The sequence below is a fragment of the Bidens hawaiensis genome, unplaced genomic scaffold (assembly GCF_021521415.1).
Source record: "Bidens hawaiensis isolate Kalapana, Puna unplaced genomic scaffold, B.hawaiensis_p1.1 tig00008219_1, whole genome shotgun sequence".
Classification (NCBI taxonomy): domain Eukaryota; kingdom Viridiplantae; phylum Streptophyta; class Magnoliopsida; order Asterales; family Asteraceae; genus Bidens; species Bidens hawaiensis.
In genome coordinates, this window is record NW_027491584.1 from 634239 (window position 1) to 700820 (window position 66582).

The 66582-nt window shown below is 39.2% G+C and overlaps 4 protein-coding genes and 2 pseudogenes across 5 annotated transcripts; 4 read left to right on the forward strand and 2 right to left on the reverse strand.

Annotated features, from left to right (window-relative positions):
* The first annotated feature begins 8383 nt into the window (after nucleotides 1-8383).
* LOC143637321 (cytochrome P450 94C1 pseudogene) lies at nucleotides 8384-10045 on the forward strand (annotated as a pseudogene).
* Nucleotides 10046-14163: 4118 nt separating this feature from the next.
* On the forward strand, nucleotides 14164-15680 carry LOC143637292 (large ribosomal subunit protein P2-like). Its single transcript, XM_077104724.1, has 4 exons — nucleotides 14164-14243; nucleotides 14331-14419; nucleotides 15188-15417; nucleotides 15515-15680. Exons 2-4 carry the CDS (start codon nucleotides 14332-14334, stop codon nucleotides 15539-15541), a joined length of 345 nt encoding a protein of 114 aa, XP_076960839.1. The 5' UTR covers nucleotides 14164-14243; nucleotide 14331; the 3' UTR covers nucleotides 15542-15680.
* A 616-nt stretch (nucleotides 15681-16296) lies between these two features.
* On the reverse strand, nucleotides 16297-21535 carry LOC143637322 (peptidyl-prolyl cis-trans isomerase CYP71-like). Its single transcript, XM_077104740.1, has 13 exons — nucleotides 21312-21535; nucleotides 20267-20352; nucleotides 20083-20171; nucleotides 19754-19993; nucleotides 19569-19690; nucleotides 19406-19481; nucleotides 18563-18670; nucleotides 18274-18450; nucleotides 17974-18191; nucleotides 17768-17900; nucleotides 17459-17682; nucleotides 16699-16852; nucleotides 16297-16615 (listed from the first exon to the last, which is right to left on the reverse strand). The coding sequence occupies exons 1-13, from the start codon at nucleotides 21476-21478 to the stop codon at nucleotides 16532-16534; spliced, it is 1878 nt and encodes a 625-aa protein (XP_076960855.1). The 5' UTR covers nucleotides 21479-21535; the 3' UTR covers nucleotides 16297-16531.
* Nucleotides 21536-23324: 1789 nt separating this feature from the next.
* Nucleotides 23325-27693, reverse strand: LOC143637343 (protein kinase G11A-like; annotated as a pseudogene). Its single transcript, XR_013154411.1, has 2 exons — nucleotides 27104-27693; nucleotides 23325-24309 (listed from the first exon to the last, which is right to left on the reverse strand). The product of XR_013154411.1 is annotated as a protein kinase G11A-like (transcript).
* A 19406-nt stretch (nucleotides 27694-47099) lies between these two features.
* LOC143637293 (uncharacterized) lies at nucleotides 47100-48321 on the forward strand. Its single transcript, XM_077104725.1, has 4 exons — nucleotides 47100-47348; nucleotides 47637-47747; nucleotides 47914-47994; nucleotides 48132-48321. The coding sequence occupies exons 1-4, from the start codon at nucleotides 47100-47102 to the stop codon at nucleotides 48219-48221; spliced, it is 531 nt and encodes a 176-aa protein (XP_076960840.1). The 3' UTR covers nucleotides 48222-48321.
* Nucleotides 48322-49859: 1538 nt separating this feature from the next.
* On the forward strand, nucleotides 49860-50591 carry LOC143637344 (uncharacterized). Its single transcript, XM_077104755.1, has one exon. It carries the CDS (start codon nucleotides 49860-49862, stop codon nucleotides 50589-50591), a length of 732 nt encoding a protein of 243 aa, XP_076960870.1.
* Nucleotides 50592-66582: the final 15991 nt, after the last annotated feature.

The window sequence follows — 66582 nt, forward strand, 5'->3', positions numbered from 1 at the left end:
GACATCCAGCTACATGGGTCATGCTCATTGACAGTTGGGAAAACTGGTATCCAGGTAATCGGTGGCGCCCGTAAATATATTATTTAGTTAAAACGGCCACCATATATAGTGGATAATTCATAATTTAATAAAAATGTCAATTCAAAAAACCAATTAAAAAGCAATATAATTTATTATAGAGTTAATTACACATGTAAGAAAAACTTCTTCAAAATTTTCTATGGCCGAATACAACATTATATGATTATATCAAACTTTTATATGCCTTGTGTTAGTCGATGGATACGATAGTGTACGTATGACGATCAAGTGCTCGAGACTAAACATGAGCATACTTCATGAAATTGGATTATGTTCTTTTTTATATAGACAAAATGACAAAACTCGTCCTTTATGTTTGTACGTTTTTTCAGTTATCGTCCTTTAGCAAACATTATGACAGAAAGCATCCTTTATGTTCAAAAAACTTTGCACGGTTTGTCCTTTTCACTAACGAGGGTTAGTTTTTCTCGTTAAATCCAATCATGTGCACCTCATGTGAGGGCAATTTAGTCTTTTTACCCCTGTGTGTTATTTGTGTAATTAACTTAAAATTTTGTTTTTGAATAAATAAACATTTTTCTCGTTTTAACCCTAATCTTTATCCCCAAGTATTCATAAACACCACAACAACACACCAGTGCACCCACCACCCACCATCACTATCAGCCACCATCATCATCATTTCAGAAATCCTAGATCTACCGGTGGTGGGTTTTGTTTCTGAGGTAAACGGAAGAGGTAGAAGAACAGTGAGGTAGTTCCAGTCGGAGTTTGGATGAAGTTTGTGGCAGCGGAGGAGAAAACATGAAATTCCCGTTATTCCGGCGTGGTCGTCTTCTCCGGCCAAAAACTAGGGCTCCGACCTGCCGTCGGCATTTTCCGGCGAGAAACGACAAAATCAAGACCCGGTACTTTAGGGAAATGATAGATTGAGACTTGCACAAGCATTCCCCTCTGACCAAGTACCATTTCGAGCGTTCCAGAAACAACATCGACTTTCTGGGTTGTGGTTTCCGACGAGCGACGGTTGTTGGCCGCTGACAGTGGTAAGGTCGCCATCTTTGTCGGGGGTAGACGGTTGGTCTGGTGTGGTGAGGGAGGTTGTGGAGGTGGGTCGATTGTTTGGTTGGTGATGGTTTTGTGGTGTGAGAGAGGAAGAAGAGAATGGGTGGACAGTGTTTGTTTAGAGATGGTGAAAGAAGATATATTTTTATTTTATATTTCTAATTATTAAATAAAATATGTAAATTTACTAAAATACCCTCATGTGCCTTGCACATGACTGGATTTAACGAGAAAAGGTTAACTGCGTTAGGATCAAAGGACGTAATGTGATAAGGGTTTTAAACATAAAGGATGCTTTCTGTCATTATGTTTGCTAAAGAACGATAACTGAAAAAACGTGCAAACATAAAGGACGAGTTTTGCCATTTTGTCTTGTATATAAATGTGTTTAGGGATGTTTAGTTAATTGTTGAAATCAAGTTATACAAATTTTGGTACGTGTTAAATTTTCATTTAGAATTTGTGCCAATATAAGGCATCAGTGCATCACCTTCAAGATGTATGTTGTTGGTTCAGTGTTTACAAAATAAACCCTCAACTCCTATGTTCTTTCTATTAGTTACTAAAGTTTATATAACATGTAATCATGTATTTTATTATCTACGGGTCTTATGATTATTTAAGACGGTGCATTGTGGAGTCGCGAGTGGGCGGCGCTAGCCAAGTCGATAGCGAACACACAACGGCCATCCGTGACCGGTCTCGCAAGCAAGCGGCCGCGAGCCGGTGTGCTAGACTAAATCAAACAAGTAGGTCAAGATGAGTTGAGAGAATGCTAATGATTTTTTGTTATTGGTTAGAATTGGTTTGTTTATGGGATAGAATGGAATAAATCAAACAAGCTCCATCCAAATCTGTTTCAAACAAAACCCACAAAACCGAATAAAACCCGAGAAATCGAAACTGAACGGAAACCGAAAACATTGAAACCAAATAGATACCGAAACCGACCCAAACGAAAAAAAACATAATCGAAAGAATAACCCAAACTTGAACTGAGACAAAACCGAGTTTTTTATAAGGAACGAGAACGACAAGGTAAATATTTTAGTTATTTTACATTTTGCGTTTTTGATTTATATTTTGAGTTATTATTTTTTTATTGATTTTTTTGAATTTATTTTTGAAGGGTGAAAGTTTTTTATGTGAAGTATGTCCAAGTCGCTTGTGCCACACATCACATGAAACCGCCAATGCTTTTCTCTTGCTCCCGACCGTTTCCATCCAATAGAGCCCTTGTTTACACTTACCGGCTCCAATCAATTTTCTCGAACGCAAATGTTGCATGACACAAAATTCTAGAAAAATAAAGTTATGCCAGTTTGTATGTCATTTGCCAAATGACTGACGGATAGGAGGCTACACGCAAAATTTGGTACATATAAGACATCTTGTATTGTATTGTTGTTCCATTAGGTAAGGTACAAGTCCCGTATCCTTCAACGGGTATAGCATCACCGTTAAGAATGGTTACCGACATCTCATGTGAAGCCCGAATGTTATTATCAAACCAATCAGATCTATGGGTTATATGTTCGGTACAGCCCGAGTCAATAACCCATTTGTTACCTTGACCGAGCTTACCTGCCATGTTTGTGATTGGAGGAGCACCCTCCTTTCCCGATGAACCTTTGGTTGAAAAAAAACTTTAAGAATTTTTTATATTGTTCAATATTTAAACATGGAGGACTTTGTTCACTTTTAACGAAGGTAGCTTTGGTTCTTCCCATCTCGCTCTTTCCTTTGCCCGACCACCAATTTGGGTACCCTATTCGTTTAAAACAACTGTCACAGCTATGGCCGTCATTTCCCTATAAGTCGCAGTGTTTTACTTGATCATTCAAAGGCCGCTTGTTCTTTAATATTGTTTTGGAGTCGGATGTTTCTGCTCCCTTGCCATTGCTGCCGACCATGGTGAAAGGTTTACTGTTTTTTTATTAGGGTTTCATTTGAGCGGATCTCCCGCTCTGATACCATAAAATAAATGGTTTAAAATGTTATGTATTTCTTCACTCAAACATGATAATTATATATAGACTCTTAACAAATATCAAGACTAATAATAGGAAATGCTATAAAAAGAAAATAAGAAAAGATATGGTCAAAGTTTGACTTTCACCGAAATAAAAATATGAAAACCATTGAGATGCTCAACAAAACCATTGGGATGCCGCAATTAGAGTTCTACGATACCTAAAATCCACACCGGGACAAGGTATCTTGCTCTCTAAAGGCGGTGAAACTAACCTCACAGCCTACACCGACTCCGACTAGCTCGGCTGTCCTGACACTAGAAGATCTAGAACTGGATACTTGTTGCTTCTTAGTGGGCACCAATATCATGGAAGTCGAAGAAACAGTCGATGGTTTCACGTTCCTATGTAGAAGCTGAATATCACGCCATGGCAACTATTGTGAGTGAAATCTTGTGGTTAAGGTGGCTTTAAAAAGATTTGGGAGTTCTTTTGTTGAACACAATTGTTTGTGATAACTTAGCAGTCAAACACATTGCTAACAACCCGGTTTACCATGAAGTACGAAACAGGTAGGGATGGATTTCCACTTTCAGAGAACGAGTTGAGTCAAAAGAGATTGAACCACTATATATTGACACAAAGATGCAAATGGCTGACTTATTTACCAAGACATTGGGCTCTCGACAATTACAACTACTACTTGATAAATTGGGCATTTGTAACCTTCAAGCTCCAACTTTAGGGGGGAGTAAAGGCGAAAATCAAGCTTCGACCATATTTTTTCTTATTTTATTTCTATAGCATTTCCTATTAGTAGCCTTGATATATGTTAAGAGTCTATATATAATTATCACTGTACTCGTCAATAATTGAGTGAAGAAATACTGAACATTCTGAACCATTTATTTTAAAATCGTGGGACAGTTAGTTACACCGAACCTTGATGGTGGCTCAATGCCAAAGCTTACGAAAACTACTTCGTCCGGTGCATATGTCTCATCTAGTAACTTGGATGCTCATGTAGAGATTTACCTAAACGTGTCCGGGCAAGAAGATCAACCACAAGTCCTACGCCAACTACCCGGAAGGAACTGGGGAAAAAAACAACCACAAGTACCGTGGTCGATCCAGAATTTGTCGAAGACGTACACAAAATATCAAGTAGTATCGAGGCGGCGACCGAGGTGAAAGTTTCAAAAGAATTAGGAAGTTAAACTTTCTTACCAAGGACTTTAACAACTTCGATCCCATGCACCAAGAGGTATTCGAACAAGAACAAGCGCTTGTTCTTGAGGAAATCAAAGCAGATTAAGAACAAAGGCGAAGAGAAGGAGACAACGGAGATCGGGAATAAATTAGTATTTTTAGGATGTTTTTTATTATATAAACTAGTTTTTATCCACCGTATTACGGGGTTGTTTTACATTATTCGTTTCTAATATTTATATATTTTTTTGAATTTTAATTTTATTTATTGTAAAGATGTTAATAATATACTTAGGACTTGATAACTAAAAAGTTTCACAAATAAATGATGTTATAACTCGGTTTAAAACCTATATAGGTTTGGTGAGACCCATGACCCACTTATTTTTAACTATAAATTGTTTTTAAATTATAAATAATATATTTTTTAAAACAAAATCATATATTAATTTATTAGCATATCCCTACTTTACAGGATATTCATATAAAATATTTGATGAGATTGATTTTTAACTTAATGAGATGTTATAACCCGTTTTAGGACTATCTGGGTTTGGTGTGACCTATATTCGTGAATTCGGGTAAAATGTATGAGAAAGTCTCCATTTACAAATAATGCAATCTGATGGCTTGAGAGAATGTAGAGAGCAACCAGAGAGCCTTTAAATGTTTCGTTTATATATAATATAGATAAATGTATTACATCTATGATTGTATCTATACTATGTGTATATAAATTGATTTTATTTATCTTACAAAATGATTTTATAAAATAAACTTAATAAAAAATGCACGTGCAAAAACGTACCCCGAGAACGCTCCTTTTATTGAAACTTTCATTGTCGGTATCATATGTGTATACTTGAAAGAATTCAGGAAAAAGACTCCTCAATAGTCATACAATAGTCATACAATAGTAGTTCTGACCAATCAGCCTAAATACTGAATGAGCGTTATCTTTATTGGTGTATTTATCAACTTACAACACATAGAAGGATAGGAGAATATTAGATTATAACGACGGATGTTTTTCAATAATTATGTTTTTCTGAGTTAAACCATGAAATGATAAATATATTGTTTGGTATAAGTTAACTACATTTGGGTCATATATTTTCAATCTTTAACAACCTGGTTTCTTGTTATTTTTTTGTTTTTCACAAAGTATTTTGGAATTATAGTAAAATAATATGCTAATATTATTTTTATAAAATTATAAAAATGTATAAATATAATATAAATAAAATGTAAAAGGAAATTGAATATAGACATGTATTAGAGTCAATTAAAATATTAGTTTTTGAGGAAAAAAAGTTGTAAGGTTTAACCATAAAATGACACGCGTTACAATTATTTTAATTTATTAGCATAAATAGATGTAGATTAGTTCTTTAGTTATATTATTATGTTATATTATAAAAATTAAAAAATTAGATAATTCTCTGAAGCCACCGTTCGCGTGAACCATAACAGGTTCGGGCGGCTTCAACGTGTGTCCAATCATCATTACATGACAGAATATTATTGTATGAATTCGGAGTCCGGATTCAGCGACATATATTTTAAGCATAATTTAGAAGAATCATAAATTACTCAACAATTAATTTTTTATTTCTCCTGTCTCCCGAACATAGTATTCTGTACTTCCACTTTTCTAATCGCTGTCCCGATCTCTGTCACAGCACAAGACACCACGAATATAAATATGATGAAAACGACGAAACAATTATCGGAGTTCCTGAAAGCGTGGCTTGAGTAACGCTTCACATAAATAAACAATTTAAAAAAAAGGAAAACACATGTCAAAAGAAAGTGGATAAGTGAGACTTTGAACATTAAATACAAACCTATCCTGCTAAAGACCAAATGTACACCGAAGTTCTGATGCCAACTTGCCAACTATTGGCAAGACAAAAAGATAAGATTATTGAGTTCTTTTGAAAGATGCACCAACTTGTCTTTTTTATTTTTTTTCCAATGTATGTTATGTTAAATCTTTTAACTTATCATAGCGATCTCAGGAATGATTTAAACACGACGTAAAATAATTAAGTTTTAGGTTATAACCCTATTGTAACATGTTAGTAAATAGTAAGCCACTTTTATCATCTCATCAACCATTCAACCCTATTAACACGTATACATCTTGATTATTAACTGTTAACTTATATGACATGTTTAGATAAATGAATTAAAAGATTCTTGTTCATGTTAAGTATGCCATCAACCCAACAACTTGACAAGAGTGTGTTTAACAACGTTTGGAGCTACCACCAATTCCTGATTGAACATTCTTAAGACGAGATGTCAACTGTTCATATTGATTTTGACGCTTCAGAGTTGGCACATCCATAATTATCAAGGGGGAAACCCATCAGAATATAAACCCTTGAACCATGTTTTAAACCTTACAATAAGATCCTAATTCTTAACTATTACATTAAATTTATTGAACCAGAAGTTCAATCATAACTCGACAAGATTGCGAGCTCTTATTTTAACGTATTAAGTTTCTAAATACATGTTATGTACAGGAATCAAATTAATTATTTAAAATACTTACGTATACATTTAGAAGTAAGTGAAAAGAAACGAATATGTTAAAAAATATATATATCTTTTTAATATATAATGTTTATCCACATAGAAAAGTGATGTGCATGTGCATATGCATATGTGGACCCGGAATAGGTCGACAGGTTCCGTGGTAAGTCGGCCAACGCCGCCAGTCGTTTCGGCATCGTGCCATACAGTTGAGTTTGTCGTCTTTTCGATGTCGACGTACCACTTTTATCTTTATGTTCATTAACAAATCTCCTCTTCTTATAATATAATCATTATCGTGGCTCTCTCAACACCACATAGTACATATTACAATATTGATAGTAGTTGACTATTTACCACCGATACGACTTTTCATTTTTATTAACAAGTCTAATTCGCCCTCGGGTCTAATGACATGCGGTGATGGCTAAAGTTTTGATTTAATTTGAGGTCTTAGATTTGAAACCTAACTCAAATGGATATTTCCCACAGTAATGAGTTTCCTCGTTGAAGGTTTTACTGGGTTAGTTATGCATGAAACGTCAAAATCAATATGTATGGCTGAAATATCGTTTCGGAAAAACTCGCTCAAGTAATGGAGGTAATACCAAACGCTGGTTAAAAAACATACTTACTCTTTTAACTAATAAGTAAATCCGTATACAGATATCGTCATTCTTTAAAATAATTTAAAGACAAAATTACATAAAACATCCTATACGATTTTTTCAACTTTCAGATTACATGCTTAATGTATAAAAATCACTCTCGTCATCTTTTACGTTTCTATTTAATTTTAATTTTCATACTCTTTGACTAACTCAGTTAGTTTTTAATTTAAGTCATGGCATGTACAAGTGTGTCATTTGCAAACCCTCAAGGTGTAGACATCCAAAGTGGCATTGGAGGCTTGGACGCATTTCGTTACAAACAAAAATAAAAAGGAATTCAAACAAATTCATTCATTTAAAGACTCGAACCCGCAGCTACATAAAGAAACCTAATATCTTACCGCTACATCAAATGTTGGTTTATTAATATGAAGTTGTAATACTAGCCATGGATCCCTTAAATATTCGATTATATTCGCTCTTTTTTAACAGCATTTGAAAATACTTCCTATATCTGAATGATTTTTCTGAAACTGAACATCTATAAGAAGAAAATCAATCACTGAGAACTCCTTATTAACCGTCAATAATGTGAGTCAGTTCCTACTCTCGTCTATAAATTTATCTAATTCCAAACACTAAAAGAACAACCTAGTCGTACAATTCATGAAGCCGGCATGCCTCCAAACACCAACTTGACAACATCAACATATCCAAAAAGCAAACTAACATTAAAACAAATAAGCACGTGGGACATCCAACTGCTGTCTACGACTTTGCAATATGCAATAAGCCATGACGTCTAACACCCCTTCGCCACGTCTTCCACTCCAAAAACACACATGTCTAATTCAAAACCCTAATCCCACACCCCCACAACTTTCACCAAATGTCAATTCCACCCCCTCAAACTTAACCCACTATATATATAACACCATCTCACAAACTCAACTAACATTATCAAACCATCATCATCAAAATGGACCTTCAAGCTTCATTTAGCTTAATCTTCTTCACCTTCACTTTCATCTTCACTTTATTCAGCTTATCACTCTTCATCATCCGCTCGAATAGGTGCTGTAATTGCGACGTATGCACCGCGTTTATTAACCGAACTTGGACGTCCGAATTCGTTAACCTCTCAGATTGGTACACACACCTCCTTAGTCAATCTCCCACCGGAACAATACATGTTCATGTACTCAATAATATTATTACAGCTAATCCGGATAACGTTGAGTACATGCTCAAAACAAATTTTGATAATTACCCTAAAGGCAAAGCCTTTTCAACTCTTTTAGGTGATCTTCTTGGCAAAGGTATATTCAATGTTGATGGTCACTGCTGGCGGTTTCAAAGGAAGTTATCGAGCTTGGAACTCGGCAGTTTATCGATTCAATCACACGCGTTGAATATCGTGGTGGACGAGATACAATCGAGACTAATTCCGCTATTGTCCAATAAAGGTGACCAAGAGGAAGTTGTTGTGGACTTGCAAGATGTTTTTAGGCGGTTTTCGTTTGATAGTATATGTAAATTCTCATTCGGGTTGGACCCGGGTAGTTTGAGACCGAATTCACCTGTTTCTGAGCTCGAATCAGCTTTTGATTTGAGCTCAAAACTTTGTGCAGGGCGCGGGATGGCTCCCAGGCCCTTGGTGTGGAAAATCAAGAGGTTTTTTAATATTGGGAGTGAAAAGGAACTTAAGAGATCAATTAATGTTGTGAAACGAATGGCGGGTCGGGTCATCAAGGAGCGAAGGGAAAAGGATTCGGGTTCGGGTTCGAAAACAAATAAAGATTTGCTTTCGAGATTTATGGGATCAATAAGTGATGATGATTACCTAAGAGATATTGTGATTAGTTTTCTTTTAGCGGGAAGAGACACCGTGGCATCCGCTTTGACAACTTTCTTCTTGTTAATTTCACAAAACCCGAAAGTTTTGGAAAAGATCCGAGAAGAATCGGATCGGGTGATCGGGTCGAACCACGACACGTTACCTAGCTTCGGAGAGTTACAACATTTGCATTACTTGCAAGCGGCTTTGCACGAAAGCATGAGGCTTTATCCACCGGTTCAATTTGATTCAAAGTTTGTAAAACATGATGATGTGTTTCCTGATGGTACTTTTGTAAAAAGAGGGAGTAGGGTTACATACCACCCGTACGCGATGGGTCGAATGGAGCGGATTTGGGGGTGCGATTCGATGGAGTTTAAACCCGAAAGATGGATCCGAGATGGGGAGTTTAAGCAAGTTAATGCTTATAAGTATCCGGTTTATCAAGGTGGAGTTAGGGTTTGTTTAGGGAAAGGGATGTCATTAGTTGAGATGAAAAGTGTTGCATTGTGTTTAATTAGGAGGTTTGATGTTAAAGTGGTGAATCCTGACCAGGTGTTAAGGTTTGTTCCGGGGCTTACTGCGACGGTGAGTGGCGGACTTCCCGCGGTGGTCCGGCGGAGAGAGGTGGCACTTGCAAAGGGTGTTTAGTTTTGTTTTTGTAAGTATAGATGATACACATGCGGTAAAGATTGTGTGTTTCAATTGTAATGCTTCTTAACCTAATGTTGCATTTGTAAATAATAAAATTATGCTTTTAGTCACACTTTTTGGTATCACTACTACTACTAGCTAGCTAGATCGGCTGTATATTGATGACTAAATAATACGAGTATATATAAAATAATATATAGGGTTAGAATACTCTCCTCGTACGAAGCATGTAACATCTATATTAATCTCTTAATCATAGGCATACAGTTGTGTATATGGTCATATTAGGCGACGAATAGCAACACCAGGAGTGACTTCTAGAACAATTGCGACACTTTTTGGCGTCACTCAAACTTACATATATAATAATTATCTAGTATGTGTCGGCTAGACTAATTGCGACAATTCCAAGTGTGGCTAGTTGCTACTAGCTAGTCTTCAGTGATTGTAGAGGTTTTTCCAATACTTCATTCATTTGTACGTTTTGGGTTAGCGTTTATGTCATTTTGTTATGAGGTTGTTAGAATATGCTCTCGTTGTAATAGATTCGAATTACCAGGAACTTATTGTAATCTATGCAGTCGATATCGCCGATATATCATCGATATATCAGTGATATATTGGTTATCGGTCCTTGGCGATATATAAATCAGAAATTCGGTTCAGAATATCGGTACCGATATTATCAACGATATTGACCGATATTGACTTATATTTGACCAATATATCACTGATATTCCCGATATCAGTTTTTAAGTCTTAATTGTCAACTTTTAGTGTTCAATGTTAGTGTTTTAAATCTTAATCAATTCTTACTTGCTACAATTGTTAATGTTTTGCAATTTACAAAAGGTTAATTTGTTAATAGTATGAGACTATACTGAGTTATTAATGTTAAAATTGCTATATATATCAATTTTACATGATATTAAACTACCAATATCTCACTGCGATGGCTGATATCTCAGATATCGGTCATTGAGCGATATCCGATATTTTTCAGCATTAACTGCTTAGATTGTAATACATCCGGCTATTATCAATTGGAAATGGCGTTTGTTAGCTAAGATTGTTCGGTTTCACTTGTTTTCATCTCATTTCTCTGATTGTGTTTATTATCAAGCTTGCACTTGATTCAAAGACAAAACAACCTACACATACCTTTGTAATCAATGGCTTATGCAAGCAAGCACTAACAAATCATAAACCCTTTCAAATCACATTATAACAAAGCGTTGATTAGTAACACATGTAGAGGTGCACAAAAAACCCGAACCCAGAACCAGACCCAAAAAAAAACCCGGAACCGGTTTTTCTAAAACCCGGGTTTTTAATACCCGAACCCGAACCTGAACCTGACCCTACCCGTAGGGTACGGATAGGGTATGACTTTCAATGTTGAAACCCAAACCCAAACCCGTACCCGATCTAAACCCGATAATACCCGAAACCCTGTTCTAGGTATACCCGAAACCCGGTTTAAACTATACCCGAAACCCGGTTCTAGTTATACCCGAAACCCGGGTTTTTTGCATACCCGAACCGGATTTTTTGCATGCTAGGATATTAGTGTTTATGCACATATTTTTGTGTGGCTGTCCACAGATCTATAGTCGTTCTCCAACGGATCTTTTTTGGAGCACGTATATGATATAAATACTTGTTTAGAGCAACACCTTTTGATATAACAAACAACTGAAAACACATAAAATATATGTTTTTTTGTATAATTGTTTAGTTGTTTATGTATGTTTGAATGAACTTTGAAGTTTATATGCAAAAAAATGGAGTTAGGATAAAAAAATGAAGCAGACCCGTTAATAGAAAAAACTGTAGAAAATGGGTTTTTTTAATACCTGGAAAATAGGGTATTCAAAACCCATAAAACGGGTTTTTTTCAATACCCGAAAATAGGGTCTTCAAATACCCGGGTATTGAAGACCCGGTTCAATACCCTACCCGAACCCGGTACACAGGGTATGGTTTTTCAAGCCAGTACCCTACCCGAACTCGACCCGATTATTGTTAATACCCGATCATACCCGAACCCGGTTTTTCATAATACCCGATTTGTGCACCTCTAAACACATGGGATGTTTATATAGTCTTCCTTTATTATTCTCATTTACACTAGAATAAAGATGTGGTATCATTCCACTGGTTGACTTGTTAGCTTCTTTCAATGTATATGATCAATTGTCATTCAATGTATTGAATCTCATTCACGAAGGGACATCTTCCAGCTCTATAAAGGATTGGAGGGGCAACTATATCTTCAGAAGGGACCTCTCCCAGCTCATTCAGACATTTTCTCCCTTATACTTACATATCACACATTCACTTTAAGAAAATGCATCTGACCATTATGTATGGCATGTTTACTCTTTAGTGACGCAAATGACAAACACTAACTTATTAATAAACAACTTACACGAACACAAAACATTTAACACGATTAATATAACATGTTCACTCTTTAGTGACACAAATGGCATGGCATGATTCGACCCTAACTTTCACACCCCACCCTTAGAGGCGTAAAAGTATGATTAACTACGCAATGGAAATTATTTGGTCCATTAAAAGCAATTTAAAATTAAATAAAAAATTAGTATATAAACGAAAGGAATTTATATACTCTTTTGAGGATCACAAAATATTTATTTAGCTTTTCTGTTAAAACTATTACAAAGATTTTAAAACACTTAAGCCATCAATTAAGTTTCTTGAATCGCCTAAAGAGTCATTTCCATTCGTTCGGCAGTCTATCCTTGCTAACATCTCATTCCTGATTTCATTAAAAATACGAATATAAATATGTGAGCACTGATGGACTCAAAAGTAGTTCTATAAACATTTAACTATTGACACACAATCCAATAACCAACTTCTCATTACGACTATGACAACCCTAACTTAACAACCACTCGTCCATGCTTTCCAGAACTAGTTTTACAATTGGGTTACTTGCTAGCATTGTAACATTGAGTTGTTGCTTACACTATCTCATGAAAAAAATGATTGACGATATAGATAATATGAAGAGAAACAAAATTGAGGAAGAAACATACATGATAAAAAGGAGTGGCTATAGCAGAGCCGGCTATGGGGTATGGCGGGGTAGTCGACGGACACAAACCCGACACCCTGCTAGGCCCGAATTTTTTTTTTAAAATTATATTTACTTTTGAAAAAATATGTGTATATACAACGTTTCAACACAGTTACATAACCATTAGCTTGGTCTAGTGGTAATGGGTGTGATATCTAACCAAAATGTTGTGGTTTCGAATCTTATTTGAGACATTTTAAAGCTTATTTTTATACAAAATTTTTTTAAACAACTCAAATCATAATAAAGAAAACTTATTTGGAATTAAATTGTTTAAACAAAAAAAAAATGTTTCTTTTATTAAAGGCCCAAAATAAATTTAGCATTTTGGCCAAAAAAAAATTTTACATTCTCAAAGCCGGGCCTGGGCTATAGGAACAATATTTAGCAAAAAAAGAAGTTTTAATGAGTTTGAAAGGCTAATATTTAATGGTGGGATAGTTAAGGTGACTTTAAATGAACATGATTAAAAAACCATGTTGGTTAACCTACCCTGGTCTATATTTCAAATAATTTTAATCTTTCTCTAGAACGTAAAATAATTGCAAACGAATCATAGGTGGAAGAGAAACGTAAAATAATTGCAAACAAATCATAGGTGGAAGAGAAACGTAAAATAATTGCAAACGAATCATAGGTGGATGAAGTCGGGTGTGCGGCGTTGAGTTAGCTGGTGGCGGTTAACCTTCGTCTGCCTAGAGATGAGAAAGGCCCGGGTATAGGACATGCACCCCTTAGTAGCCATAGTCTCACATTCAATTATAAAGCGTGCCATATACCAGATTTTGTCATGTTCACAAGCTTCAAATTTACAATTACGCTCTTATGTGGTTTTAACTGTTTGGATGTCTATTACCCGAAATCCGATTTAAAACCCACTGCAAAACCAACTTTATATACAAAATATTTAACTACACTTATATAGTATCTATAACTCTAATATCTAATACAGAATATTCTATTGGCTAACAGGGTATTGACGTAAATTTTTCATGTAACATAATTTATTTCAAAAGAGTGGATCTACCAATGGGCTTAAACCATGTACAAAGCCCATTATCATCCAATCGAAGCCCACGAAAGAACAAACCTAAGGTCATATTAATAATGTCATCACAAAATATTAGGGTTTCCCGCAGACCTTAACATTAACACCAGGAGCAAAAGATTAACGGCGGCTGTATCACCAATTGCAGGTATCTTCGTCTCTAATTCAACTGTTATTCATTCAATTGCACAATTTAATTGATGGGTTACTGAGTCTGTTCTGTTTCATTTATTAGAATGAAGGTTGTGGCTGCTTATTTGTTGGCTCTTTTGGGCGGTAACACCACTCCATCTGCTGAAGATTTGAAGAACATCCTCGCTTCAGGTATATATATATATGCACGTTAATTTTCAAGGGTTCCTTCAATTTCTTAAATAGTTTAACAGTTTTGTAATGATACTCATCCTATATATATATATATATATATATATATATATATATATATATATATATATATATATATATATATAACTAGGTAGAGAAACCCGAGACGTGAATTTGATCGGTGTCGGTTATGTTTGTTACGGTATCGATAATAAAACCAAAAAGTAATTAGTAAACGCTTAGAATAGTAATGGGTAATGACATTACTAGTGTAGCTTATGATAAAAAAACATATTTAAAACGTGTAGTTGGTTGGTAAACCCGTGGGGTGTGGTCGCAAGTCTCGCGAGTTAGGTCGGTTTTTCGGTTACTGCACTTGAATTAAACAAAACTTAATAAATTTGTCAACGGCGATATACAACTAATTAATGCCTTTTAAAGAAAATAACTTGCGTGTTATGGTGGCGAATTGTGTTGACGGTGCTGGCGCTAAATTTTAAATTAGTAAGCCAAATATAAATTATTTTTTTAAAGAAAATAACTTATTTAAAAACCATGTTTTAAAACAAAGAAGAAAGTTTACTGTCGTTGCCCCGGCGTCTAGGATTAATACGACACATAATTTGATTAGGTTTTCATCTACGAGAAACTAACGGGTTTGATCGATATGGTTTGCATGTTTAGCAGCAGTTATGATTTGCTAGTGTTTTAATTCACGGTTATTGAAGTAGTCAACTTGTATTTGATTTAGAAATTGATTGTGTGCAGTTGGTGCTGATGCTGATGATGATAAAATTGAGCTGCTGTTGTCTGAAGTTAAGGGGAAAGATATTACTGAACTCATTGCTTCTGGAAGGGAAAAGTTAGCTTCGGTTCCGTCTGGTGGCGGTGGTGTTGCAGTTGCTGCAGCTGCTGGTGGTGGTGGCGGTGCTGCACCTGCTGCTGCTGCTGAAACAAAGAAAGAGGAGAAGGTTGAAGAGAAAGAGGAGTCTGATGATGTAAGTTGTTTACTTGTTCTGTCCTCTAATGATGCTTCATATTATTCGTTGTGTCAATTCAGCGCTTTTAACATCTGTTTGTATTTTGTTTTTGCAGGACATGGGTTTCAGTTTATTCGACTAAAAGAAAGGATTTCTTGTCTCGTTTTGTTATTTTAGTTTTGTGGTTTAATGTTTTGGATTTGGTAAGATCATGTGAAAGTATTGGATGTATGGTTTAGTTGATGATCAGAGATATTAATCAAAGTGGTCTTGATTCAATACATCCGTCTATGCCTAAGAATGTGTTTTTGTTTGCTTATGATTTAAGTTTTGATGTGCCCTTGATCTTCAGATTTTTGTAATGTTACAGTTAAGTTTTTTATGTTTTTTACCAAAGATGGTAGCAACAACTTCAAAACATAACCATGGTGTTGGTGTGTTTTATTTACTTGGCATAGTTTTAATGCTAGCTTTATTACAATGACCAAATCTGTTATTGTTAAGCAAATGGTATAACCAATTAACCATTAGTCAGCTTATGACTACTGGTCATAGTTCCTTGCTTATGAAATGGTTGCATTTGGTGTGTTTGAGTAATTGAAGAAGTTTTTGATTAAGGTTATTGTTTTAACTAGTTAAAGTTCTATTATTCTTACATGTGAATGTAAAAAAAATTAAAAATAAAAACTATAATTACAAGAGAAGAAAACAGAAAACATAAGTAATGACTAATTAGTTCATTCACATTCCAATCAACAATCATTTAAATGCAGAATTTGAGATCATGAACCCCATATTTATCATTCTGGCAACCTTAAAGGTACAATGACAGAGCTTCACATTTCCGGGCATCCTCTTAGTAATATAAATAAAAACTACAGGAATTTAAGAATTCATGTTGCAAATATAACAATATAACATGCAAGTGTTCTTCAATTCTTGGCAACCTTAAAAAGTACATCTGGAAAGAAAACTTGAAGTCAAGATCTGTTTTTTTAACACCCACAGTTGTTCGTTATGGTAGTTGGTAGTTACTTTCCTAACTCAATTCACCACACGAGAGGGTAATTAGGTTGATGTACCTAATTCAGAATCTAGCATCTGACCTCGTGTACATAATGCAGATCATCAATCATAACTTTGGAACCGTTACGTTCAAGATTTTTACATCTTGGTATGGTTTATCGCCCTTGTCAGTCTTCACTTTCTCGATCGCCTAAAACAATATTTCATTTCAGAAATCCACATAATTTACTGAATTATAAAAAAAAATTTAACTTAAGACAGTTAAAGAAGTACCTGAACAACATCCATGCCCTTTATAACTCTACCAAAAACAGTATGCTTATTATCCAGCCATGGTGTAGCAACAGTTGTAATAAAGAACTGCGACCCGTTTGTGTTCGGGCCCGCATTCGCCATTGACAATGTAAAAGACCTGTCGTGTCTCAAACTGCAAAACGGCAAGAAAATGTAACATTTTGTCTCCGTGGTTAGGCGGGTCAAGCCCAACATGAACCCGAAAAGCGTGTCGAGTGTGTGAACCAGAATAAAACACGAACGTAACTCATTTAACCTCATTTTTAGTGCATACTAATGCTCTAAAATTACAATTTTACAATAATAGAATAAACACGTTAAATGGGTCAACCCAAACCCAACTCGCCAAGCCGTTTTGCTACACATGTGTGCCAGTTCGACCCAAACCCGTGTATAGACTAAAACTGAACCAAAACTGAAATTCGGTTTTTGAGTTTTTCAAAACCGTTTGGTTACGGTTTTTTCGGTTTTCAGTTTGGGTTCAGGTTCGTTTTTTTAGGTTACACCATTCAGGCTTAAAATTTTTGGGCTGAATAAAATTTGGCCAAAAATGAAAAATTTGGGTCTAAACAGAAACCAGATATAAAATTCCATAAATTTGGTTTGGTTATTTCAGTTTTGATTACATGCAAAACCGAAACCTGACCAATCGTTTAGATTTTACAAATACTTAAAACCAAATCGTTGGTTTTTGTTTAGGTTCGGCTATTTCAGTTCAGTTTTTTAATACAACTCTTACCTTTTATGAAATTCATCTTCAAATTCCCGTCCCCAAATAGACTGTCCACCTGTCCCGTCTCCCAAAGGGTCTCCAGTTTGTATCATAAAACCTTTAATAACCCGATGGAATATTAAATTATCATAATATCCATTTTTACAGTGTGTTGTGAAGTTCTCCACAGTTTTTGGACACTCTTCAGGGTAGAGTTTCATGTGAATATCACCAAGTGTCGTATGCATAACCTTAATATCACCAAAACAGTCATTAATATATAACAAAACGAAAGTTATTATAAAAAAAATAAAAAACCAGAATTTGAGTACTTACCACATTTTCGGGAAGTGATGTTGTAACTGACTTCCCTATATCTGAAGCAGCCATAAGTTCATCAGCAGGCGGTTTTTCATTAAAGACATCTCTACCCTTGGTGGCGTCGTCGGGCTCTTCCGGTTCTCTTCGACTATATAAACATAAATTGGATTATATTAGGCATAACAGAATACTTTTAAAAGAAAATTAGTTAAGTATTATACCTGAATAAATAGATACGGTGTTTCTTGAAAGCACAACATAATAGAGTCGGGTCGGTTAACGGTTCTTTATTTTCATTAACATTTGCAGCCACAGCCGGGATTTTTCTCACTTTTTTACTGCTTTGATCACCTTGGTATAACGCAATTTTTAAGAACCGGTCGTTATTTTCCACTTTCCCCAAAATTCTGGCAACTTTATTGGTGTGCAGATTTACAATCTAGCATTAAAAAGAATAATATATCATTTTCATATTTATTGAATTTGAGGAAACAAACTATGAGACAGTTGATTATTCTTACTTTAATACCAAGGAGAGTTGGATAAATAATGAAATTGGAGCTTTCGTCAAATACCGCGTTCGGTTGCGGTACGTTTTCGGTGTTTTCAATTTCTCGTTCAACTGCCATTCGTCTACCAAAATCAATAGCTTCCAAACGGTACATAGGTGTATCACTTCTTTGAAGATCTTGAGCATTCTAATCAAACCAGAATTTGGTTAACTCAACTATAGTTAACAAAGTAAACTAAAGTTGAAAACTTTGGACCTGTTCATTTATGAATGGGTCGATTTGAGTTGAGTTTTATTACCTCAAGTGATTCATCATACACACGTCTTAATTTACCAGTTCGGTACCAAAATATACGTATTCTACGATCAGGTGATGTGATTGCAAATTGCTTGCCATCTGCACTTACCTAAAGGTAAGTAAAAAATGTACAGTTAAATGATGTAATAATAAATTACCTCAAGTGATTCATCATACACACGTCTTAGTTAAATGATGTAATAATATATTAAAAATATGCATATAGTAAATGTTTTCTTAGGCCTGTAAACAAGCCTAACGTTCAGTTAATTGTTTGTGAACCATTTGGCAAGAAGTTCGTTTACATTAATTTATTTCTAAACGAACGAACATGAACAAAAAAGTTTGTTCAATTACTTGAATGAAAGAACATGAACACGTCTTGTTCGTTTATTTATGTTAGTGAACGTTCGTTTATGTTCGTTCATTTAAGTTCATTTGTGTTCTATCATTTACAATCATTTATGTTCGTTAGTATACGTTAGTTTAAATTTGTTCGTTTACGTTTGTTAATATATTCGTTTATTGGGCCTATTAGAACCTCGTCTAGTTTTTATAACTTTTTGGGCCCAACACCCTGTTCTTAACATTACCTTTAATTGGTTTTAGCTCAATTATGTTCATTTTACGTTCGTGAACCACTCGTTTATATTGTTAACAAACGAACATAAACGGGCTCATTTTCTTAATAAACAATCAAGAACATAAAAAAAGCCGTTTGTTTAACTGTGCTAGATCGTTTGTCAGGTTAAAGTTAAACAGACACAAACATGTTCGTGTTTGTTCGGCAAGTTTACAAGTCTAGTTCTTGATGTCATAGAATATTTTCATGTAAATATTTTACCTCGATACAAGATACAGCAGTTTTACATTTGGCAATTGCAAAGAGATCAGTATCACTTTTCAACTTAAAATTAACACTGTAGAATTCCAAACAGAACAATATCAATATGCAAAATAGAATAATGGGGGTAAAATGGTAAACTTTTAGAGAATATAAAACATACTCGGTTTCAGGAAACTGAAGCGTAGTATCATCCCAATAATCAATGATTCCCATGGTATCTGCAGATACCACAGTATCAAAAACAGGGTTGTACCTCATTGCTTTCACAGGGTTCAAATGTATCTGGAAACCAAACAAAAGTACTTTAGGAATTGACGATGAGAGAACAAACTTAAGTCAACTGACCTGTTTAGAAATGATGGGTTCGTTTGATCCAGCTCGTGCATCATATATATGCACAAATGGTGAATTTTTATCACTAATGGCAAATTTGGCTTTAACCGTGCCTCGTTTATAAACCCATTGAACACAACCAGGTGTATATGGAAGACGTAACATGACCATCATATCATAGTTATGCACATCATATATCTTCACGGAACAATCGTCTGAAATTGTACAGCAAAACAAACCGTCTACACTAACCTGCATCACACAAGTTCAAAAGGTATAAAATTAAAAGAAAAGCAACTAATTACAAAACCAAAAGTGAAAATAAACGTAACGTAACGCACCGCCAGCCCTTCTATAGGCCCAAGGTGGGATCTGAAATGCTTAGCAAACTCAATGCCAACACCTTTTTTCTTCCAAAATTTCAAGTGTCCTACAAAATTACAAGAAACTTATTCAATAAAAAACTTTTGGATAGGTTATTAATACCAAAGTAATGTAAGTAATCATATTTATAAGTAATATTACCATCTTGACTTCCTGTAATGAAGAAATCAGCTGCTGAAACAGCAACATGAGTTACCACATCTCTATGCATATAACTTTTCTCATACCTGCATATAATCATGGAAGAAAACCTAAATTTCAACCAATTCACATGAGATCCAGCTTAAACTTACAGTAACATACATGTTGGAAATCAAGCCCAAGAACACGAACACGGAATTTGATCTCAACCAATATCGCCTCTTTCTGTTTATTATAATTTAGCCCTGCTTGCGATGCGCACATATGATGTATATATGTGTGAACCCTCGGGTGGGCAAAAGTGAAATTGCACTAATTTTGACGTTATTTTACTAATCTCGTGAAAATAACGTTAAAAGTGACGGACGGTTAATCAGGCATCATGTAGTGGCGTTGATAGCCGATAGACAAGGGTACATGCACCGATCAGCCGGTCCCGATGATTCAGTGCTATGTGCCTTATGTCCAAGGCTTGATGCAAAACTACTATCGAGCCGGGGGTCTCACCGGAAGCAGCCTCTCTATCCTTATGGGGTAGAGGTAAGGCTGTCTACATCTTACCCTCCTCAGACCCTACCATAGCTTTGCTATTGGTGGGATATACTGAGTACGATGATGATGATGATGATCTGTTTATTATAATTCTTGGCACACTTACATTGACCCCTAAACCATCTATTTGTAAATCTAAACTAGCAAAACAATAATAACTGAACATATAAAATTATAAATCTAAACTTTCAAACAATTAACTTAATCCTAATTAATTTAACTAAACTTGCCACTTTATCCCCCTTCAACTTTCTATTAACTCGTTTCGAGATTAACTTTCAACAATACGCACTGCATCAAGTATTTTCAATATCTAGGGTTTCAGTTCAACTAACAGAATATAGTTTGCTTAATCAGATGCAATATCATTACTCATTCATGCATTCAGCTGTGAAAACCTAACCCTAGAGCAACCCACAAGCTCAATCGAAGTACGCAACATAAAATTGATATCTAAAAGTAATAATAAAAAAATCATAAACCCTAAGCATACATGTTAGCAGATGGAAGTGAATCGAGGTAAGCCTGTTCGAACTGAAGCGGACGCTTTGGGCGACGGACCGGTGCGGGTCCGGGTCCCACCATCGGCTCATCGTCCTCCGGAATCACCGGCAACGAGCTTCCATTGGGGTCTTTGGTGTTAGTTTGAGGTTCCTCCATTGTTGCACTGTTAGCGTACTGGTGATTTGCAAAAGCTTAAAAAGACCTTCAATTGGTTCGACTCACAAAGTATATATACTCGAGCCTACACGGACCATGAAAACCCAGCCCATATTTTAGGGATTAAGTCCAATTTTAGCACACCTCATAATATTGGAGGTAGAGGTGTATAAATCGGATTTTTTAAATACCCGGTCCCAGTTATCGAACCGGATTCGGGTATACCCAGATCGGGTTCGGGTCCGGTATTGTCTTTAAAAACCATATCCTATGCATCGGCATCGGGTCGGGTATATTTCTAAAACCGGGTTTCGGGCTTTTTACCGGGTATGTTTCGGATACAGATTGGATTTTTTAAAAGGTTGCGCTTTTTAGGGGTATTTTTCGGGTATTTTTAAGGTCTTTTTGGGTATAGATCGGGTATTTGAAATACCCGGTTCCGGGTACCGGTTTGGGTTTTCGGGTATTACCGGGTACAAATCGGGTCTGCTTCGGGTTCAGTTTTTAGTACAAAAATGCATACCCTATCATTACCCTACGGGTAGGGTTGGGTACGGGTATTAAAAACTCAGGTACAAAAAAACCGGTTTCGGGTTCAGGTTTTTGTGCACCGCTAATTAGAGGTGCACAAGTTAACAGACTTCTAACTGAAAACCTGATCAGTTAGTAAACGGTCCACCACTAATTGGTTATACCCGATTCTAATCGCTGGTTAGTAAACGGTTTATAATATTTTTTTCCGAAACCGGCTAACCGGTTTTTTTATTATTTTATAAAAATATGGCTTTTTTTCCGGTTATTCACTAGTTAACCGGTTCGGTTATACCCAAAACCGTTTATATTGGGTAGGAGTTTCTTTCTCAAAATGAGTTGGTATTTGACCCGATTAACCGGTCTAACCGGTTATTTCCGCAAATAATTTACCGGTTATCCGGAATGTGCACCTCTACCTCATAATCGGTAAGCCCGTGTGATATATTGGCCCAACTTATAAGGTTATTTATCGGTTCGGCCCAAACTGGTTTCAAAACATGTATCAAAAGTATACATATATCTAAACCGATTTCAAACCGTCGGATCTGATCCAAACCGGTTTAAACCAAACCAGCCAAGAGTTCATGAGGTACCATGCCGATATAGCCATGAAGCGAAGGTTATGTTGTTAAAAAATGTTTTGCACTTGTTAGTTGTCATGGAGACGACGTAGTGATTTAATGGTTAGTTTGTATGATTTATTTGGGAACAAATATATCTGTTACTTGTCTTTTATTTAGGTTACCTTACTACAATCGCATATAGGATTTCATATACGATATATCATATATGACATGTCAAAATGGGTTAATTTTAAGTGCATCATAGCAAGTTGTGTTAAATGATCCGAAGATATATTTTTTAGTTTTGCTTTAAATTTACAAATGAATATAATAACCAAAATGATTAAGATAGTAATGTAAATTTTAAGTTAGAAGGTTAAATGTCTTTAAAATATCCCCAAAAAAATATATATATATATGGAATGTATTATAAACAAAACCCAAAGATTTAACCAAGAGTTCATACTAAAAACAGAGGAATCAAAACAATCTACACTTATTTCCCACCATTTATGTGATATCAATATACATTTACTTTATTGACTAACAATTTCATTTTGAAGATTAAAGTCAAATATCTTTTACCACTTAATCTACTTTTCAATGAATAATCATTGTCAAAAATTGGTTTACCCTCTTGGACTGTATCATATTGTCATTAACATCGAGCTTAATCTTGAATTGATTGCTTTATAGTTGTCTTTCAGTACATATTATTTATTCCATACACATTTATAATAATTTTAAAAATATAAATCTACACTAAACACATAATTTTTTTGTTTAAATTGACCCTTGCCTTCCAAGTAATAAAGTTTGAAGTTATGTACACATTCAACATAGAACCCAGCCCAAATTACAAACTTTGATCCATTTCCATGGTGTCATAAAAACACATCCACAAATTATATAATCCTTCCTAATAATATTCCACGGGAATACCCGGACAACCATCATCCTCAGCCACATCCTGGTAGCTATACGGTGGTGGCAAAACGGCGGTGTGTTACATCTCAAGAGAGCCCAATTAACCCCATGGAAAAATGGATGGTGCTTGATCGCTGATGCACCCATTGTGGACCCCATTCTCCGGTCTGGGTCCTTAACCAACAACTGAGATATTAGGTCCCGAGCCGCGGCTGGAATCACTGGCTCTTTCGGGAATTCAAGAGCCCGAGCCACAATATTAGCTAGTGTTAGCTCATTATCCACCCCTTTAAAAGGTGTCACGCCATAAAATAGTTCAAACACAAATATTCCAAGTGTCCACCAATCAACTGCCCTACCATTGCCCTACCATGGCCCTCACCCGACACAATTTCCGGGGCTAAATACTCATGGGTCCCAACAAACGACATTGACCGGACGTCCATGGGCTCGGCCACGAACTCGGGCCCACCATGGCCCACGGGTTTTTTCTTGTGTTTACGTTTAGAGTGGAAGCACGAAACGGTCGGGACAATGCAATTTGGAAGAATGCATGATGACGAGGCGAATTTTGGTGGGCCCATGGAGCGTTGATCTGTTGGTGGCGGTGGGTTTAGGAGGTTGTGATTAGAGACAACTTGAGCCGGGGTGCACGTAGAGAGGTCACATTTTAAAGAAAGATCAAAGTCGGTTAACATGATGTGACCATCCGATCGGACCAACACATTTTCGGGTTTGAGATCGCGGTACATGATTCCCAACATATGGAGATACTCTAAAGCCACAACCACCTCAGAAGCATAGAACCTGTGAACATGTGAAACATTGATGAGTGATAACTAGTGTTGATAATAATTGAAAAACAAGATAATGTTTTGTTACAAAATGCTAAAGAAATAAATGTTGTTTTGGTAGGAGACCAAAGTGATGGTGGTTAGTAGGATTTAGCGACTGTTTTTTTGTCTTTTGCAAGACAAGTTTTTCTTCTTTGGGGGTTTGCTTTTTATCATTACTTAAAATGACCAATTATTGCATGCATCATATTGGCAATTATTCCTCACATGACCTACCTAATATCATATCATTACCCTTTACCAACAAGAATTAAAAAATAATAATAATAATAATAAATAAATAAAGTGACAAATTTTAACACGAACATGGCTCGTACAATTCGAGTGTTTTTACATAATTACTAAAGTTATAAAGTGATATCTAAAGACAAATGTATGTTAAAAGATTGTGTCAAACTACATAGCATGTCACATTTCTCTTTAACTTTTAATCTATGACATAAAACACCTTTTAACAAAGCAAACAATGTCGATCCACAAACCAGTCAGCTTGACTCGATCCCGACATGTTTTATCTTAATATGTTCACCATTTAAACTCGAACTAAATCGAACTCATTTAGACTATACTAAACCTGAGAATAATAGTTACTAGATTTTTTATTTTTGTTGTCACCGGACTTTGTGGATGTTACAAACACAATGACCCACGAGGCATTAATGGAGGCTCACTCTGGTTTGACTTTTAATAGAGTTCACGTGGATTCGACCATATAGTACCATGTCCCATGAAACAGTATTAGACTTAGCCACTCACGTGGGATGCCATTATAATCAAGGGTAAGCCAGCCTACTATATATATATATACAAACCATTTATGCACCCTCGGAGGCCCACTATACCCAAATTATGTGTTATCGAGACCTATAATTCTTATGATACGAAATGTAAAAATAATCTTGATGAAGAAATATATAATATTGTGATGAATAGTTTTAAATGCCAAACAAAATAACCCGTCATATCTATAGCTCACTTATTTAACCCGAGTAGAGGACCCAAAAAATTATTTGAGGGCTCAAACCTAATATTAAACTTATAAATACATATAAAAAGTTTATTAAGTTTTATTATAACAAGAAAAACAATTTTTTTGTTTTTGGGTTATTTTAAGTTGTTTAAATTCTATAAACAAGAACGAAACATTTATATTTGTTTTTGGATTATTTTAAAATCAATCATACAACGAATTCCAATTTTACTTTTAAGTAATATCAATCGTACGGATGCATTAAAAAACTTGTACTAATTATGTCAGCCATCAACCAAATCTGACGGAACCAAACGGTAAAGGTTAAAAGGAAAAGACAAAGGGTAGATGCTTCTGATAACATGTATTTTAGTGTTTTGGATATCCCTGTTTAAACCATAAGGGTGCATATTAAATTTATCACTATTATTATACGGAGTAGTTAATACTATTATTAACTATAACTATTCATTACAATAATACTTACACATTTACCCTTTCCATCAAAAAATAATTGAAGGTATAGGTTATTCCCTACACCATATAGGTTATTTAATATCAGGCTCACCTATATGCAGGGGCGGACCCACATAGGTCCGATCGGGGTCCCGGGACACCGATGTTTTTTAAAAATTACTTAGAGACGGTATATTAAATTTTGTAAGAACCCCATAAAAATTAATACTTGGAACCCATACTATTAACATTGAACTGGTACAGTGGAAAGTCCCTTGTTTTACTTGTGAGAGGTTGTAGGTTCAAGCCCCATCATACTCCTCTTTTGTTGTTTTTTTAATATCCTAGTCTTAGTTATTCAGTTAGGGTATTTGTGCTTTTTGTTAGTTTCTCTCATATAGTCATTATCACCATGCAACATTTATAATGTTAACATGGATTTTGCATATTCTTTTATTATTTACCTTGTGTATGTATATTATAATTAATCATTTATTTGTGTTAGAGTTATTTTTTCATGTTTTGGTCAATTATGTAAGACCATATATATAGATTACGTTCATGTTTTTTGGGTATGAATTAAAAGTGTATGTTTCATCTAGTTTGTAATTTAGATTCTTTCTACTTACTCGTTTCCAATGACACCATAGTTCCGTGTTTTATTATGTTCCTCGCCTCGACCCGACCCGAATAACGACCGACCCGAAAAATTTTGTAAACCGAAAAAATTGGGACCCCATTGACAAAAAATCCTGGGTCCGCCACTGCCTATATGATTCGTATGGGGGGCTATACGAGACATATAAGAGTAGAAATTTTGTCATTTTATGTCGGAAAGTGTCATGTGTGCTAACAACCCAAATTAAATTAAACTTTTTATAAAGGCATAGGCTATTTCCACACCACATAGGTTATTCAAACACAAGGTGCTCTTATATCAGTAAACGAGTTGCAAGGAGATTATACGAGCCGTATATGCCAGAATTACGTCATAATGTATACAAGTGTGCCTCAGTTTATACAAATCGTATAGATCCTGTACAACAACTCGTATAAACTAAAAGTTGTCAAAAAAAATACATTTGTTGAGTATAACAACCCTTGATAAGTTGTTATAAACAATTATTTAAAACAAATCCACGTCAGAGTAATATATATATATTGTGGGCCCAGTAACCACATGGTACTTCACAGTTCACTGTTGCCATTGAACGAGCAAGAGCAAAACTGATGTGATATGTTGCAAGGCAGCAGGGGATCTTTTGTTCTTTACAGTTACACTATTTCACTAAATAATAATAATAATAATAATAATAATTACCTGACTGCAGATTCCGGAAACCGTTTGCACGGCTAGCGTTGGCGGAGAACATGAAGGTCTCCACCAGGACAGAACTCAGTCAACACACACGACCACTTAACCGACTCCAAGGAAGCATACAACGTTGGCAGAAACGGGTGATCCAAAGCCTCTAGAATCTCACGTTCTGTTCTGGCTCGTCCTTGTTTATTACGGCTCGCTATTTCCTTATTATCCATCACCTTAGCAGCAAACAGTGCTGCGGTGGGTGACTGAACAGATGGTTTGAGTTTGGCTAGGTAGACGGAGCCGATGTCACCGGCGCCGAGACGGTGGAGGAAGCGGATGTCGGTGAAGGAGAGGTTGGTGCCGGCGAGACGGACGGCGGTGCGGCAAGGGTCGGTGGAAGGGGCGTGGGGTTTGGTGGTGGTGGTGGATGGGAGGTGGTAATGGGTGGAGGTGAAAGTGGTTTCTGATTCGGAGCTGGTGCTGTGGGTGATGTCGGTGGTGGTAGTGGTTGTGGTGGTTGAGTTGAAGCTGAGGCATTGGAGGTCGTCGGAGATGTCGTCTAGCCATGATGATGGTGGTGGTGGTGGTGGTGGTTGTTTCATATTATTATGGAGGTGAAGGTTGTGAAGATAGGAGGGGGAGAGAGGTAAGGAGTTGATTTATAGGAAGTACGTATGTGATATGTTTTAAATTTTTAATAGTTGTGTTTGAACTTTGAATATTTCTTCTTTTTAAAATGATTTAGTGAGATACTTCCTATTTTATTGAACGGAAAACAAATCTTTTAAATCGGCTATTTGCTAAGTTTATTATATCGGATTATCCTCGCATTTTGATTTGAGAAAAAAATTCATCTAAGCTATCCTTAATAGTGAATATTTATCACAACCGGTTATAAAGTGACACATGACAAAAAAAATATTTTAAATAAAAATTGGAAATTATTTTTTGTCAACAACCAGTTACAACCAAGGTTATTCCAGCTAGGGATGAGATTAGGACCGTACTGGTATTGACCGTTCCCAGTCCTGAAAATCGCGAAATCTTGTTACCGATACCGAAATATTCGGTTCCGTACCAGGTACCGGTATTAAATGTAAAAATTTGAGAAATACCGGTTCCGTACCATACCGGTACCGAAACTCAAAACTTTGATATCGATTCGGTTCCAATGATACAAATCGGTATCGTACCGGTTCGGTGCCGATACCAACCTGTACCGGTACCGATTTTGCTTATCCCTAGTTTCAGCAACCCAAGTTTGCAACCAAACTTTTACATCTGACTTGGTTTTTTCAAGAAAATTACAACTTTTAGTTAACAACATGGTTTTATTTATAAAAAAATATTGAACAATTTGATATAAATTTTGTAAAAAAATGAAGCATTTTTATTTAATAAAATATTGATTTAGATTGGGTTGAGTTGTGATAGTGAGTAAAATATTAGATTGGGTTGGGTTACATGTGTGGAAGAGAGAGAAATTTGTTTTTAATAAATGATGCGTTTGATTTGGGTTGTGATAGTGGATAATCTAATGCCAAGAGCATTCTCAATCTATATAATTACATTAAAAAAATCATCTTTTCTCTCTCATTTTCAATTACATAATAATTTTGTTATACTTTTATCATTACAATTTTTCTCTTCTTCGCTCACAACCACTTTAAAAAATATAAAAAATTATAGAGGTGAACACTGTGTTTATCTAATTTAACCATGAACAGTAACATTTTCTCTCTCCTCCTCTCAAAATCACTTTTAACCATCTTTAAAAAATAGAGAACTCTTTCACATAATTTGGAGAATAGGTTGGGAATGCTCTAACACATGTGAACACTCGTCTGAAGGCATGACAATGTGATGAGATAAAACTTGTTCAGTTCAAATATCCAACTAGTAAATATCACATACTCGTCAAGTTTATCATCATCACGTGGTGTCGATGAAACTAAATAATGAGAGACATAAATCAAAGTTGAATCGTAACAAGCACCAAGTTCCTTATTGCTAGGCATATAATTAGATGATGGGAAAGATGTATAGAGTGAAAATAACATATAAACATGTAACTTTCTCGCTTTTAATAAACTATTTTGGATATTGTAATTAGAGTGAATTGTGGTTTTCGTCTATGTCGTTTGTTAAAATATACGGTTTCATTTCCCTTGCAATTAAACCCAATCTCACAGCCCGTTAAGTCTGATCATTAAACTCATTAGTGTGCCCTTCACGTGGGGCAGTTTTGTCATTTTTTCCCCCAAATATACCCACTACCCAGCCCCTCCGTTATGGGGGCACAAATTAGGACTGAGGTTTATTTGGAGAGAAAAATAACAAAATTGCCCCTCACATGAGGGGCACGCAGATGAGTTTAACGACCATACTTAACTGTGTCAGTGAGTTCAGGTTTAATTACAAGTGAAGTGAAACCACAAAGACGAAAATTGAAAATTTCAAACTATTGTACTAAAACAGTAGATTTGGACAAATTACATTAAAGAAAATCACAGTTTACTAATGTAATATTAAAACTATTCTCAAACTCAACATGACCAAATGATTCACTTATGTAAAGTCATTAACTTTGGCAAGTCAAGTATGAGATCATATCCATCTAATACTTCACATGATTTGCTCAATCAAGCACTCCATGTATACGTTTCAATCATAATGAATTGTTTTGTATAATAACATCATTCGATATCCAATATAAACATAACATTTGAAGAAACGTGGATCTACTCACTGGTAGCAGATCTACTTTCCTCGGGTGTGATTATACTATTTCACCGATGGTTCTTCTGGGTCTGTGTTCTTCCACCTACAAAATGAACAGCGCCGTTACTTACCCCTCAGAAATGGACAGAGGGGTCCTCTTTGGGGTAACCCTCCGGCGTGAGAATCAGTATATTTGTGGAGAAGATAATAATGTGTGTAAGAGAATCTCCAAGAGTATTGCTGAATAGCTTAATACCCCCTGATTGTGAGACTGTCTGTTTTGTATGTAACTGACTGTGAGTGAATGTGATTCAATATGATTGAATGTGTTATCACTGCTTGTAACTGTCAATGATTGAGTATGAATGTGCCATCAAAGTGGAGTTGATGCTGTATTTATAGTGCTAGGGTTACCACCGGTTGGGCTCAACCTCGTTGGCTTCCTCCAATCGCACTGCGCCACGTGTCCTCTGGGACACCTGGCGCTTTCTCGTTGGTTGTAATCACGTGGTAACACATGTGTCATGCTGAGTTGTCGACCTTTCATTTGGCAGCTATCAACATCAGCATATTCTTTCTCCTTAAAAAGATGCCTTCTGGAAGGTTGTCTGACGTGCACAATCAAGGTTGCCCTAATCCTGATTTGGATAAGGACGAGGTTGATTATGCGCACGTGTGATATGCGCCCATCCTGAGGATGCGCGAGGTCTTCTCTTTATTCTCACGCGCAGATATTTCATGCGCAGATGTGATATGCACGAGCATGTGATATGCGCTGCGCGCTGATGCGCTGCGCGCATATGTGATGCGCGAGCATGTGTGTCTGGGCAGATGTGATATGCACGAGCATGTGATATGCGCCGCGCGCGTATGTGATGCGCGAGCATATGTGTGCCTGGGCATATGATGCCTGAGCATGTTTTGTATGCGCCATGCGCATAGGTTTTAGCTTTGTGCCTTCATAATGTCTTTATCTTGTGGGTTGACCCGCCTTGCTCGATGTTGAGGCGGGTACATACCTCTTCAAGCCCCCCCAGTCTAATGTGTGTCTTATCTCGCGCGAGCGCGGTAAGATGGATATTAGACTTACTGATTTTTGTCTTTTAATGGGGTTTTGTCGTTTTCCTGGTTGCTTCCATCGTTGCGCGAAGTTCTATCCATTTGGTTGAAAACGAAGGGTCCAAACACGGGGTTAGTTGGTGGTGACGTGCGCCGTAAACGTGTCAGACGTTTCGTGTGCTCGAGGTGCTACAGTTGCCTTTCACGTCCCCTCACACTGCTGTCTTGAACACGTGTCGCGCTCGCATTGGTTAGCACCTGCGAGTGGGGGCGCGTCTCTGCTCCGTGGCAGGTCCGTTACGTTTTTATGTCCCCTCAACAGTGTTAGGGACACGTGCCGCGCCCTCGTTGGCTTACACCTGCGAGTGGGGGCGCGTGAAATCCCATCAGTTACCACTTTTCTCTCTCCTGGGCCTATAAAAGCAGGCCCTTAGGAAATTTTTATCTTCATCTTCATTGTTTCAAATTTTCTATTTTCTGCCTTTCATATTCTGAATTGAGTATATTCATCTTTTCGATTTTTCGATTATCTGCTGGTGCAGTTGTATGTCTGATAGTTCAGACTCGTCTAGCCCCTCAATCACCTCTGTTGCCTCTCGAAGACGCCGTGTGAAGTCTGTGGTGATGTCGACATTGAAGCAAAAGGGGAAAGGGAAGAGGGTTGTTGATACCACATCGGAGGAAGTAGGGAGGACCAAGGCCACCAAAAGGTGGAATGAAATCCTCTGCAAATTGAAGCAGGCCGATCTCGACAACCTCATCGCCTCTCAGGGCTTTCCCACCCTGTTTGGCTGCATGTTGCCTAGGTCCGGGCAAACGGCGGCGGACCCGCCTGCCGGCTATATATCCCTATATAGCCACTTTTTCACCCACTGCAACCTTCGTCTCCCGATGACAAGGTTTGTGGGTGCACTGCTGAAGTTCTATGGGATTCATATATCCCAAGTCCATCCGTTTGGACTCGTGCGCGTGACTCACTTTGAGTTCATGTGCAAATCCCAGCGCGAGGAACCCACTCCTCGGCGCTTTCAATATTTTTACAAGCCCAAGATCCAGGACAATTGGATCTCTTTCATTCCTCGCAGTCAGAAGGTGAAGTGCTCCACTGTTTCATTCAAGAGCCTTCATGACTGGTCTGAGAGGTTCTTTTACATAAGGGCTGGTGTGATCCCCATCCGTATGACCATGCGCTCTATCTCTTCTGCGCCTGCGGATGAGGGTGTCCTCAAGAACCCAACTGGCGCCTGGGTTAAGAAACTAACCGCCGAACCATCCCCCGCGAAGAAAATTTGCGAGGAGGCGCTGGTGGGGGTCGGCATGAGTAAGCTTTGGGCCGACAGCGCGCTTGAGCCCGTTATCCAAGTCGACGGATTATGTAAGTTTATTTCATTGCTTTATTTATTTTTTCTGCGCGAACATAATTCTTTTGCTGATATCACTTGACTTGTTTTTGCGCAGTCACCAAGGATTATGTCCTTGCCGCCTATGATGAACAAGTGGAGGGTGGCTCCGTCGCGCTTGGCGCTGGGGAGGTTGGTTTCCCAGATCGCTTTGATGACATGTTCATCCCAGTGGATCTGGAATTTGACTTTGACAGTGACGCGCCTGGTAAGCCTTCGCACTTATGCTCATTCCTTTAGAATACCCAAGTTTATTAACAGTTCTGTTGGTTGTTTTTGCAGATGCGCTTGAAAACTACGAGCTGGAGCTCGCGGAAGAGGAGGAGGAGGAAGAGGAGGCGCCCCTACTAAAGCGCAAAGCTAAGGGGAAATCTGGCGCAGGGGCCAGTAAGAAACAGAAGAAAAATGACACCCCTGTTGCTCATCCCCATGCTCAAACGAAGGGACCTAAGGAAACCCAGGTGTTTACCACCAAGGTTTCTTTAGCTTCCCTGCCTGTGAGAGTAGGCAGACCTCCTGTCCACTTGAGGTATGGTGGCGTCACCTCCTCCGTTCGCGCGGCTGAAGAGAGAAGCAGTGCCGCGCCTGCAACAGGTATACTTTGTTTATCTTCATCTGGCTGAATTGTTATTAAACCTTTGCTCCTTTGAATGTTTGCAGAACCGGCGACGGTAGCAGATCAGCCACAGGCGCCACAAGGTGCTGAAGCTGCGCCGGGGACTGCTTCGGAGTCCCCTGTTCTACCCTCCGAAAAGGGTAGAATGAACTTTATGGCGATGTTCGCCGCGCGAACAGAATTGCGCCAAGGTATGTTTTGCACACTTGTCTTCTTTATTTTTCTTTTGGATTCAGTCATAAACCATTTTTCCTTGTTGATTTGTTCATAGGAGTTGTAGCTGGCGTACAAGTTGCTGGCGACACTCCTGGCGCCGTTGGCGGCGCCGCTGGTTCTGGTCATGCTCCTGCTAGTGCTGATTCTCCCCTTATTGGGGTTACAAAGGAGCAGGAAGCCGTATTGCGCGCCGAACTGGCGGCGTCGAGACCTCCCTCGCCTCCTCCTACGCGCAGCCCTCTCCGCGAGGCTGGTTTGGAGCCCCCCAGGTCGCAGGAGAAGAGGCCTATTGAAGAAGATGAGGAGGATGAGGGGGCTCAAGCTGAGGACTCCTTGGGAGACCGCGCCAGCCCTGCGATGCCACAAGCCTTCACAGCGCATACTTCTGGTGGGGCTGGCGCTGACTTTTCTGCTTCATCCCCGCAGGTATGTTTTAATTTGTTGCTCCGCTGCGCGTACCTCCATATAAGTATGTTTATGACTTAGAACATTTCTTGTGTTTTGTAGGAAGGTGACCACGTTTATCGCCCGAGATGGAATATTAATGAAGACAGTTCCTTCCAATCCATGGGCGTATGCGAGGACTTCTGGGCTCATGCTGTGCCTCCTACTGAAAGGAGGTATCAGGAGGAGTGCACCCGCGCTGACTTGCTCAACGATCACATTTTCGCTGGGTCAGCTTTCTTTGCTGCCTCCCAAGAGCTTCATCGCGATTATATTAAAGTACGCGATGCTCTTGTGGCAGCCCAGCAAGAGGCTAAGGTGGCCGCCTGGAACCTTTCTGATGCTCGCGCACGAGCTGAGAAACTCCAGGCGGAGCTCAGCGAAAACCGAGCAAGTGCCAACACCGCCTATATTAAGCGCGGGCATGAGCTCCAAGCTGCGCGGGAGAAGCAGCAGTTGGCGGAGGCCGAAGTTGCCAAGTACGCGCGTAGAGTGCGTGTCTTGGAACAGCAGGCTGAGGCGCGTGACCAAGCTATCGTCCAGAGTATCACTGAAAAATCATCACTGGAGAGCGAGGTTGCGCGCCTGAAGAGGGAGTTGGCGGCCGCGCAGGCCGATAGAGATGAGGCCTTGGCGACGGCGGCGTCCAGCCAGGAAGCAATTGGTGTTGCGCAGGCGGAGAAAGAAAAAATCTTGGCGGCAGCAGCGTCTGATAAGGAGGAGCTAAAAAAGACTAAGGAAACTGTTGAGTTATTAAACTCCCAGGTTCCTGTCCTCGAGACGTCTGTTGCTGGCCTCGCGCAGGATCGCCAATGGCTGGTGTCACAGGGCATAACTCGCTGCGCTTTGGCGATGAAATATTCCGCCGAGTTTCAAGCCCTTGTGATGGACTGCAATGCCGCCGCGCGCTTGGTGGGCCGAGCTGAAGGGTTTACGGATGGGTATGACTATGGCATGTTGAAGAAGAACCCATCCGAGTACCCTTACAAGAGCGACGCGGCCTGCGCGGACATGGCCGCGGTGGGGGAAAAGTACATGAATACTCCCATCCCCATCCTTATGCAGGTACCTTGATCTTAATGAGTTTTACTTGACTAATTTTTCCAAGTGTTTTGTACTCAATACTTTTCTAATGATTTTGCAGATAGCTGCGCTTGCTGACCAGCCCGACCTCGGCGCGCTAAAGAAGTTGCTCGATGAATGCGAGAGGGCTGGTAGCGATGATGGTGGCGCGGGGGATGTTGCCCCTCGCAGCGGCTCTGGCGCTGCGAATAAATCTGCTCCTGACACCGTCGTGATAGAAGACTCCAATGAGGAGGAAGAACTTGACTATGGTCAGTTCGGAGATGAGGAGCAGGCCGCGTCAGATGCTGCGGGAGATGATGAAGGTGATGAAGTGGCTGACGTCGACGTGGAGACTTGAGAAGCCCTTCATCAAATTTTACATATTTAATTTTTTATACTTGTAATTTGTAACTCATCATACTTGTAAATTTCAATCCAATGGAATGAAACTTGTTTTCTCTTTTTCACATCTTGCGCATTTCCATTCATCTCTTCATGTTTGCTTGTATAGATATAACATATGCTTGCACGTTAAAATAAGAACAAGGTTGTAAGGAAATTATTCACTTAACCTCTGTTCTATTTTGTTTGTGGTTTCGCAGTATCTTGTTTATGCTGACATGCGCGCTAACTTTTCATTATTTCTTTTTTGCGCGTCGTTGTCGCGCGGTATTTATATGGAAGTATGAGTTTAGCCATTACATGTCAGCGTGTGTTACTCAGATATCCACTATGATTCCGCGCGCGACCTCGACCTGAGACCTTAACATGATATGGCATGTACTTTGCCTTAGTTGTGTTTAAGGATTTTTATGATCAGGCTGCGCGGGATGTAAGATGGATGTTTGTGAGTGTTTTGAGCTAAGGCTCTTTGTTTTGGGCTAAGGCCCTGACGTTTTTAGAGTTAAGACTCATTAACGTGTTTGAGCTAAGGCTCGTAAGTTTGGGCTAAGGCCCTGACGTTTTAGAGTTAAGACTCGTTAACGCGTTTGAGCTAAGGCCCGCGCATGTATATTTTACTTCGCTTTATTTCGTTTTGAAGTCAATATAGTGTTGTCATATTGCTCCAAATTAATAAAGGAAGTGTGAAACATGTATGCAAAGGTAATAGAACAAATATTGAAAGATAGCGCGACAAATATTGAAAGATAGCGCGAATCATCATTCATGATGGCTTAAAAGCCTTGATTACATATTTGAACTTTTTACATGAAGCATTTTCTAAGTTGTGCCGCGTTCCACGCGCGCGGTATCTTTTTTCCATTCAAATCTTTTAAAGTGTACGCGCCTTTCCCCAAATCTTCTGAAATTTGATAAGGTCCCTCCCAATTGGGGGACATTTTTCCTGGGGGTATTGCGCGACTAGCTTCATTGTTTCGAAGGACAAAATCATTTTTCTTGAAGTGGCACTCTTTAACGCGCTGATTATAATATTTTTCCAGCTTTTTCTTGTATCTGGCTTCATTGATGATAGCCGCTTCTCTGCGCCCTTCAAGCAAGTTAAGGTCCAATCTTCTTTCGCGCTCGTTATCAGTTTTGCTCATCATGAGTACCCTATGGGATGGGCATCCAATTTCTGCTGGGATCATAGCCTCTGTCCCATAGGTTAGGCTGAACGGGGATTCGCCATTGCTAGTTTTGCTTAATGTCCTGTGCGCCCACAGGACATTAGGTAACTCTTCGACCCAAGAATGGGATTCTCCCTCCAACCTTTTCTTCAGCCCATTTAGCAAACTTTGATTCGCGCGCTCCACTTGGCCATTCCCCTGAGGGTGGTAGACCGAAGTGAAGATTTGGTTGATGTGCAATTCTTTGAGCCAGCTTGATATCTTCCTGTCAGTGAATTGTTTGCCATTGTCGCTCACAATTTCCATAGGAAGGCCAAAACGGCAAATGATGTGGCTCCAGATAAATTGTTTCATCGCCTCAGCTGTGATTTTTGCTAGTGGCTTGGCCTCAACCCATTTTGTGAAATAGTCTATCGCCACTACCAAAAATTTCACTCGCCCTTGCGCTTGCGGCAGGGGCCCCACAATATCAATGGCCCATTTGTGGAAAGGCCAGGCAGAGGTCACCGGAATCAAGTTGTTCTTTGGCCGCATGGTGTTTGGCGCGTAGCTCTGACATGCCTTGCATTTTTGTATTTCTTTTAGCGCATCCAAGTACATGCCCGGCCAATAGTAGCCCGAGCTCATTGCCTTGGCAACCACCATGCGCGGGCCAGCGTGTATGCCGCAGATTCCTTCGTGAATCTCCCTAATCACATAGCTTGCTTCTTCAGCATCCAGGCATTTCATGAGCGGTCCAAGATAAGAGCGTCGATATAATGTACCATCAAGTAGTTCATAGTTCTGCGCCTTGTGTCTTATCTTTCTCGCCTGTGCGCGATCGTCCGGTAACGTCCCCTCCTTCAGGAATTCCATTATTGGAGTAATCCAGGATGAAGGGGATGTATGAATTACAAGGACCGATTGCGTTTGCACTGACGGGTTGCTCATCACTTCCACCCTGACATCTTTGGCAAAGTGATCAAAATTAGTTGATGCCATCTTACTCAACGCGTCAGCGGACTTGTTTTCGCTGCGCGAGATGTGTATGATTTTGAAGAAGTCAAACTGCTCAACGATCTTTTTTGCCTGCTCTAGATATAGAGGCATGGTGTTCTCCTTGGCATCATAAAGGCCATTGACCTGCGCAGCTACCAAGTAAGAATCAACATGTGCCTCTAGCCTTTTAACTCCAAACTTGCGCGCAATGCGCAGACCAGCCAGCAGGGCTTCATACTCAGCCTCATTGTTGGTACTTTTGAAGTCCAACCTTATAGCATAAGTATATTCATGATTATCAGGGTCCACCAGTTTGAGGCCCGCGCCGGACCCTTCGCTGTTGGAGGCTCCATCAGTGAATAGCCTCCAAACATCTTCCTCATCGTTTGCTCGCGGAGGGTCTACCTCGCGCTGAGCTTCTTCAATCTTTCCATCTGGGATTTCTGTGATGAAATCCGCTAAAACTTGACCCTTTATTGCTGGACGAGGCTTATAGGTGATCGTGTGTTCACCTAATTCCAGCGCCCACTTTGTCAGCCTTCCGGAGAGCGCGGGGCGTCGCAAGACTTGTTGGATGTTGTAACCAGTCAGAACTTCAATAGGATGACCATTGAAGTATCTATGGAGCTTGCGCGACGCGTGTGTTAGTGACAAAACTAACTTTTCCATGATGGAATAGCGCGTCTCAGGGTCTGTGAGCACCCAACTCACATAGTATATTGGCGTTTGGATCCCCTTGCGATCCACCAATAATACTGCGTCGATCGCGCGGTCTCCAGCTGACAGGTACAATGTAAGGGTTTCGCCAGGAAGTGGAGCTGTGAGCGCGGGCAACTTTATGAGACATTCTTTTATCTCAGTGAAAGCTTGCTCAGCCTCAGGCGTCCACTTGAATTGGCTCTTCTTCAAGCAGTTCCTCAAGGTGTTAACGAATGGAGTAGATTTGCTGGCGTGGTTCGCTAGGAACCTGTTGATTGACACCAATCTACCATTCAGCTTCTGAACCTCTTTCATGGTGGATGGTGAAGGCATGTCAAGGATGGCTTCCACCTTTTCAGGGTTCACCTTGAAACCATCCTTAGTGACCATTACACCAAGAAATTTCCCCTCTTCTGCGCCGAAAGTACATTTGCTCGGGTTGAGCTTCATGTTAACTTCCGTTAGGCGCTGAAGAGTTTCCTCGATGTCTTTGAGCATTTGTCTCTCCTCCCTGCTCTTGATCACCAAATCATCAACGTAGACTTCTAGATTTCTTCCGATTTGTTCACTGAAAACCGAATCCATAAGTCTCTGATAGGTGGCGCCCGCATTCTTTAAACCAAAGGGCATTTTTGTGTAACAAAAAACACCCTTGTCGGTCCCGAAGGCCGTCTTGTCTTCGTCTTGTGGTGCCATTTGAATCTGGTGATAGCCTTTGTAGGCATCCAGGAAACACTTGAGCTTGAATGGCGCCACGGAGTCCACCTTTGCGTCTATGTTTGGGAGAGGGTAACAGTCTTTCGGACATGCTTTGTTGAGGTCCTTGAAGTCAATACACATCCTCCATGACCCGTTGCTTTTCTTTACCATCACAGGATTGGCTACCCACGTCTGGTATCGGATCGGGCGGATGATGTTTGCGCGCAACAGGTCCTCCACTTGCTCATTCATGGCCTTCGCCTTTTCATCCCCCATGATTCTCTTTTTCTGAGCAATTGGCTCCACCGACTTGAACGCGTTAAGAGAATGTTGCGCCAAGTCTCGCGGGACCCCTGTCATATCGGAGTGTTGCCACGCGAAAACCGACGTGTATTTTGTGAGCAACTTTTTCATTCTCAATCTCGTTTCGTCTGAAATGGTAGCGCCAATTGTGACCGTTTGCTCTGGGAATTTTGGGTTTAAAATCCACTTCTCCGGCGCATTGTCAGCCATTGGAAGTTTCATTCTCCATTCTCGCGGCGTGCTTGTCACTGCGCACAAATGATCGCGGTAAACAAATGTTACGCCTGTTGGTGTAGGGAACCCCAATGCGCCGTGCGCTGGCGACGGTACAGCATTAAATTGGGCAATCGTTCCCCTACCCAGGATCATATTGTGGCATGACGTGGTGGGCAAGACCAAGAAGTTGACAACTTCTGCTCGCTTGTGCTCATCATCCCCCATAGTTAGTTCAAACTGAATCTGGCCCAGTGGATGGATGATTTCATTTGAAACACCACAGATTGGTGCGTTCACAATTTCGAGCCGCGCTTGGTCTGCCGGGTCTAACTTTCTGAAACACTGCTCATACATAATGTCAGATTCGCTTCCAGTGTCCACCAGGACCTTTGACACTTCGTAATGAGCAATGTGTGTGGTGATGACGAGAGGACTGCTTATTGAAGGGCCTCCCCTGATTCTTGGGAAGATGACTTGCTGCTCGCGCCAATCTCCGTGGATTTGCGCGCTTCTCTTTTTTGACGTCTGCCCTTGTCGTCCTCCCTCAGCCACACAGATTCTTTTGTATTTCTTGCTGGCAGAGGCTCCTTCCGGTTGCTCATCTTCTATTCTTTGGTTTTTTACCAAGTGAGCCAGCCTGCCTGACTTTACATCCTTCTCGATCGCATCCTTCAAATGATGGCATGCGTCGGTGTTGTGGCCCGGGGACCTGTGAAATTCACAATATTTGCCACTGTTTTGCGGTCCCTTGTAGTGTAGTTGCTTGGGGGGCTTGAATTGGACATTCTCAGTACTTAACACCTGTGAAGGTGTTTTAGTGAGGGGTGTCCATATTCTTGGCAGAGGTCTGCTAGGATCTCTGCCGCCCTCCCTCTTGTCACCCTCCCCGCGATTACGAACTTCTTTTTGGGGCTGGGGTGAGGTTGGTTGCGCTTGTTTTTCCGCAGAAGAAAAACCTGTTGGCTGCAACCTGGACCATACAGAGTTCTGTTTGGCCCTCTTCTCTTTGCTGCGCGGTGATTCTGCCTGATGCGCTCTTTCTCTTGCCCTATCTTGGGCAATCTGTTTCTCATTTCTCGCGAAAACTCGCGATGCCTCCATTAACTTGGCCCACGTGGTGGGCATACCATCTTTGCTTACGAGAGCCCGGCGGAGTTGATCGCTGCGCGCGCCTTGTATAAAGGCCACGCGCAGGAGCTGCTCAGTTATACCCCCGATTGCCAGGGATTCCTGATTGAAACGAGTGATGTAATCTTCAATCGTTTCATCATTCCTGCGTATGCAGTGCATGATGTCATCAGGATCGCGCGTGTGCCTGCGCTGCTGTACGAAGTGGGCTTGGAACTTTTCTAATAGTTCCTCGAACCCATCAATTTGCCCTGTCGGCAAGCTCTCGAACCATACCCGCGCTGCGCCCGTGAGGCAGCGAGCAAACATATGACACCATGTTGGCATCGTCCAGCTCTCTAGGTTTCCCGTGTTATAGAAACCTTGCAAAAAGTCATCTGGATCTGTTGTGCCATCATATTTGCCCAGACCACTTGGCATCTTTGTCTTGTGCTGGATGGGAGCCTGCGCGATGCGCGCAGTAAACTTTGAGTGTTTTACCAGGATGGCTGGTCTGTAGGGCGTGGTTACGTCCACTTGCCCTCTGACCGGTGGGCTGTACGGCATGTGCAGATCCAGATCTGCTCTGGCTCCAGGCGCCATGTTTACAGGCACGCGGAGCTGTGAGCCTCCTGCATGAGTATCCCGTGTCTTCCTCATGCTATGCACTTCTTCATCACTGAACTCAGTGTGTGCAGTGTGAACAGAATGTCCTTCTTCCGGCGCGCGCGGCCTTTTTGTAGTCTGCTTATCAAAAGCTTGCCTTTGTGTTTGGTCGGCTAGCTTTTTCTGCTTGACCATTTCATTGTATTTTTCCATCAGACGCCGCTGCTCGTTAATGAGCCATTCATTTGGATCATTTGTTTCCTCTTCTGGACCCATTGTTCCTTTCAGTTTCGCGCCGGCCATATTTTGTAACGTGAGATCGTCTGGAGGAGTTTCAGTCTGGCCGTGAGGGGTTGTGACGAAGGGACGGTTGCTGGTGGTACGCGTAGAATCACGCGGAACCCTCAGAACCTGCTGTCCGTCGTTAACACCCTCACGTTCAATATCCTCCAGAGCTTGATCAACGTTACGAACTCCAGAAACCATGGTGATTGATTTTTTTTTTATAGATCTGATGAGATCTGATTGCCGTTTGTAACAGTGGATGGCGCCAATGAAGAAACGTGGATCTACTCACTGGTAGCAGATCTACTTTCCTCGGGTGTGATTATACTATTTCACCGATGGTTCTTCTGGGTCTGTGTTCTTCCACCTACAAAATGAACAGCGCCGTTACTTACCCCTCAGAAAGGGACAGAGGGGTCCTCTTTGGGGTAACCCTCCGGCGTGAGAATCAGTATATTTGTGGAGAAGATAATAATGTGTGTAAGAGAATCTCCAAGAGTATTGCTGAATAGCTTAATACCCCCTGATTGTGAGACTGTCTGTTTTGTATGTAACTGACTGTGAGTGAATGTGATTCAATATGATTGAATGTGTTATCACTGCTTGTAACTGTCAATGATTGAGTATGAATGTGTCATCAAAGTGGAGTTGATGCTGTATTTATAGTGCTAGGGTTACCACCGGTTGGGCTCAACCTCGTTGGCTTCCTCCAATCGCACTGCGCCACGTGTCCTCTGGGACACCTGCCGCTTTCTCGTTGGTTGTAATCACGTGGTAACACATGTGTCATGCTGAGTTGTCGACCTTTCATTTGGCAGCTATCAACATCAGCATATTCTTTCTCCTTAAAAAGATGCCTTCTGGAAGGTTGTCTGACGTGCACAATCAAGGTTGCCCTAATCCTGATTTGGATAAGGACGAGGTTGATTATGCGCACGTGTGATATGCGCCCATCCTGAGGATGCGCGAGGTCTTCTCTTTATTCTCACGCGCAGATATTTCATGCGCAGATGTGATATGCACGAGCATGTGATATGCGCCGCGCGCTGATGCGCTGCGCGCATATGTGATGCGCGAGCATGTGTGTCTGGGCAGATGTGATATGCACGAGCATGTGATATGCGCCGCGCGCGTATGTGATGCGCGAGCATATGTGTGCCTGGGCATATGATGCCTGAGCATGTTTTGTATGCGCCATGCGCATAGGTTTTAGCTTTGTGCCTTCATAATGTCTTTATCTTGTGGGTTGACCCGCCTTGCTCGATGTTGAGGCGGGTACATACCTCTTCAACATTGTTTATACATCTATTCTCCGTGTGTGTGTGATGGATTTGATCTCTCATCCCCCACAATGAGTTTTATCATTTGTTGACTTCAACTTTTGGTCCACTTGGAAAATGGAAGGAAAATGGAATTTTATGTCAATTTGAAATCTAAGTGCTAAAATGATAAATTTATGTAACATCCCAAATTTTTGGTGTATTAAACAAAAACATATAAGATTTATGAAATTAAAATTTATTTTCCAAATGTTTGGGATTGATTTATTTTTACTCGATGAAGTTAGACTTAATAAATAATAAGACTTGTTACATATGTATGACTATGAGGGTGTTAGTAGATTCTCCATACGTGAGGGAATCCAAAATGCTAAAAAGATTAAGTGATGAAACTTGCTAATGAGTAGGTGATTTAACGGAGAAAGAGTCACAAAACAAGTGTGTATGTATTCTGAAAGAAAGGACGGTGGAGAGTACTCGAGTAGTGAACATAAGGGGGGAATATATCAAATTGTTTAAAATTGGAGTTAATCCCCTACTTAAGAAGGCTAATCAAAACGTATTTAAGAAACGATGAAACCTTGGTAAGCGATCTGTTGACCTACTATCACACAAGTATGTAATCTGGCTGACAAATCATATATTCCATTGTTGGTAATGAAAATATGTGTGAACATTTGGGATTTGGGGTAAACTAGACAAAATGTGCAACTTTTGAAAGTAATGACAAAATCATGGTGTTTTGTGCTGCATACATCTCTTTAGAAGCATACAAGTTGATGGAATTAACTAGAGATGTTTATTGTTTATAAGGTCAAGTTAAAGATATGGCTGTGGCTGTGGGTATTTGGAGAAATGGACAACTTTTTGAAAGTACCACGTCAACGGTTTTTGAGCTAAAACACGGCGATTAAGAATTCAAATGGTAATTTTGATCAAATGACCATATATTAACAAACCAATAAAACCAGCTAGCTCGCCAACCCATCTGACTAGACCGGGTTTGAAGAGGTAGGTCCCAGCAGAGCCCAGTTGGACCCGCAAGACTCACCTTGAAGAGGGACGTCTGCGCAAAAACCAACTGGATCCGCAGGACCAACCATGCTCAGAGACGTAACGTCCTTACGCGCAGTACGCAAGCTGTTCCCGCAGGAAATGCCTCCCAATGGTGAAGGACTCTGCCTGTTCCCGCAGGTGCGGATACAAGCCATCAGGGAAGGCCACCCGCGCAGCAAGGCTACACGCACAAGGCACTTAGCTCTCAATCACTCGGTGTCACCTGAAGGAATGAGCAAAGCCGGGAACAATCCCGCACAAGGGCGGGAGGGGGAATACTCCCGCCCAAATAAGCCAGTCCGTACGATACGGGAAGATCTTCTGTACTGTACCTGACGAGGTATGGGCAAAAGATCTGACTAAAGATACGACAGCTTATTGACAACAGTATGGCGAGCAGCATGCTCCTGTACTGTATGTCACTATTAGCCGCTGCCTACTCACCAACTCCTGTCATACCACGTGCATAGCCGGCAGTTGGTGGAAAAGGAATAGTACACAGCAGGCCTGGTCACTATCAGCCGCTGCCTACCCACCAACTACCAGCAGGGCACGTGCGTAGGCCACTGTTGGTGGAACAGGAATACTATTGCAGCCGGCCACACCTCCTTGGAAACCTACCTTCGGCTATAAATACCACAAATGGTATGACCATCTCATCTTATCATATCTTATCACATTATCATCATATTATACCTGATATCTGCTCTAGCAATCTCTTAATATACATTTATATTTAAAGAGCAATCTAGTCTGATTCTCACGCCGGAGGGTGGTCACAAGGAGGAACCCCCCTTCTCAGTGATAAGCTCACGGTGTCTGTTTTGCAGGTTATCAGAAGAACCATCTTTACCGGGTCTAACCCCTAGTGGGAAACATCTATCTAACCCCCAGGTTATCCGTAATCTGCCCGGGGTCCGGTTAGTGTTTCTTCATTGGCGCCATCCGTGCATAAAGCTAGAACTTCATTTCTTTTCAGTTTTTTCAAACTTCTGGAAAGATGGTTAAAGAAATTCCGGTAACCACAACCCCAGCTACTGGGGGGAATACCGGCTACACAGTCTTTACAAACACTACCCCGGTTACCCAAGCCGGGGCAAGTGAAGTAAATTTTACGAACACTACCCCAGTTACCCAAGCTGGGGCAAGTGCAGTAAATAATCGCTCACTGAGATTCACCGATACCCAGTTAGAGAAACGAACAAGACTCCCCCGCCAAACACTCGATGAAGTTAAGGCATGGGCGGAGGCACGTCAGAAGGAATTCCAAGCTGAGTTGGACGAACGCTTGCGTTCCGTCCAACAGGCTGACGAATTCGAAGAATACTTGGACGATGACTCGGAGGAATCCGACACCGACGCGAACCCTCGCCATAGGGCAAAAGGGAAGCGTAAGGAAACGGACTCCCAACCGAGAAGGCATTTTGGAGAAGCCTTCAAACCAAAAAAACACAGAGGGAAGTCCACGTGACTTCTCCAAAACATTCAGACCAAACGTTGCAAATGCGGGAACGTCCAAATTTGCAAGGGACATTGCGGAAGCAATTGCCCCAAAAAGTGCCAAACAAATGTCCAGCATAGGCACATATGATGGTATATCTGACCCAGATGATCATTTGAACAGATTCATAGCAGGGGCAACCGTCAGTAGTTGGACGGAACCTACGTGGTGTTACATGTTCCAAATGACGCTTGTCGGGGCTGCTAGAGCGTGGTTCGATCGTCTACCGGTCAACCACATCTACGACTGGGCAGACTTCCAACAGAAGTTTAGCCAACACTTCAGCCAGCAAAGAAAGTATACCGAGGAGCAATGGACAATCCTCAAATGCATTCGAGAGGAAGATGAATCTTTGCTAGACTTCATCACTCGCTTCAACTCGAAGAAGCTAAGTCTGGGTAACATTAGCGAAGATCTTGTTCGCGCTGCTTTTATTCAGGGCGCGAACGACCCAGAGCTCATCCGCACCTTAACGGGTAAAGATGGCATGCCATCCACATGGGATGCCATCATGACAGCAGCTAAACGCTTTGCGGAAATGGAGAAGCAACTGGGTAGAGATCTCCCACAGAGCACAAACCTCTACACCCAGAAAACAATAGTTTTATGTACACACTAACAACATAGAAAATTAAGTAGTGACAAACCCGCAATATTATAAATAATTGAAACATTCAAAGTTTAATGCATTTACCGATAAATGCATTACAAGTGCATTCTAACCATAATGCACTATTTCGATCACTCAATGTTCACATAGATTTTGTTATTGAAAACATTATTTCGATTGTTTAAAAGTCGCTTGTTTTTTTTTGAGTTTAATTTGTTATCGTTTGGCTTGCTTTCCTTATATGTCAATGCAAATTTCTATGAATAAGTTTAAGCACATGAGAAAGAGAAGTCGACTCATAGATTCAATTTCGATATGAATGTTCCCGTTCTTTTTTTTATCAAATTGTTCTCACTCAAATTTATATCAAAATTTTGATTTGTTCCTTTTCAATTCGCTTTAAAATAAAGTCGTACTCAAATTTGAGCATTTGTTTCGACGTGTGACCGAGAAGAGAACAAAACGCCTAAAAGTTAAATCTACTATGTAGTGCTAAAAACACTTATATCACAACTATGTATTGATCATAACATTAAATTATCATCCAATATTATGACTATAATGTTTGTATGCATGAAGGGTAAAAAAGTCATAATTCTAAAAAGGCATTTAACAAACTACAAATTCTCTCCTACTTTGTCTTTGCCCCTAAGGCTCTCATTGCACTAGTTTAATCTATTAGTGTAGGTACGCACTCTTTAACCAAACTTCAAGTAAAATCAAGTTTCCTCCATACTCTTTTTTTTCTTATGACAGTTCAACAATTCTTCTTCCCCATATCTTACATAGGAGCACATGCTAGTTACATAAATAGAAAACTCTAAATTCCAGGTAACATATATCAATGGATCTTTAAATCGACTAAACTGCTTTTAAGAATGTATTATGGTCCCGTCCTCAAGGTATATATATGATCTTAAATGAATGAACATAAAGGAAAACTATTCGAGATTGTTGTAATAAGAATGTTGGATTTATTTCATACATACCAATTATGTTTAGTTTAGTTTGGAAACCTTAATCTTAAAGTTCTTAAGTTACTAACATAATGAAATAAGAGAGTAAACCTTTTGTGTGATTATAAAATAAATGAGTTATGTGACATTGATATGTCTATATGCCTATGTTGGATTTTAGGTCCAATTGCTATGAGGCAATTAGGCAAATAGGAAGACTAATTAGGCGTTTTCTTTTAATTATGACATAGAAAAGCCTAAACAAGATTATTGATGAAGTCTTGTATAAATATAAAAAATACATATGGTATGGCTTTTCCACCTTACCAACTCTCTCACTCCAAAGTAAAATATTCCTGTCCATTGGAAGGAAGTTGGGAAGGTGTTTTATGAAGTGGGTGCAGGTTCACTGTTTTTTCTTATCATTATGACAATGGCAAGGGCATTTTGGACTTTTCACTACAAGTCAGGATTTGTTGACAATAAAGCTAGTAGCTTTAATACCATTTTCAAAGCCAACTACCTAGATAGAGAATCTTGAACAGAAGCAAAAGATGATCATAGTTCCAACACAAAGCATATAAGGTGACATCTACTAATAGAAAAACAAGAGTTTTCACACCATGGCATTGGATAGACAACAACAACAACAAGCCCAAATGATGACACGAATGAATAACACCGCGTTAATCAGTTATCATGGAAGTCCAATGATCGGCGATGATGAAGATGAATTGTCAAAATCGGCCTTGTTGGCTTTTAGGGTTAAGGAAGAAGAGATCAGGAAGAAGAAGATGGAGGTGAGGGAGAAAGTTCATGCTCATTTGGGACGCGTCGAAGAAGAAACCAAGAAGTTGGCTGAAATTCGCGAGGTGTGTACATTAACCTAGCTACATTCTACTTTGCATTTACTCTTTAAAACAACATTTTGATTAGATTTTTAATATCTTTACCTCTACATTCACATGTGACTATAGTTCTAATACACTTGAACCGCATAAACACGTGTATCCATATAAAACCATTATATCGCATAACGATTTCACTTTCTGTTTCTCACTACAGCTCATCAGTACTACATAAAGTGCATATTATTATTGATCGATTATGCATGTATATATATGCATACATAGAGTTATTCTTAATGTGAGACTGAATAGGAACTTGAAGCACTCGAAGATCCAAGGAGGAAGGAGGTAACAACCGTTCGTAAGAAAATTGATTTGGTCAACAAAGAGCTAAAGCCATTGGGACAAAGCTGCCATAAGAAGGTGAAACATGCATCATCATCATCATCATCATTATTATTATAATTACACTTTACTTTGTTAAATAAATTACCTTTAATCATGATTATTGCACCATTTAGTTCTATTATTTCTTTTAAATTTAAATTCTTTAAATTAATTATAACTTCCAAGTTAAATCATGCACCAGGAAAGAGAGTACAGAGAAGCATTAGAAGCTTTCAATGAAAAAAACAAGGAGAAAGCTCAACTGGTTGCAAGATTAATGGAGGTACTGCATGCATGCATATTTCTTCCTAATTATTCGTTAATCTGTATTCTGTCGACGACATTGGCACGATGATCTGTAAGTAAATCCGCCAGTAATATTTGTTATTTCGTTGATTCTTAATTTGGTTGATTGTGCAGTTGGTGACGGAAAGTGAGAGAGTGAGGATGAAGAAACTTGAAGAACTGAGCAACAATATTGAATCATTAAGCCAACTTGTTCCAAGATGATGATGAAACCAACTGCATGCATGCACCAATTAACTGTTTTGATATAATTACTAAGCTAATGCTTGTTTAACTACTGTTTTTTTGTGTGATGATTCTTACTTGTATTTTCAGCATTGTTTCTTGATCATGGGTATTGTGTGATTTTAAATCTGATAAAAACTTGTTATTTCTTGATTGTTTTTTTATGTAATGTTTGATGATTATTATTAATTAAAGATTTTACTCACTTGATATACAACCAAAATTAATTGCTTGGGGTAGAACAACAAGAAAACATTTATGTATAATTGTATACTGCCCGGTTAAGCAAAAATCAAAGAACTCTCGGACCGCTGACAGTTTCGCTTAATAGTCTACGTGGATCTAATACTTTATTTAACAAAGTTCGTAACTTTTCGTATATAAGCTACTATAATTTAATAGCCGTGTTCCTCACACTATTATCTTCATTGGCATTTAAACAGATTGGGATGGAAACTATTGATCAAACCAATTGCAGTCTGAACAGTCAGTATTATTGTGGATGAAATCATATGTATTTGAGATTACCCGAAGCTCATGGATTTTGCAACCATAATGTCAAGAACATTGGTAATTCGTAATCTAATTTATCTCAAACCAAAATGTTTAATCCAGAGTGTCAAGAAGCAAATACAAGGCAAGGAAAAACAAGAATAAGAATCATATCATCAAAATGATGAGCTCCAGACTCCACAAGAACAAAGATAACAACTTCAGAAAGTTAAAGTGTACGAGAGTGTTAATATATATATATATATATATATATATATATTGTATCAGTTTTATATCCGTCCTTTATTAGTTTTCTTTTTCATTAGTTCAATTTTCTTATATTGGTTCTTATATTTTTTGTTTGAGAATAAATATGTTGGTTGCTGGGCCGAGTGGTTGCTGGTTGCTGGGCCTAGTGGTTGGAAGCTGGTTTGGGCTTGGAGCATTTTTGGATGGGCTGCTATTTGTATTAGTTTAAAAGAAAAGAAAGACGGTTCAAGTTTTATGCAGTATTATTTTTTTTCTCTCAAAAACACCAAGTTCTCTCTTAGGGTTTCACTGTGTTGGTGAAATTCAGTATTGTTCATTTGTTGATTTGAGTTCTTGTTTGTGATAATCTCAATCGCAGTTAGTTGTAATTGTTCTTGGTTCTGTTCTTCAGTTGTTTGATAAAGATTGGTCTGTTAGGGTTTGTATCGACTTGTCAAATTTATAGAAGATTACGTTTGAGTTCTTGACATGGTATCAGAGCAGATGAGGCTCTGATCTACCATTCTTCCGCGTTTATTCTCTGGTTGATGTGTTTAGGGTTTCCAATTTGAAACCCTAGGTTTGTTCGGCAATTGACGATCTGTTTGAAAGGCTGTTTAGTTCGAGTTATTAGTCTGATTTGCGGCAAATTGGGAGTTGAGGATCATCTGGTTTCTTCTAATACTCTTGCTTATACCTTTGTGAGATCGTTCCTTCCTTTTTAATTTTTTTGTCTTTATTTTTCTCTTTGATAATTTTAGGTTTTATTTTTGTTTTTTTTTTTGGCAATAGGCCTTCGTTGTTGCTGGACTAGTCGGGCCAGTTTATGTGCTTATACTTGTGTGATATTCATACTTGATTTTCTTGATTGTTACTATGGGTGATACTGAAACGCTTGTTAGTAAGTTAGAGGCTAGTGATCCGTTGTATTTGCATGCAAGTGACTCTAACACTTTAACTATTGTGAATATAAAACTGAAAGGGACAGAAAATTACACTGTATGGGCTAATGCTATGTTTCTCGCTTTGCAAGTTAAAAATATAGTTGGTTTTATTGACGATTCTTGTAAAAGATCACTTGATAACGAAGTTCTTGGGAAACAATGGGATAGATGTAATTCTGTGGTTCTGTCTTGGATTCTTAATTCTGTGTCTGATGAACTATACTTAGGACAAGTTTTTTCTAGGAAAGCTTTAGATGTTTGGCAAGATTTAAAAGAAATTTATGATAAAGTGGATGGGTATGTGGTGTTTAGCCTTTATCAAAAAATAAATTCTCTTAATCAAAATGGTTCTTCTGTGTCTGAATATTATCATAAACTTAATACTATGTGGAAACAATTTGATGCTATGGTTCAACTCCCGTCGTGTAGTTGCAATGCATCAGAAAAATTTAATGATTTTAACCAGTTAATAAAACTTATGCAATTCTTAATGGGCTTAGATGATGTGTACCAATCTGTTAGAACTTCTTTGTTAACTAGGGATCCTCTACCTACTATTAAAACTGCTTTCTCAATTGTGTCTAGGGAAGATTCCCATAGAAACTCTAGTGGGACTTCTAAGGCACAAACTCAAAATATGGGGTTCGTGTCTAAGTCGAGTTAATCTTTTAACACTAAGAAAAAATTCAACAGAGGGCTCAACCCTAACCTTAAATGCACACATTGCAATAAGATTGGGCACACTGTTGAAAGGTGTTTTGAGATTGCTGGATACCCCCAAGGTCCTAGACCAAGGGGAGGGGGCAGTCTTTTAATCAAGGATCTAAGTCTGTGGTTTCAAATAATGTCGTGCAAGGTAAAAATGATCAGTCCACTTCTAGCTCTGGAGCTACATTAACTTCTGAGCAAGTTACAAAACTTCTTAGTCTCTTGAATGAAAAGCAAGGAGATAGTGCTCCTACTTCTTATATAGGAGGTAAGAGTCAAGGATCTTTTTCTGCTAGTATTTTTAGTCCTAAGATGTTTTGTTTTGCTAGTAGTTTTCCTTTTTTAACCAATAATGAATGGATAGTAGATTCAGGTGCAAACCAACATATGGTAAAAAATGATGAAAATATTTTTGATCAAATTGATATTTCTGAATTTAATGTAACTGTTAAACACCCAAATGGGTCTAATGCCATAGTTACTAAAATAGGAAATATAAAATTAAGTGACTCTATTATTTTAAATGATGTTTTAGTTGTTCCTGAATATCAAGTAAATCTACTATCTGTTCATAGACTTGCTAAGGATAACAACGTCAAAGTTATTTTTGATGAAAATAATTGCTATCTCCAGGATTTACTCACAAGGAAAGTCCTGGTGACTGGTAGTCAGTTAGATGGTCTATACTTCTGTGGTGGTGTTACTAGCTCTCTAAAGGTGTGTATGAATAGTCATGATATGATTAATTTGTGGCATGCTAGGTTAGGTCATCCTGCTGATAATGCTTTAAATGTTTTACAAACTGAGTTAAATTTTAATTTTCAAAAAAATTATCATCCCTGTGAGGTTTGTCATTTGGCTAAACAACACAGTGAACCTTTTCCTTTAAGTGACCACAAATCAAAATTTATAGGTGATTTTATACATATTGATGTGTGGGGTCCCTATAAGGTTAAAAGCAAAGAGTGTTACAAGTATTTTTTAACGGTTGTTGATGATTATGCTAGAGTTGTTTGGATTTTTTTGATGAAAAACAAGGATGAAGTTTTTTATAATATTGAAAGTTTTTTTTAAACTTATTAAAAATCAGTTTAGTCAGAATATTAAGGTTGTTAGGAGTGATAATGGCACTGAGTTTGTCAATAACCAAACTAAGAATTTCTTTAGAGATAATGGTGTTTTGCATCAAACTTCTTGCACATATTCTCCATAACAAAATGGGGTTGTGGAGAGAAAACATAGACATCTTTTAAATGTTGCCAGGTCTGTACTTTTTCAAGGAGGTATTCCTCTTTCTTTCTGGTCTGAGTGTGTCCTAACTGCTGCATATCTTATTAACAGGACTCCACTTCTGTGTTAGAAGGTAAAACCCCCTACGAATGTTTTCTTGGTTTTAAACCCTCATTATCACATTTAAGGACTTTTGGATGTTTATGTTTTAGTACTGTTTTAACCGTGTCACATAAGTTTGAAAAAAGAGCTGAAAAATGTGTTTTCTTAGGATACTCATATCAAAAAAAGGGTTATAAATTGTGGTGTTTAGACACTAAACAAATTATATTTTCTAGAGATGTTAAATTTTATGAAAATATATTTCCTTTTAAAGATAATATATCATTAAAAGTCTTTGATTCTAACATCGGTGCTTCTGTTAATAACTTGAATTTTTTTGATCTTTATGATAATGATATTTCCAAAGTGTCCTTAAATGAATTAGGTCCCGATGATGAAATGAGGGTAACAAATGATCACTCTAGTGAGGATCAGCCACCTAGTAGCAACTCTAGGACTGTTAATGATCCAACTGGATCACATAATGCTAGTTCTGTTGATGGCTCTAGTGAGGTAGATTAGCCTAGCGTTGAAAATGAAAATAATAATAATTCTGAGGGCACCTCAAATCAGATACCTCTTAGAAGGTCAACTAGAAATCATGCTTTACCAAAAAAATTGAATGATTTTATTATAGAAGGGAAAGTAAAATATGGATTTTAGAAAGTGGTTAACTATTCAAACTTGTCAGTTGAAAACTTGTTTTTTTGTCTAGTTGAAACAAAACAGTTGAACCTAAATACTATCAGGAGGCTGCAACTGATCCAAACTGGATTAGTTCTATGAATGATGAAATGAGTGCTTTGTATAGAAATAATACTTGGATTCTTGTCGACTTACCCAAAGATAGAAAAGCTATTGGGTGTAAATGGGTATACAAAATTAAGTATAAAGCAAATGGTGAAATTGATAGGTATAAGGCAAGGTTAATCGCTAAGGGATATAATCAAAGAGAAGGTATTGATTTTGATGAGACATTCTCTCCGGTTGTTAAGATGGTAACTGTTAGATGTGTGATTAGTTTAGCTGTTGAAAATAGTTGGCCTCTGTTTCAGTTAGATATTAACAACGCTTTTTTATATGGTGATTTACATGAAGATGTTTATATGAAACTACCTGAGGGTTATTTTTCTAAGAATGATACACGTGTTTGCAAACTTGTAAAATCTTTATATGGTTTAAAGCAAGCCCCTAGAATGTGGAATGCTAAACTTGTTAGTGCATTGTTAAGTATGGGTTTTGTTCAGTCTACATGTGATTATTCCTTGTTTATTAAATCTGATAATTCTGTGTTTATTGTATTATTAGTTTATGTGGATGACATTGGATAACCGGTAACAGTGTTAGTGCTATTTAGTCAATCAAAGAAATGGTAAGGTCAAATTTCTTGATTAAAGATTTGGGTCTACTTAAATATTTTTTGGGAATCGAAGTGTTAAAGTCTGATTTTGGGGTGTGTTTATCTCAACGAAAATATTGCATGGAGTTATTATATATATAAATCTGAGGGGGGGATGTTAATATATATATATATATATATATATATATATATATATATATATATATATATATTGTATCAGTTTTATATCCATCCTTTATTAATTTTCTTTTTCATTAGTTCAATTTTCTTATATTGGTTCTTATATTTTTTGTTTGAGAATAAATATGCTGGTTGCTAGGCCGAGTGGTTGCTGGTTGCTGGGCCTAGTGGTTGGAAGCTGGTTTGGGCTTGTAGCTTGGATGAACGGGCTTTTTTGGATAGGCTGCTATTTGTATCAGTTTAAAAGAAAAGAAAGAAGGTTCAAGTTTTATGCAGTATTATTTTTTTTTTCTCTCAAAAACACCAAGTTCTCTCTTAGGGTTTCACTGTGTTGGTGAAATTCAGTATTGTTCATCTGTTGATTTGAGTTCTTGTTTGTGATAATCTCAATCGCAGTTAGTTGTAATTGTTCTTGGTTCTGTTCTTCAGTTGTTTGATAAAGATTGGTCTGTTAGGGTTTGTATCGACTTATCAAATTTATAGAAGATTACGTTTGAGTTCTTGACAGAGAGAACATGAGATTGAATGATAGTCTCGTTCGCTCTCATTTTTATCATAGAAGCTTCAACTCCAACTCGGAGAAACCAAATAGCCTCCAATATATAATCGCGAGTTTCTTAGAGAGTAAACGGGTCATTAGGTTGGTTATTAGGTAGGCTTCAAATCAGCAAGTGGTCAAGACTTGATTCAAGACATCAAATGCTCCAACCCAAAGGCCTCATTAAACTGCTACAAGCCTGTCATTTTATCCCAAACCAAAAAAACGAACATAAATATGAAACAAAATTAACCACAAAATATCACAGTATTAGATTCTACATACTAATAGAGAACCATTTTATATTTAAACAATTAGCAACTATATGTTTGCTAATGAATCAAAGTAATGCGAAAAAATATCGGATATCGGTCATTGACCGATATCTGATATATCGATTATCGCAGTGAGATATCGGTGGAATATCGTTAATTTTAATATCATGTAAAATTCATATATATAGCAATTTAACACTAATAATTCAGTATAGTCTCATACCATAAACAAATTAACCTTTTGCAAATTGCTATACACTAACAATCGTAGCAAAATAAGAATTGATTAAGACTTAAAACACTAACATTGAACACTAAAAGTTGATAATTAAGACTTAAAACACTAATATCGGGAGTATTGGTGATATATCGGTCAAATATTAGTCCAATATCAGTCAAATATCGTTCAATATCATTGATATCATCGGTACCGATATTTTGAACTGATATTCTGATTCATATATCGCCAAGGACCGATAACCGATATATCACTAATATATCGATGATATCGACTGCATAATTCAAAACTAGACTCATTTTTATCACTGTGAAGCTAGTGGTTCAAAGGGACACCCTTAGTACCAGAGGTCCAAATGGCAAGAGATAAAGTTGTGAACTTATGATTAGTGGCAACCATTCATCAACAACAACATGCGTCGCTGACAAGTTAATTAGCAATGGCAACTTGAAGTTGTTGCAACAGGTCATGAAAAGTTGCAGTGTTTCATTGCGTCTATTCTCCACATACATAAGAAGCATTTTTTAAAAATTCATTTCTGGTATGTTTTCTCATAACATAACTTTCATACTCGTTCTTGGTTTCTTTGAATTATTCAATTAATGATTTGGAGTACTGCCAAAATTACTTTAATATAAAAGTGAATTAAGTGATTAGTACATGTTTTAAAAGGATTATTATAGGGAACTATATATATCCACAAAACACAAAGTACATTTATTGGTTTCATGTGATCATGGATGCAATTATCGGTTTTTTGAACCTCTCTCGCGTTGATGCTATTTGATAGTCGGGTATAAATCATATATATATATTTCTTATTTCATGTATTTTAATTGTTTATATATAGCGAACACGATTACTTTGAGTTCTTTATGTTTGTAGATGTTCTGAGCTTAAACGAGCTAATTCAAAGTCAGCCAGATTAATATTAAACCAGTCTCAAGAAGATGGAAGCATAGGGAAATATATATGGATGGTTAAGAAGCATTCGGGAATGGTTTGGATGAGAGACCCGAAGTTGAAGCGAAAACTGAATAAGACGGGGTACCAGGAAAGTGTCTTTTAGTAAAACGGGCATATCTCAGCCTAGAAAATGAGTTACGAAACCCATAATATATGAATTTCGGGTTTCTCAACGAGACAAATCTGAATATGAGGTTTGTTTACTTCGCGCGACGCGAATTGTGGGTTAAAACGCTTCACGCTACGCGAACCGCCTTAAAAACGGGAAAAAGAACCCTAACTTGATATAATTAGTTTTGAGCCCCTATTTCGAGATATCCTTCATTCCAGCAATCAGAGAGAATCCCTATGATGATTTTCGACCATCCTAAAGCTTCCGGTTCGTCAGATTATCACATGCTTTCATCATTTCATCATATAAGCGAATCTTTCGTGATGCCGATATCAGGCTAAACCATTATATTCACTTATGGCTAGGCTTTTGTGTAAACTAACTTTAATCAGATTCTATGTTTTGAATGAGTATGAACTTGATTGAATGTTCTTTAATCTTGTTTTACATTATGAATTAATTGTTTAAACAGTTTATGATTTTGATTATCAAACTTTGCATCACTTTTCTGGTTGTGTTTATCACATGTAGGGTTAACTCTTATGTCATTGAACTAGTAATCGTTAGTCATTGCTTATAATTGGTTTTCATACATTAAACTGGTAATTGGGTAAACCTGGGTTCAGTTGTGTCAGCAATTCGGTTAGGGTATCGTTTGCCCTCACAACCCAACTATTAGGTTTAATAATTACTGCGCAATTAATCTTTATGAATCTGTGATTAGGTGGTCATCACATTACCTGAACCTGAAATGAATTATTCTCTCATAATTACTTACAAATTTTAAGTTATAATTGTGTGTTCTTACAAATCAGCTTTCCTAAACTACTTGATATTGACTGTCCATCTTAGTTAATTAATAAATAAAATATGAGTTTTACCTGTACTTTCCACTTATTCGTTGTGGAGACAACCCTACTTACATGTATTGGTTATAGGTATTTAAAACTTTAAAATACATTTTTTTATTAGAAAACGACATCTACATCATTATTATAGTGATCAAGCCAGTTTTAATTTTGGTGATTATGTATGTGTCAGTGTATTTTCATCTTGATGATGTTATACTCATCATCATATCATATTTGTAATCTGGGATTTACTTAAAACCAAAGATAAATTAGTATAGACATCGATGCAAGTTAGATGGCGTGGATTACACTTTCGTTTGAAACTAATATGATTCATGGCACCAATGAACCTATGGAGCTTAAGGGGCATTGACCCTAGTGGGTGAACCTAGTTGAGCATTAATAGAAATTGAGTGATCAAAAGTAACCGTCGAGGAACACTTTAAAGGATTCGAGAAAAATATGCATCTCGATAGTTAAATGACTAGAACGTATCAAATAATTTAAATTGATGGTTAGATTACTATCAGTAATCTAAGAAAGGAGGATTCGAGAATAAAAGGAATTTGAGAACATTTTGGGTCTGTATGGGTGAAAGAACATGTCAAGTAATTTAAACAAATGACTTATTGGTCTAGTGGTATGATGTTTGCCCTTTAAAAGAGATGTAATATTGATGGGTTTAAATTCATGCTAGTGCAGGGTTAGATCGAGGAATTTTAGATGGAAAAATTTGTTGTTTAACAAAAAGGAATTTAAACCCACTTTTTGGTGTTAGTTTATAGTCAAAAGCATGTCTATAGTGAAATAAGTTTCCTTTTGTACTAGCGATAAAGTTGGTCAAATGAACCATTAAGTTAACCAAACGAGTTTTATGCTAAACTCGTTGACTTTAAGGAAGTGAACAAATCTTTGCTAGATACATGCATGCAATAAGAAAGTTTCAAATGCAAATGTGTGTATACTTACTATATGAAGTACATATCATATAAATTTTATAAATGTTAATTCATATGACAATATGCACACAGTTATGATAAATAGTTCCAAGAAAACCCATGAACAAAGAGATTAAATTGAAATAGATATAAAAGTCAAAAGATTTTATAAACCAAAGAGAGAAACTTCAATTGAGTTTTGAGGGTCATGAAATTCAAATTGAGATCTTTGAATCTTTAAATTTGGGCAGAATAAGAAAATCTGGGCTCCACGTGACATAATGGGGCAAATTATTAATTTAAAAGAGCCAAAGAGGAGTCAGGTATTAATTAGCCTTGAAGTCGGCACATTCATGCACCGCCAAGTGTAGGCTGTTTTCATGGCTCGAGCTTGCGAGGTCACATGACATCAACCTTATCTTTGCTGCAAAACCTGCCCCTACAAACTTATACTTGCCGGAATAAAAAATGATATTATGATCTAAGTCATTACCATCCCGTGTTTGAAATGCGAATGAAACATTCGTAAATTACACTTATAATTACTAGTTTTGTAACCCGTCAAGTCTTCGCCACGTGTTAGTTTTTGAAAAAGTTTGGATCAGCGTATGAAATATTTAAAAATTCCATATAATAATTACATGTGATAATTAAGTTGAAAAGTATTGAGAGATTTGTAAAGGCGGTTAGCCAACGAATAGCCTAATTGAATGCAAGGAATTAACCGATTTTATATAAACCGATCGGTACGAATTTTCTCATAAATACACATTCAGCTATAGTCTAGCTAAAGTGTTGTAAAACGACCTATGCATACTGTGACATCTGCCCCGATCCGACCCGACCCAGGTACCCGTTTCTCTGACCCGATCTCTTTCTTTTATGATTTAATATTTATTTATACTTATATTTTACTTTTAATAATAATATATTTTCCTTCCCGCCTCTTTCTCTCTCTTTCTTTCCGCCATCCCGTCCCTCTTCTTCTCTCTTTCCGCCTTCTTTTCCCTCTTGTCGCCGTCCCGCCCTTAAGCCTTGAACCCCTAACTGTCCTTTGTTCCTTCCCGCCTAAGGTTGTCTGCGCAGCTCCACGCGCCAGACTCCTTACAAGGAAGCCTGCGTGAAGACCACCTGTTACTGCGATATGCGAGACGAACTGTCCCCGCAGCGCGCTAAGGATTTTAGTTCTTCCCGCGGCGCGCTATGGATACCGTTCTTCCCGCGACGCGCTAAGGAATATAGTTCTTCTCGCGACGCGCTTAGAATTGAAGTTCTTCCCGCGGCGCGCTTAGAAATATAGTTCTTTCCGCGGCGCGCAAAGGTTGGTTCTGTCTGCCTTCGCGCTCGCGCTCTCTTGACCTTCTGTGTCTGCCTTCGCGCTCGAGCTTTCTCGCGCTGTCTTGTGTCCTTTCTTCTGTTTGTTTGCTTTTGATATCTTATCTTTTGTGCTGTTGACCTGACCTATCTTATGTCTGAAAAGCCACTTTTGGCGCAGCATGCGTACCAACCCCATTGGTTGACAGAAAAAGTGACTGACATTATCTTTTGAGATCTGCTTTTCCATGCTTGACCAATACCTTTACCTGACCCTCCCATGCCTGTTTACTGTTCCCTGTCAGCTTTCTCTTGTCCCCTGCAGCTGCCATATCTTTTGATATCTTTTGCTTTTGGAATCTTTTACTTTTTGGAGATCTTTTCCCCTTTTCTAGGGATTGTGTTCCCTAGGGTTTCCCTATAAATAATAATGTTATTTTCCTAACACTACACACACAAAGCACTTAAACTCTCCTGTTCTCTCTTGCTCCTTGCCGTTGTTCTTCCTCTGCCGTCTCCTCTCTCTTTGCCCCCGTCTTCCTTCCTGTTCTGCCCTGCTTTTCCGGTAATATATATTATATATAATAATTTACTTATTAATTATGCTAACTTATAATCAAAACTTAAAACCAATCATTAAAACAATAATCTTATTTATAGGTTAACTTGTGCTTGTTTAAAGTTGGTTCTTGCTTTATCTTACACCGCATCGTTTATCAAGTGAGTAATCTCGTACCTAATCCCTTTTTGCTTTTAATGTTTTGGGATGTTCATGTGTTCATACAAACTTAGAGTCTTAAACTGTTTATGAACTTTAGTCGCGCAGTATCCCATGTGTTGAGGACGTAGACTTGGCTGTTTATTTGTATGTGTGGATCATTAACCGTCTTGTCGGTCTATTCCGCAGTTCTCATGGTACCATTAGATGAACACGGGAGAACTATCGTTTATGATTTTCTCTTTTGTTTACACTTGCACAGTCTTTCTTGTTTGTGAGCTCAATTGTGAGCACTGGCAGTCTATGAATCTTAGAGTTGGTCCCGATCGGATTACACCCTTGTTGAAAACCAGACATACACATGTTGCGCGCAGATTTATTGTTATCTATTATCTATTAAACTTGATTTCTCACCAACACGCAAGTGTTTGACGTTTTATTTTAACACATGTTCAGGTTTGCAGTAGCTGTTTTGGAGCTTGTGGACACGTAGGAAGTTTTCTTTATTTTGGACCTAGATTAAAATGTATCAAGACAAGTTTTTTTGCTGTTCGAATATTATGATTTATAATATATTGATTTATGATGATTTATGTTATCTTGTGTTTACTTTGCGCGTGCGCGAATGAATATATTTATTAAATATTGACACCCAATAGTGTCACGAGTAATGAAACAATATGTGGCGCCCCGATGTATAATCCGCCTTTGGTCGGGGTGTTACAGATTGGTATCAGAGCTCGTTGACTTTAGGATAGGTGGTTAGACGTAACGGCCTAGAATACCTAAGAGTCCCTTCTCGCGCATGAGAGAAATCTCATGTTTGCGCGCTTATTGTTAATTACTCGTTATTTATAAATATGCTTGCGCAGACGCAGTATATGATTTTATGTTTTATTCCGCGATATTTCGATTTTTGTTGAATTTCGATTTTTATTGATTTTACTTACATATTCGTTTGTTGGATTTGAAAATCCGAAAAGTCATGGTGATACATGAATAGTTGATTTTCAATTTCCATTTACGATTATGTTCTGAGGTTGGAGACTTGAAAAGTCATGGTGATACATGAATTGTCAACCTCCAATACTCATTTTCTTGTATATTTTATATTGAAGATTGAAAAGTCATGGTGATACATGAATCGTCAATCTCCAATTCTCGTTTGCTCGTATATTTTAAATTGGGAATTCGGAAAGTCATGGTGATACATGAATTGTCGATTCTTGATTCGAATTTGTTACCCTTATTAAGTCTGCATTTAGGGTCATTTATTTTACTTTAACTTTTGACAGTAACTGACTCCGCGAAACCAAGCTTTTCGAGGTTATACTTTGCGCTAAAACCAAGATATTAACTAAAATTAAAAATTTTATAGAATGCCTCCGCTATCAGCTCGCCATCTCAAGAAGAAAGAAGCCGCGCGCAGACGTTCGCTGCAACGTTCCCAGGAAATGGCCGCCGCAATAGCCCAAGCCTTAAACCAAAACAATGCTAACACCTCTGGTTACAACATTAAGTCCTTTAACGCGGGTAACCCTCCAAAGTTCACAGGTCTTGAAGGAGCCACCGTGATGCTCCAGTGGCTTGAGAAAATAGAAAACACTTTCCTCCATACCCAATGCCCTCCAGACCGACAAACCCTATATGCCTCTAGTGTCCTGGAATCAAGGGCGCTTACTTGGTGGAATGGAGTAGCTCATGCGCGTGGCGCAGAAGCTGCTTCTAGCATGACATGGGAGGAATTCAAGGAAATTCTGACGCGAGAATTCTGCCCTCCCAACGAAGTTAAGCGCCTGGAGGAGGAATTTTGGAACTTGAAGCAATACAGCGGTGAAGCGCGCGAGTACGCGACGCGCTTCCATGAACTAAGCCTGCTTGTCCCTCACCTTGTTACCCCTTCCCGCCGAGCCATAGAGAAATTCCTTGGGGGTCTCCCCATGGAAATTCAAGATTCTGTATGGGCCAGAAACCCAGTTACCCTCTCTGACGCTATCGAATTGGCCGCTGTGCTCAGCGACAACCATGTCAGAGCAGGAACCCTGTTCCTGCGGGGATCTGAGAAGACCAAACCCACCAAAACTGTCCATGAACCCGCAGAAACCAAACCAGAACCCTCAAACCATAACCAGAAACGTAGGCGCAGACAAGTTTACGCGCTTACCAGCCCGCCCATAGTCCAGCAACCCGCCTACCAACCTCTAGTATACGCGCCTAACCCACTGTCAGCCTACCCAACACCTCCTGTAGTCCACAACTATACCCTAACCAATCCAGCACTCCCTGCCCCGCCAACTAAGAAACCCTACACAGGAAACCACCCCTTTTGCCCAACCTGTAGACTCCACCACCCACCTCAAGTCCCATGTCGACTTTGTAACCGATGTGGCCGCGCTGGTCACCTTGCAGAAAACTGTAGAGTCCTTCCCGCCAATCCAATTGCGCCAACACCACCAACCTACCTGCAGAACCCACAACCAACCTACCAAAACCCACGACCCATATCGTGCTTCAACTGCGGTGATCCCAGTCATTTCCGGATTGCATGCCCGAGACTACAAGTTCAGATTACGCAAGCGAATCCGGTGAACCAGATTTCGATCCAAGTGACACGCGGACGAGCTTTTAACATAACCGCACACCAAGCGCAAGCGAATAATGACGTAGTTAATGGTACATTTTTGCTTAACGGATTTTATGCTTCTGTACTTTTTGATACTGGCGCCGATCGAAGTTTTATTTCTCGCGCGTTTGAGCAGAAGCTTGCGCGACCGCGCAACGATTTAAAAGAAAATTTTTCAGTTGAATTGGCTAATGGTGAAACTGTTTTAATTAACTCAGTGATTAAGGATTGCACGCTTAACCTTAACGATAACGATTTTCTGATCGACCACATCCCCATGCCTCTTGGAAGCTTTGATGTTATCATTGGTATGGACTGGCTTACGCATAATCGCGCCGAAGTTATTTGCGCCAAGAAGATGATTCGCATACCTCGAGAAAATGGTGATCTTCATATCTACGGCGAGAAACCCTCCCGCGGTCTTAAACTTATGTCTTGCGCCGAAGCCCGAAGGCTCATGCGGAAAAGGTGTATTGCATTCTTAGCCCATGTGGTTAAACCTGCTGAAGAAAAGAAGAAGCTTCGCGATATCCCTGTCGTGCGTGATTTTTCTGAAGTTTTTCCTGATGATCTTCCTGGTATCCCTCCCGCTCGTGAAGTCGAGTTCCGTATTGATCTTGTCCCTGGTGCTTCCCCCGTAGCTAAATCTCCTTACCGTCTTGCGCCCGCTGAGATGCAAGAATTGGCAAGCCAACTTCAAGAGTTGACTGCTAAAGGATTCATTCGCCCTAGCTCTTCGCCCTGGGGTGCTCCGGTGTTGTTCGTTAAAAAGAAAGATGGATCGTTTCGCATGTGTATTGATTACCGCGAGTTGAACAAGCTCACCATTAAAAACCGGTATCCCTTACCGCGTATTGACGACCTCTTTGATCAACTCCAAGGTGCCTCTTGTTTCTCCAAGATTGATCTCCGCTCTGGCTATCACCAGTTGCGCATCCGCGATGAAGATGTTCCCAAGACTGCTTTTCGAACTCGTTATGGCCACTTTGAATTCTTGGTCATGTCCTTCGGTTTAACCAACGCACCCGCCGTTTTCATGGATCTAATGAATCGGGTGTGTAGGCCTTTCTTGGATAAATTCGTGATTGTGTTTATCGATGACGTTCTGATTTATTCTAAGACCAAGGCCGAGCATGAGCAACATCTTCGGTTGGTGTTGCAAAAGCTTAGAACCGAGCAGCTCTTTGCCAAGCTCTCCAAGTGTGAATTCTGGTCTGATGAAGTACAGTTTCTTGGTCATGTTGTAAACAAGATGGGTATTCATGTCGACCCATCCAAAATTGAAGCAATCAAGAACTGGATTACGCCGACCACTCCTTCTGAGATCCGTTCCTTTCTGGGCTTAGCTGGTTATTACCGGCGCTTCATTTCGAACTTCTCGAAGATCGCTTTGCCTTTAACAGCTTTAACGCACAAAGGTAAACCGTATATTTGGGGCTCGAAGCAAGAAGAAGCCTTTCTGACGCTCAAGCGATTGTTGTGTGAAGCTCCTGTTCTTGCGCTACCTGAGGGTAATGAAGATTTTGTCGTGTATTGCGATGCATCCAACCAAGGTCTCGGTTGTGTTCTTATGCAACGAGGCAAGGTTATCGCTTACGCATCGAGACAACTCAAGGTTCATGAGAAGAATTATACAACTCACGATCTCGAACTTGGTGCAGTCGTATTTGCCTTGAAGATCTGGAGACACTACCTTTATGGTACTAAGTGTATCCTCTACACCGACCATAAAAGCCTTCAGCATATCTTTGATCAGAAGGAACTTAACATGAGGCAACGCCGGTGGAACGAACTCATCAGCGATTACGATTGTGAGATCCGGTATCATCCTGGTAAGGCTAATGTGGTAGCCGATGCGCTCAGCCGAAAACCCTGCCAGCTTAACTGTATCTTGCCGCGCACGCAGCTTCACTTCGCGCCGATCCAAAGCAACCTTGAATCGCGCATTCGTGACGCGCAGCGCGCATCCATCAGTAATGGTAACCTTCGCGCCGAGTTAGCGTGTGGCGCGGAAGCGCACTTTGTCCCTAATCTGAGTGGAATTCTCTGCTATTTAAATCGCATCTGGATTCCCTTTGATTAGAATCTTCGCGCTGATATCCTGAGTGAAGCGCATAAATCTCGGTATTCTATTCATCCCGGCGCTGATAAGATGTACAAGGATTTGCGCATTACTTATTGGTGGCCCGGTATGAAGAAGGATATTGCTGTGTTCGTAGCTAGATGCCTGACTTGTTCTAAGGTAAAAGCTGAACATCAACGCCCATCTGGTTTGCTCGAACAACCAGAAATTCCTACGTGGAAATGGGAAAGTATAGCGATGGACTTCATTACCAAGTTACCTTTGACAGCAAGCAAACATGATAGCATTTGGGTAATAGTGGATCGTTTGACTAAGTCTGCTCACTTTCTGCCCATTCGTGAAAACTACCGTGTTGAGCAACTCGCGCAGCTTTATGTCAAGGAAATTGTCTGCCGCCATGGTACTCCTTTGAGCATCATATCCGATCGCGATGGCCGTTTTATATCTCGCTTTTGGAAATCTCTCCAATCTGCGCTAGGAACTCGCTTGGACATGAGTACGGCATATCATCCTCAGACTGACGGTCAGTCTGAGCGAACTATTCAAACTCTTGAGGATATGCTCCGATCTTGTGTTCTTGATTTTGGAGGTAATTGGGATTCACACCTGCCTTTGATTGAGTTCTCTTATAATAACAGCTATCATTCCAGTATCGGTATGGCCCCATTTGAAGCACTTTACGGTCGTAAGTGCCGCTCCCCGATTTGTTGGAGCGAAGTGGGAGAAGCTCAAATCACAGGACCCGAACTTGTTCAAGAGACAACCGATAAAATCGCCAAGATCCGTGATCATCTGCTGACTGCCAGAAGCCGACAGAAGAGTTACGCAGATCGTAGGCGGAAGCCTCTCGAATTTCAAGTTGGTGATCTTGTTCTCCTCAAAGTGTCGCCCTGGAAGGGTGTTGTCCGCTTTGGGAAGAAAGGTAAGCTTGCTCCTCGATATGTTGGACCATTTAAGATTCTCGCGCGTGTAGGAAAAGTTGCCTACAGACTTGACCTGCCGCCCGCGCTCAGTAATGTGCATCCAACGTTCCATGTATCCAATCTCAAGAAGTGTTTAGCCGACGAGAACCTTCACATTCCACTTGATGAAGTTCAAGTTGATGAATCTATGCATTTCGTTGAGAAGCCTGTTGAGATTATGGATCGCGAGGTTAAGCAAACCAAGCGCAGTCGCATCCCTATCGTGAAAGTTCGCTGGGAGTCCAAGCGCGGAGCCGAGTTTACATGGGAAAGGGAAGATCAAATGAATATCAAGTACCCGCACCTGTTCTCTGCGCAACCTACTTCGAGATAAATTTCGAGACGAAATTTCTTAAAGTAGGGGAGACTGTGACATCTGCCCCGATCCGACCCGACCCAGGTACCCGTTTCTCTGACCCGATCTCTTTCTTTTATGATTTAATATTTATTTATACTTATATTTTACTTTTAATAATAATATATTTTCCTTCCCGCCTCTTTCTCTCTCTTTCTTTCCGCCGTCCCGTCCCTCTTCTTCTCTCTTTCCGCCTTCTTTTCCCTCTTGTCGCCGTCCCGCCCTTAAGCCTTGAACCCCTAACTGTCCTTTGTTCCTTCCCGCCTAAGGTTGTCTGCGCAGCTCCACGCGCCAGACTCCTTACAAGGAAGCCTGCGTGAAGACCACCTGTTACTGCGATATGCGAGACGAACTGTCCCCGCAGCGCGCTAAGGATTTTAGTTCTTCCCGCGGCGCGCTATGGATATCGTTCTTCCCGCGACGCGCTAAGGAATATAGTTCTTCTCGCGACGCGCTTAGAATTGAAGTTCTTCCCGCGGCGCGCTTAGAAATATAGTTCTTTCCGCGGCGCGCAAAGGTTGGTTCTGTCTGCCTTCGCGCTCGCGCTCTCTTGACCTTCTGTGTCTGCCTTCGCGCTCGAGCTTTCTCGCGCTGTCTTGTGTCCTTTCTTCTGTTTGTTTGCTTTTGATATCTTATCTTTTGTGCTGTTGACCTGACCTATCTTATGTCTGAAAAGCCACTTTTGGCGCAGCATGCGTACCAACCCCATTGGTTGACAGAAAAAGTGACTGACATTATCTTTTGAGATCTGCTTTTCCATGCTTGACCAATACCTTTACCTGACCCTCCCATGCCTGTTTACTGTTCCCTGTCAGCTTTCTCTTGTCCCCTGCAGCTGCCATATCTTTTGATATCTTTTGCTTTTGGAATCTTTTACTTTTTGGAGACCTTTTCCCCTTTTCTAGGGATTGTGTTCCCTAGGGTTTCCCTATAAATAATAATGTTATTTTCCTAACACTACACACACAAAGCACTTAAACTCTCCTGTTCTCTCTTGCTCCTTGCCGTTGTTCTTCCTCTGCCGTCTCCTCTCTCTTTGCCCCCGTCTTCCTTCCTGTTCTGCCCTGCTTTTCCGGTAACATATATTATATATAATAATTTA

Bases quoted from the DNA above. Each gene is read 5' to 3' on its own strand.
- LOC143637292 (XM_077104724.1), top strand. From the start codon at position 14,332: ATGAAGGTTGTGGCTGCTTATTTGTTGGCTCTTTTGGGCGGTAACACC. The intron at 14,420-15,187 runs GTATATATATAT...GATTGTGTGCAG, and splicing joins GAAGAACATCCTCGCTTCAG to TTGGTGCTGATGCTGATGAT. The intron at 15,418-15,514 runs GTAAGTTGTTTA...TTGTTTTTGCAG, and splicing joins AGAAAGAGGAGTCTGATGAT to GACATGGGTTTCAGTTTATT.
- LOC143637322 (XM_077104740.1), bottom strand. From the start codon at position 21,478: ATGGAGGAACCTCAAACTAACACCAAAGACCCCAATGGAAGCTCGTTG. The intron at 20,353-21,311 runs GTATGCTTAGGG...GATTATATGCAG, and splicing joins TCACTTCCATCTGCTAACAT to GTATGAGAAAAGTTATATGC. The intron at 18,671-19,405 runs GTAAAATATTTA...ACTTACCTTTAG, and splicing joins CTGCTGTATCTTGTATCGAG to GTAAGTGCAGATGGCAAGCA.
- LOC143637293 (XM_077104725.1), top strand. From the start codon at position 47,100: ATGGCATTGGATAGACAACAACAACAACAAGCCCAAATGATGACACGA. The intron at 47,748-47,913 runs GTGAAACATGCA...ATCATGCACCAG, and splicing joins GACAAAGCTGCCATAAGAAG to GAAAGAGAGTACAGAGAAGC. The intron at 47,995-48,131 runs GTACTGCATGCA...TTGATTGTGCAG, and splicing joins TGGTTGCAAGATTAATGGAG to TTGGTGACGGAAAGTGAGAG.
- LOC143637344 (XM_077104755.1), top strand. From the start codon at position 49,860: ATGGGTGATACTGAAACGCTTGTTAGTAAGTTAGAGGCTAGTGATCCG.